At 51.0% G+C, this 71,743-nt stretch overlaps 2 non-coding genes across 2 annotated transcripts; both read left to right on the forward strand.

Annotated features, from left to right (window-relative positions):
• Positions 1-20,849: 20,849 nt before the first annotated feature.
• On the forward strand, positions 20,850-20,931 carry TRNAS-AGA. The gene has a single exon. It is a non-coding gene; the product is annotated as a tRNA-Ser (tRNA).
• Positions 20,932-28,368: 7,437 nt separating this feature from the next.
• TRNAE-UUC lies at positions 28,369-28,440 on the forward strand. The gene has a single exon. It is a non-coding gene; the product is annotated as a tRNA-Glu (tRNA).
• The last annotated feature ends 43,303 nt before the right edge of the window (positions 28,441-71,743 follow it).

Here is a 71,743-nt window from a genome sequence, read left to right on the forward strand (position 1 = left end):
CTGGTCGGATTAAGCCCTTGGGCAAAAGGACTTTTCCCTCTGTGGAGTAAAACCATCCCTCCTTTTCCTGGAGACCAAGCCTGTCAGCCAGGTTTCTGTCCTCAGAGGAGTACTTAGGGGCTGCAAGCTTACCTACTGATGGGATGAGGGCATGGATTTGGGTATTCTCCCCTGTCGGTGACTCCAGGGTAGCAGCACGCTTGGCTTCCCTGTCTGCTCTAGCGTTGCCCTTGGCTACATCCTGGTCCTCCTTCTGGTGAGCTCTGCAATGTATCACTGCTACTGCTGAGGGGAGCTGTACTGCTTCTAAAAGCCGGAGAATTTGAGACCCATGCTTGACCGGAGAACCCTGAGCAGTTAACATTCCCCTTTGTTTCCACAGACCAGCGTGAGCATGCAATACCCCAAAAGCATATTTTGAGTCAGTAAAAATATTAACCCGTTTGTCTTTTGCCAGTTCAAGTGCATGGATTAAGGCCACTAGTTCAGCAAGCTGGGCAGATGTTCCAGCAGGTAAACTCTCTGCTTCCACTGTATCGTAGAGAGTCACAACAGCATAGCCCACCCTCCTTTGCCCATCTATGACAGCACTGCTCCCATCAGTATACCACTCACAGTCTGCATTTGAGAGCGGTTGATCTTTTAAATCTGGGCGGCTGGAGTATTGGGCATCTATGACATCCAGACAGTCATGTTCCTGCTTCTCTGTTTCTGGTAGCAGGGTAGCTGGATTAAGGGTGGGACAGGTTTGCAAGGTAACTTCAAAGTTCTCTAACAATTTTGCCTGGTACCGAGCCACCCGAGCCTGAGTGAGCCAGAGACCACCCTTAGTGTCCAGCAGGGCTTGGACCATGTGGGGAGTGTACACTTGCACAGTTCCTCCCAGTGTTAATTTTTCAGCTTCCCCAAGCACCAGGGCCGTGGCTGCGACCGCCTGCAAGCATGCTGGCCACCCCTTGGCAACTTGATCCAGTTGTTTGGAAAAGTAGGCTACAGGACATTTCCAAGCACCTAACAGCTGAGTAAGCATTCCCAGGGCTACCCCTTTTCTCTCATGTACATACAGTTGGAACGGCTTAGAGAGATCCGGTAAACCCAGGGCTGGAGCCTCCATTAACTTCCTCTTTAAGATTTTAAATGCCCTGTCCGCTTCTGGGGACCAGTGAAAGGGGTCATGATCCGCTCCCTTAACACATTCATACAGAGGTTTTGCCCACAGTCCAAACTCTGGGATCCACATTCTGCAAAAGCCTGCCATGCCCAGAAATGCCCTAAGCCTTTTCCGGTTGCTTGCGATAGGAATCTGGCAAATAGCCTCCTTTCTTTCGTTAGAGAGCTGCCGTTCTCCTTGCCTTATGTGAAACCCTAAGTACTGTACTTCTGAGAGGGCAATTTGAGCCTTGTTCCGAGCCACCCGGTATCCTCGGAGCCCAACAAAGTTCAGGAGGCTCACAGTGGCTTGGAGGCAAGGGGTTAATCCCACAGCCGCAATTAACAGGTCGTCTACATACTGCAGGAGGAGGATCCCGTCCGGAGTATTCCACTCCTCCAGGTCTTTGGCCAGCGCCTGGCCGAAAAGCGTAGGGGAGTTTTTAAATCCCTGTGACAACACAGTCCAGCAGAGCTGTTTTTTAACCCTTCCAGTGTCTTCCCACTCGAAGGAGAAAATCTCCTGAGATTGGGTATCAACTGGAATTGTAAAGAAAGCATCCTTCAAATCTAGGACTGAAAATGGGTATACTGCCCCCTTATAGAAGCTAACAGTGTATACGGATTTGGAACAAGGGGGTGCAGAGTCTTAACCCGCTCATTGACTGCTCTCAAGTCCTGTACCAGCTGATACGTCCCATCGGGCTTTTGGAAGGGCAGGATGGGGGTGTTCCAAGCTGATTGGCATTCTCGTAGTACCCCATGCTCTAGGAATCGATCTATAGTCTTTTTCAGTCCCTCTCTGGCTTCCCTTTTAATTGGATACTGTTTGATCCGCACTGGGCTTTTTCCTGGGAGGAGTTGAACCTTAACAGGGGTGTGATGGGTTGCCCTTCCGGGGACCCCTGATGCCCAGGCAAGGGGATACACCTGGTCCTCCCACTGGCTCCACTCTGGGGCTTGCATGGCTGAGGGTTCAACTGCAAGGGCCATTATCCAGGCATTCTCAGGGGGTAAGGTAAGGGTTATATCATCTTGAGTGAAATGCAGAGTGGCACCCAAACGACAAAGCAGGTCCCGTCCTAATAGGGGTGTTGGACAGTCAGGGAGGTAAACCAGCTTGTGAGATACAGTTGTGTTTCCCAAGGCACATTCCGCTGGGGCATATACTGGGCACTTGGTTCCTTTCCCCGTGGCACCAACCACTGTAAGGGAGTCTGCTACTGGCAGCTGAAGGGGTTGATTCACGGCAGTTCGTGCTGCTCCAGAGTCTACTAAAAAGTCTATTTCTGAATTTCCCACCCTCATTTTTACTCGGGGTTCCAGGGGCAGGATGGTCCGTCTCCCCTGACACCCCTAATCTTGATCCTCTGCTGCCATCATGGGGGTATCTTCCCTTTCAGGGCACTCATTTTTCCAATGTCCCTCCTTCCGGCATATGGCACACTGGTTGCGACCCAAACGCCTTTCCTGGGGACCGGGGCGCCCACGTCCACGGCGTCTCATTCCCCGGCCCCTTTCACCTTTCTGTGACTTTCCTCTGCCGCCGGCCTGCACCGCCGCTAACATCATCTTCACTTGCCTTTTTTCCTTCTCTCCCTCTCTAAGGGCATAGGCCCTGTTGGCAGTCTCCAAAATCTGAGCCATAGACATTCCCATTAAATCCTCCTTTTTCTGCAATTTCCTTTTAATATCAGGGGCCGCACGGCTAGTAAAGATACCCTTTATGATTGCCTAAGTTGTCTGATCGTCTGGGTCTGCGCTAGTACTTTGCCGGATGGAGTCCCGAATGCGCTGTAGAAAAGCCACTGGACTCTCTTTTGATTCCTGGATTAGCTCATACGGCTTTGCCCAGTTGTTATGTCAGACAGCCGAGTGCCTGAGGCCATACATAAGCAATTCCTTATAGGAGTTAAGCATCCTCAAACCCCCCTCCTCATTCGGATTCCACCCGGGGTCCACTGTGGGGACAGCAGCTTCTGGCAAGGGTTTTCCTTCTCTATCCTCATTATACCTTCTTTGTGCCTCCTCTCTAGCTTTAGCTATAACTTGACTCCGTTCCACTTCAGACAACAAAGTTCTCATAAGTATGCTGCAATCATCCCAGTCAGGCTTATGGCTAGCTAGACACCCTTCAAAGATTGAAATGAACTGACCTGGATTCGTTGAGAATTCCCCTGCTTCTGCCTTAAAGGCAGCTAGGTGTACAGGGTTAAAAGGAACATGAGAGTACACTGGCACAATGTGGGCTGCACGCTCCTGTGTTCCAGGACGGGCTACCACATTCTCAGTAATCAACGGATACAATCCCACCGAGGAGGCATTCCCTGGAACCTGTGGGGGTGTTGGAGCCGAAGGGGACACCGATTCTGCCATTACAACCGTGGGAGGATTCTGGGGATTAGCAGCAGTTACTACCGAGTCTGTCGGAGTCAAATGGCACTTATATAAAATATCAGTCCTATTTCTTAACATCATAAACATATATGCATAGAGATGTTCATTCCATTTACCAGTTCGCTGACAAAACAAAAGTAATTGAAGGATCGTGTTGTAATTAAGTGATCCTTCTGGTGGCCACCTTTCCTGGTCCTCTAGCTGATATTGAGGCCAGTCAACTGTACAGAACCTTTTTAGTTTACTTCTAAGCATTGAATCTGATAAGAACACATCCCAGTGGGCTAGAATGCATTCTAGGGGTGTACACTGTGTTCTGCCGGCTGTACCCTGTCCCATACTCTAAGAATATGAAGACACTGGGCGTCCCCAGGTCCTAACAGGCAAAAAGTCCACACCACTGGACCGTTCCTACCTTATCAACAGGACCGGTTCCTCACCGTCGCCCGCAGCTGCTTCTCCACTTATCTGTGCGTTGCACCGTTGTGCCCTCTGGGGTCGACCAAACCACGTCTCCGCCAAGACCCCGATGAAGTCACCGGTGCGCGCTGGGCGTCGGTCGTTGTCGCAATCCGTCGGCCACCAGGAGGGACCCGGGCAAGGCTAAATTTTGCCTCGAGCCCACCCAGGGACGCCAAAACTGTTGCCGGCACAAAGGCCTGAGGCGACAGCAACAGTGGTTCGTTGCCCGGTGTGCTTCGCTCCAATAAACACACCAAGGTGGAGAAGCAAAACAAAGTTTATTTGAGATCTCAAAGCAGGCACTAGGAGAAACAGTATCTCAAATCCAGCGCAACAAAAACAAGCAATTTTCCCTTTTTATATGTCAAGCTGTTTGTAAAAGCCTTTGTTTCATTCCCCCCACCCCTCCCTTGTTAACTGCAGCTACATTAGGCATTACAGTATAGCTTGTTAGAAAAGTTCTCATCCGCATGTTTATCTGTTGGCCTTGTCAGCTCAGGCACATGAAGACTTCTCCCCCTTTCCTCCCGCTCTTATCACTACTTTTGCTAGTTTAAGCAGCATCGCAGCTGTCTGCTAGAAAAGCTGACTCTCACATATTCTGCTTTTAGGCTGTTAGTATGTAGGTTGGTTAAAGTTCACAAGATGGAGTTACTGTGGCTCACTTAGACCCAGAGCAGGGGGGCTTCATCGACACTCGTGGTCTTCCACCCGCCCCGAGTTACCTGGTAGCTACGCCCAGTGACACCAACAACGACGCAGAGTACTAACCACTATACGATCACGGCCAGGCGCTGGGGGCGCAGGCAGCAGCCCAGTGGAAAATGCTCAGCTCTGCGCTCTCGGGGCGGCCACCTACCTCGCCGGCGGCCACAGGTCTTTCTCAAGTCTCCCCATTACAGTCACAGGTCAAATGCTGAGCAAAGGAAAAAAGACAGGAAGCCAATCCCATGCCTGTCCCTTTTTCTGTCTTCCTCCACCCCTGGACCAAGTCCCTCCCCGTTGGTCTGGGCCATTGTCCTCATGCCCCTGGCCAGCCTATTTCCCTTTGCCGCTCTGAAACGTGCCCCCACGTGCAGGCCCCGGGGGAGGCTTTGGCTAGGGCGAGCGTGTCCTTGCGAGGGAATTGTCTCTCTGGAGGTGAAAGTCATCAGTGCGGGGTGCGAAGGGAAGTGGCCGTAGAAGGAGAATGCAAGGCATGTGGTGGGCAGGCCAGGGATTTCTTTGTCCCCCCTTCAAAAGGGGTCACCCTCCCCGTCGGGGAATCAAACCCCGGTCTCCCGCGTGACAGGTGGGGATACTCACTACTATACTAACGAGGAAAGGGGCACAGTGAGTGGCTCCAGCTCTCACAGACCAGCTCTGGTCAGCGTACACCTACACCATCGCATGGGCCCCAGCAGGCAACAACACCCCTGGCCCTCTTCTGCTTCCCAAAGGCTTTGGCCGCAGCAACAGCCCTGGAAAAAGCCCTGGCCCTCCTCACCTGCCCTTGCCCAGCACGACGCCTTTTCGGGCCTACACAGCTCCTCACACAACACCCGCCTGGGACCTTGCCCTCACCTACCAGCTCAGCAGCACCTTTTTTCCTCTCAAAACCTCCTCTTGCCACCCTCCCCCTTCCACACTTCACACTCACCTCATCACAAACTCACCCACGGCCCCTTTGGCTTCTCAAGCGCCTCTGGAGGGACGCAGCTTCCCAAGCACGCAGATCCGGCTGATGGCTCCCATGTGTGCAAGTCCGTCCCCGCAGAGCTGCCCCATAGGGTGACATTGAAGAAACTGTGGAAAACGGGACGGGGGTGGGGGGTAATAGGCTCCTATATAAGAAAAAGTCCAGCCAGACCGGCCTGTCCCTTTAAACATGGGACATCTGGTCACCCTGGAGCTGCCCCGCACTCCTGCTCCCCGGCTGGTGCGTTTGTAACCCGGGGGCTGAAGCCGACGTGTGAAAGGGAAGGGAGCGAGCTCGGAGCTCTCCGGCGCCACCTGCTGGGAGCAGACGAAATGACTGAGCAACATCCTGGCTAATTTAAATATCACCTGGTTTTCTATCGGGTGGCTCCACTGGAGAGCTGGGGAGTGGCCTGAGCGTGGCAGCACCTTATTTGCATATATTAAAAGCGGCAGTTTGGGGCCATTGGGGTAAAATAGGAGTAAGTTTTGGGGTTGGGCCCCACATGTTTAGTGCAGGCTGTGGGGAGCCGGGCTGAGCAGAGCCTGCCCCGACGGGGTGTGTGTGTGGTCACCCTGAGCTGGGAGCGTGTGGCCAGACATGGAGAAGGGGCTGCGGGGGGGGGGGGGAAGTGGATGCAAGTTTGCTGTGGAAAAGAGAAAGTGTTTGTTTTTTGTTTTAGTACCTGTGTGGAGCTCTTATTACCTAATAGAGAATGGCGGCGGTGGGGGAGGGGAATTGAGACTCGTGCTTTGGGGTCTGTTGGTGGGAGTGACACAAGCCACCCGGAGCTGGCTGCTGCTGTGGGGCATAGGACAGGTGGGGGCGGGGCTGTCTGGGTGCTTGAGATGAGGGGCGGTTCCTGGTTGGCTCGTGCCGGCCCGCCTAGTGTTTTCTGACAGCTGATCTCCCATTGGCCCTCGTGCGGGGCGGGTCTCTGAAATCTCATCTCCCATTGGGCCCTCCCCAGCTGAGCTTTCTGACAGGCTCATCTCCCATTGGTGACGTTGTGTGACAGCGCTGCGGGGCGGAGCCGCCAGGGCCTTGTGCGCTCAGAGCGCAGCGCGCGCCCGCGAGAAGCGGCGCGAGGCCGCGCGGGGCGGGTCCCGCTGCCGGGCGGAGGAACCGAGACCGTGGCAGCGGCGCCGCCTCCCGCCTGGCCAGAAGCCGCAGCACCGGGGGTGGTCACAGGGCGCGAGGCGCTTCCGCGCGCGGCTGTTTCCTGCCGGTCGCGGGGTGACGGGTCCTGCCCGGGGGCCGCGGGGTCCCGATGGCAGCGGGGGGCTCTGGCGTCCGCCCGCCCGCGGCGGCTGGGAGCTGCGGGGCCACCTGCAATGGCCAGGGGCTGCGGCTTCTCCTCACCCCCCCCCCGGTGACTGGGAGCTCCCGGCTCTGCCTGCGGTGTCTGAGCGCTGGGGGCTCCTCTCCTGCCTGGGGCGGCCGGGAGCTCCCGGGGCCGCGGCGCTGCAGGGTCTGTGAGCAATGACGTGGGGCTGCAGGGTCCTCCCGCCATCAAGGCCTGTTGGGAAATCCTGGGTCCATCCGCAGCGGCTGGGAGCTCTGGGGTCCGCTCGTAGGAGCTGCAGGGTCCATAGGCAGTGGGGTGGGGCTGTGGGGGCTCCCCGACCACCCATGGCTGCTGGGAGCTCCAGGGTCTGCCTGTGGGAGCTGTGGGGAGATGAGGGGTTTGGGGTGGAGGAGGGGGCTCCAGGCTGCAGGGTGGGGCCGAGGGATTCAGAGTGCAGGAGGGGGCTGTGGGTTGAGGCAGGGGGTTGGGGTCCAGGACGGGGTGATGGCTCTGGGGTGGGGGCAGGGATGAGGGGTTCCAGGTGTGGGAGGAAGCTCTGGGCTGGCGCGGGGGGGGGGGCTCTGGGGTGCAAGAGGGGGCTCTGGGTTTCGGGGGGTTCAGGGCTGAGGCAGGGGGTTGGGGTGCAGACTTACCTTGGGCGGCTCCTGGTCAGCGGCGCAGCAGGGGGGACCTACCGGCCACTTCCAGGGCGCAGCGCGGTGCCCTAGGACACGTAGGGACCAGCCTGCCTGAGCCCCGCAGCACCGCTGACCGGACTTTATAACCCAGTCACCCCACTGGGAGCTCCAGGGTCCCCCTGTCCCATGTGGTGGCTGGGAGCTCTGGGATCCACCCACAGCAGCTGGGAGCTGTGGGGTCCATCCGTGGTGGCATGGGCCTGTGGGAGCCCCTTCCGACACTGGTGGCTGATAGCTGTGAGGCCCCCACCGGCCGACAGCTCCAGTCTTGCTGCCCCAGGGCTGAGGTGGAAAATGTCACTGAGATCTCTGAAAGTCACAAATTCTGTGACCCCCCTTTATATAATCTTAGCCTTAATCGTTGTTGACTGTCTCTCTCAATCTAGAGGTCTGCTCTAGCGCGGATGGGACAGGGAAGACAGAAGCTCACCCCCCAGCACAGGTTTGGGCAGAAATGGCTCTTGGGCTATTTGCTGAGCATGCAGAGGACTTGTCCAGGCCGGTGGAGCAGCCCAGCCAGATGAGGAGCTGGAAGAAGGAGACCTGAGCAGCCTGGACACCCCACTTTTTCTCCACAGCCACTGCCTATCAGCAGGATTCCTCCTCCTCCTCAGTGAGACCAAATCTAAACACCTAGACAGCCGGTCTGTCCGCTGCACCCCAATCCCTCATGCCTGAGCCTCCCTGCCAAAGCCCTGCACCTGGCTCCAGAGAATTGTCTCACATCTCGCTGGGAACTCGACTTCTTGTGCACAGAGAGTCTCGGCCCCCCTCAGTAGAGGACCTGAGAAACACAGTGTCTGCCTTTTCCAAATAACTGCTTGGAAAGGTTTTGTTCCTATGACCACGTGGCCTAATGGAGAAGGCGTCTGACTTCGGATCAGGCGATTGAGGGTTCGAGTCCCGTTGTGCTTGTGCAATTTTACCTTTGTGCTGAACGTCCTGCTCCCTTCAGTGCTGGATCCTCTTCTTGGCTGCTCAGGCCAATGCTCTGGCTTCAGCTAGAGCCCCGGGAAGGAGTTGGGGGATGGGTGTCACAAAGGCTGGGGCATGAGCCCCAGGTGCTTCCAGTCTCGCCTTTGCCCTTCCTGACTTGCCAAAGAAAATGGGCGGCTGCCCAGGCTAGCGTGTAGAGCAGTTTCCCTCTTCCAAGTGTGCGCCTGTTCCTGTGCTTGAGGGGGTTGCTACATAGCGCCTTGGGAGCCTGGGTGTTTCTCTGCTTCTCGCCCGCTGGGGAAAAGCCTCTTGGGGTAAAATCTCCTGCCCCACTGCCAAAGTCAGCACCTTGAGTGGGAATGGTAAGAGGCCCCACCAGGGGGGCTGGCCCTGCTTTCCTACCATCTTCTCATGTTGGCCACAAAGCATCAGCAGCTGGCTGTGGGTGGTTTTCAGTGGGTGTTTGCCATGCCAGGGAGCAGGGAGCAGCCTGTCTGGGCGTCTCTGTGGCTGTCTGCTGGCCACGCATAGGCATGGTTCTCCCCTCCTCTTGCCCTGCCCTTTGTTGCTCTGTGGCTTTTAAGCCTTCCCTTGGAGCTGTCAGCACCAGCCGCCTCTGCTCTAGGTGCCCAGAGGAGGAGAGGTGTGCTGGGCTCCAGCCTGGGACTCTTCCTCCCTCCTGCCTTTCCCTGACTATGAAACCTGGCCCTGACACTCCTTTCTTCAAGCGCCATGTGGGCAAGAGGAAAAGTGTGGTAGAAAGCACAAGGGCCAAACTTGTGGGCATCAGAAATCCCAAACACCCAGTCAAACCACAGCCACTTCTAGACCCCATTCCAACCAAAGACCTGGCTCCAGTGGGTATGAGTCACTCAGCACAAGGTAAACAACTCATTCTTCGACAGCTGGAGACAGGAAAGCACTTGGTTCTCCAGGGCTTTACCACAAGCTCTCACTGAGATTTGAACTCAGATTCCAGCATGCCAACCATTACACCATGGGCCCAGCTTGTGCTAGTTTCTCTGAACATTGGTGACCCTATCATAGAATACCAGGCTTGGAAGGGACCTCAGGAGGTATCTAGTCCAACCCCCTGCTCAAAGCAAGGCCAATCTACAGACAGACTTTTGTCCCAGATCCCTAAATGGCCCCCTCAGGGACTGAGCTCACACACCTGGGTTTAGCAGACCAACACTCAAACCACTGAGCTCTTCCTTTCTCACACAGTCAGCTTGTGTAAGGGACTGTTGGCCCTTTACTAAAACTGAGTGGGGTTTTTTTGGTTGGCTAGTTCCCAGTCCCAATAGAAGGGGGAAGGGTCAATGGGAAATCAGGCCCCTGAGACTGACAGGCCCCTGGGGCAATGGTCACCAACTGGTAGGGAACAAGTGAGAATTTGTTAATGAGTAAAATTCCTGGTGAAAATTGGCAAAGCTGTGGAGAGTTTGAAAAGTTCCAGTGAATTTACACATGAAGATACAAACAGAGAGAAAGAGAACATCACAGACTGCACAGGCCCACACAGACATAAACAAAAACCAAACCCACCCAGCACACAGAGCCATATACACATAAGGGAAAGCCACACAAAACATAGAACAAATCCACACCAAAAAATACAGCAAAAGCCCACAACAAGAAAGCACAAAAACCACATACCAAAAGAATACTTAGCAAAAAACAATCTGCATGCAAAAGTCACACACACACACACACACACACAAAACTATGCAAGGCATCCACAAAAATCACACAGGACCCACATGCACATCAACACGACAGACAACAAAAACCCAACATACAGAAAGCCAGGCAGGGTTTGAGTCTCACAGCGAAGAGGGTGAGCACACAGGTGGTTTGGGAAGCAAAGACTGAGGGGGAGTCGGGGGCAGTGCTCTGGGCTCTGCCTGACCCCTCCTGACACAGGTGGCTGGTGGAGAGCAGAGCCTGGTAGATCTGTGAAATCTGCCCTGCTTTCTGTAAAGCAAGGGGACCTCGGTGTCGAAGAAAAACTCAGTTCTCGCTTTTTGTTTGGGTGCAGCAAAATCAAATACTTTATTATTTCTCCAGTAATTACAATGGAGGGAGAGAGTGCCATAGGACACAGGGTCCTGGACAGGTCTCTCAACTGGTAAACAATTACATCAAGCCTTTATACCTTTGTTACAGACAATTTCTAGCAATCATGGAGACAGTAAAAAGCAACAAATACATTTTGTTTATACATAAAGCTTTTCTGCTATCTTACTAGAAAAAAGCAAGACTGCATATTGCAAGGTCGTAATAACTTTCACACAGTTCACTCTGTCTTACATTATCTTGCTTCCACAAATCTCACGTCACCAGGGTCACAGCTAGCCTAACTCATGCTAACTAACATTCATTAAGATCTCTTCAAATCCTTGTTAATTATTTACTGGCTTCCACACTCCCCCCTTTTGTACTTCTAGTACAACAAATATTTCAAATCTCAATTTGCATTAAACCATGGATTTCAGATTCTACAGCAGACATGTTTCAACCTTAGGGGTTTTGATTGGATGTAATGACAAAGCATGATTAGCATGAACATGAAAGGTAGTGCTATTCTTACGTTTTTTACAACAACAACAACAATAATATAATCCTAAATTAACTAACAACACTACAAACAATAACATTCCCATAGGAATAATATAATGGGGCTGTTGTACAATTTTGGTTACAAAGCACAAAACATCATACTTAGTACATAAAGTAAACACTCTGTAAGCTGTATGAAAGGCATTCCTTTCAGCTTGATATATATTCTAAAGCATGTGAATTTGCCCTTGCAATTCAGAGATTCTTTGAACCTTTGGTAACAATGAAAGCAAATTTTGAAACCGATCAGGCACTACTCTAGTCCAATTAAAATATACCTGAAATCTAAAAGCCACTTGCAACATTCCATCTGCAGGCCAGGAAATGATATAATTGCCTGCAGCAGTGGTAAGATTAATATGTATATCTTGTAAAGTGGTGGCATTAACGTACACACAGCTATCATTAGTTCGAAAAAGTGGGTGTCCTGTCAGGGTAGTTCCTTGACCTCTACCCTCCCAGCAAATATTGTCATAAACAGTGACAACTTCCCCTGGCTTCAGTTTCTGTACACACTGAAGCTGTGGAGGTTCTAAGAGCCAAAACGTCCATAGATTTCCTAACCCCATCCAAATATCAGCTGTAATCCCAGGAGCACTAACTAAAAATCGATTAGGAGTATCAGGCGGTCTCACTTCCCAGATATCTCGGTGAATCACCCAATCCCACATGCATCCTCCCCATGGACCCGGCAGGATTCGGTATGTGGGAGCCCACACCCACCCTAACCGGTCCATATGCTTGGAAGGAGCACTGTGAATGTCCACACTTCCATCCAGAAAGTGTCCAAGTATGTCTTCATGACCACAGATCAGATGGTACTCCTGATGTGACAGTAAGGGCAGTGGGCCAAGTCTGGTCTAGATCCCACTGCAATGCCTTCCCAGCCTCAGTGATATTCAATACCATCTCTGTCAGTAACTTCTGGGTCATAGAACTAAGGGTGGAAATGACATGTAACTCACCAACTCCAGCCCGTACTTAAGATAGCTGAGTTTCAAGAATAAGGCTAGTGGCCTTTTCTAGTTGGCCCAATGTCTTATCATGTCCATGGCCTTTAAGAATACTCCAAATGGCTACGACACTATTAGCCCCAGCCCACAGGGATCTGCCCAATGTCCTCTTATTCCAGGTTCTCCCTTCTGCTAATCTAATGGCAGCCCCTTGTGAGCAATCTGGGTATGTAAAAGTGATGTGAAAACTGGATAAGGGCAATGTCATTTAAAATCCAATTAGGGAGGGCAATACATACTGAAGGATTTATCCAAAACACAGGGCGCAGCCTGTAGAATAAACCCCAAAATCCAATTAATACCACATTCCCAAGCATGGGTCCCACAAACTTCTTCCTGCCAGTATGTAATTCTTTGTTTCTTCACCAGGGTCAGTTCTCAATGTCCTTTTTAGTCAGTAACTCCTGGACTATGGCAATGTCAGTGGAGTGAGTGTTTCTTCTTCTTTCCTGAAGCAGTTGTGGTTCAGCATCCTACAGGGGAGAGTACCAGGACATCATCCTGTAATGATTTGCTTTTTCCACAAAAGTTCAAAGGCACAGTAGTTTGTCAGTGGACAAGGGAGAGGTTGCTAGTACGTCACCTTGTCCTTTTTCCTGCTGTCCAGAAGCACAGTAAAACTAGAAAAAGGAATAGGCGAATTATCAGTAGAAAAATTCTTCTGATGTGGAGGGGTCTTTGTGCAGTGAGAATCCTGGGTCCAAGCAGTCAGTCTGTGGCACTTCACAGCGGTGTCGGTAGTCAGCAGGACTTGGAAAGGGCCGTTCCAGCGTGGAGCCAAGGCAGTCTTTCGTTGATGGATCTGTAGGTAGACCCAGGCTCCTGGTTCCAACGAGTGGCAAGGTTGCACAGGATCCTTCGTTAGTGCTTCCATCACCTGTGTATAAAAATGACTTAACACATTTCATTAGTGCCTGACAATACTTAAGCATTATGTTATCCATCAAATGAATGTCCATCGGAGCTGGGGTTAGTGGGGATGCAGTTGGTAGTCGCATTGGGTGTCCTGTCAAAATTTCATGAGGGCTGAGTCCAGTCTTTCGATTGGGAATGGCTCTCATACACATCAGTGCCAAAGGAAGGGCATCTGGCCACTTTAAGTGTGTTTCAGCACAAATCTTGGCCAGTTTATTTTTTAAAATCCCGTTCTGGCGTTCCACTGTCCCAGCAGATTGTGGATGATGAGGGCAGTGAAGGTTGTGTTGGATCTGCAAAACTGCACATAACTCCTTTACAATCTATCCAGTAAAGTGAGTTCCACGATCACTGTTGATACTCACAGGGATGCCAAAACGTGGTACAAAACCTTTAAGCAAAGACATCTGCTTTCCTGCAGGGAAAAACTTCAACCCAATTGGTAAATACATCAACTAAAACTAATACATATTCATAACCACAACATTTAGACATTTAAATAAAATCAATCTGAATATTTACAAAAGGTCCCCAAGGAGGAGGGTGGGCTGGCCGCTGCACATCAATCTCGTGTAACTGCAGCAACCATTCCCCCCCCCCTTTCCTTGGTAGGCAGCCAAGTCCTAGCCGTGAGCGGTGTCCTTGACTGGGGCCAGCGCATGTTAGCTATTCTCTCTCTTTTTTTTTTTTAATCTTTTTTTTCATTCAACCTACAAAGGAAACTTTTACTCTTCAATTATACACCTTTTTTATACCATGAACACATAAACATTACTGTTATACAGTACATAAGTCTTATTATTCAACGTATGCCACATATACCCTTTCACTAAAATAACCTTATTACAGAACTTTGGAAGAACAAGCCAGGACAAGCACACCCACTTTGAGAAGTTCACTTAATATAACCTCTAGTCCAATAGCGTTTCACCATCCCCAGCCCTCTGGCTAAAAGTCTGAGGTAGCCAGAAGGATCCCTTGTACAATATGGGGAGTGGGTTAACTTTTCATGTCCTTGCTTCCAAAGACTGGCAGTATGCAAATTTTAACAACAATTCTCAATTAAAAGATTTGGCCAATGTAGTTTCTTTCTCTTACTGAAGAAAATGTATTAGACTTTAGTATATCACATTTTTCTGATGTAACCAAACACTTTGTATGCTAAGTTGAACAAAACAAGTATCTGCATTTCAATCCAACACTTCTGCTTGATTTCAAATCAGACCATCCCATGAAAATATTAAACACAACAATTCTGGCCACGAGACAAACACCACAAGACAGAACATAGAACACACAACATAATTTTTACTGTGCCAGTAAATCATGGTACGGTGAATGCTGTGCAGCTGGCATTAGTTTTCTTTGATTATCTGAAAGACAAAAACAGGTCTACCCCTTCTGGGCAGTCAATCATTACTTAAAATATACAAATACTCTTGTTGATTTCAGGCAAAATAGAGGAATTACCCCATATTTCTCGTATGTGTTTCTTAGACAGCCCTGGTTTCAGCGGCCTCTACCTTATCAGTTAGTTAATTTGCAGTAACACAGATGCTTTCTGGCTTGCTTTTTTGTTTTTTTTTGTTTTTGTTTTTGTTTTTTTTTAACTCCTGCGTTTAAACACCGAAAGAAAACATCACCACTTATAGTGCCTTTAGAGCCTAATAAAATTTTCATTACATAGCACCGTATACATTCTTCAACTGATTTAACAAAACATAGCCAAGTGATTGCAATCTAATAATTTCTTTGCCTGAATTTATTTACAAACATTTCAAAGACACCAAAAACAGTTCTCTTTAGCATTTATACAAAGTTCAACTGCTGTTCCCTCCAGCAACTACAGAGTCAATTTTTCACTTTCTCTTAAAAATCACTTGCTTTTCCCTTCCAACAGCCACTTTACCAATTCAAATCACCATTCCAAATATCCTTCTGAGTATTTGAAATTCTCATGCTTATATTCACTTACTCCTTCTTTCTACTACACCCTCAAAAGTTTCCAACTTGTTTTCTAATCTCTCTGTCTGTTGCCTGCCTGCCTGGCCCAATCCTGCTTTTCTCGCTGAATCGTCCCTATCCTAGGCACTACCAGTTTAGCTAGGAGGGTGGGCTTCACAACTAGCCCCACCCTTCTGGTCTTTTCCCCAAAACATTTCTACCCACAAGACTACCCGAGTCCTCCCTAGTAAGGCCTGCCACCTGGGCAAAAATACATGGCCATTTACTTAACACATAATCCAAACCCCTTTGGGGGTCTACCCAGAGACCCACCCATTTGTCTGCTGACACTTAAACAGAAAAGAAAATTACACAGAAAGCAGAGAGAATTACAGTCTAAGCCAGAGTTTTCCACTTCTATTACATTGTCCGTCACAGGGGGCGGGACAGAAAGATCTCAATACAACCTCAGAGCTTCATCGCACACATGGCTTCCACTCTGAGGAATTACGAACAAGAAGTTCAGTTCCGCTCACACACCCAACGCCCAAATGAACAGAGCAGAAAAACAACAGTAACCGGTAAAACAAAACAGAACAAAACCAGATAGTGTTTCCTTATTCTATTAGGGCTCACCTTTAATCATGCTATTCTTAACAAATAACACCAACGATACCAAACAAAGCAAACATAAAATAACAAGGGTAAAACAGATAGATGGTGTAAATTCTGCAGGGCTCCCCCATTATTAATTGCTCACCAAACTGTGACAAATTCCTGTTACTAATTTATCCCTCATGTCAGGTGATCAGACTGACAGAGCATATAATCAAATTTTAAAGCTTCATTAAAAATAATAAAACAACAATGGAGAGTATTGGGAATGCTCCCACCTCACACAGGAAAAACATGAATGCCCCAAGCCTGAAACCACTTTAATACTCTCACATGTCTCACTGGAAAGTTAAGCTTTGCAAATATAATTCCAATTCTGTAACTTGTACTGCCTTTGGTTTGCCTCTGTTTCTATTTTCCACAAGCAGCTGGGGCTGAAAGCAGTTTCTTTGCACTTAGCATAGTCTGTGCTGGTTCTTGACCTTGTACGCAGAGCAGCTTTCTCTTTATCTCTGGGGTTAGCCGAGTTTCAAATTAACCCGTTCCTAGACAAATTGCTCACACTGTGTCAGAGGCTTTTCCTTGGTGATTAAAAGCTCCTCTGAGATATATGATCTTATCTAGATTGAAGGTACCTCTAATGGGCATTGTTTAGATGGATTTTCACGCGTGTGAAGATTCCAATTCTCTAAATACCTTCAGGTTTTAGGACCATAATGTACATACATGTAATATGCTGGGGTACCCTTAGGGGGTGAGGAGGAATGTTTAGACAGTCCCTTACCCATTTTCCACTTACACACACAGAGAGGGTGCCCTGTCCGCGCTAACGGCTCAGAAACTAAGGATCTTTCCCTACAGGGCACTCACACAGGAGAGACTCACAAGGAAGACTACGATTCTCCTACACCTCCCTTCAGCAAAGAGCGTCGGCTAGTCTCTGGGAGACGGCGCCGCGTACTCTAATTGCATCCAGTGAGACGAACAGATTGTCAGTAGCCCACACAGAAGGGAAAGGGGAGGGAAGATGGGTTCACACACTCCTAGACCCAGGCAGCTTCCTCGCCGGACTATGCCAGGCTGAGTCAGCCCACCGTGGGTCAGATCTCCTAAAGATCCACTAGTTACCGGGCTTGCGTTAGAGCAGTCCTGATCATTAGCTTCCGCTTCACAGGGTACTCTGGGCGTCTTCCGATAACGATCACTCACACTGGTGTACACACACACACACCAAGGCCTCTTTTCTTCCTTTTTAACCCTTTTTTAACCTTTTTATCTCTTTTTAATTTTTTTTTTTTTTAACCACGATGCATCTTTACCTGGTCCGGACCAATACCATGAGGCGGTATGACAACCCCTCTTGAGGCGGTAAAAACCCCTCAGCACCGGTGCATTCTAATGCATTTACCTATGCATTACCTTATGCATTACCTATGCATTTCCTTGGCCAACTCAGCAGTTCCCAGTACTGCTATAAACTAACCTTATTGGGGCCTCTCCCCAATACCACTTTGCATCTGATCCTGCTGCACAGTCAATAAGTTCAGATGGCATGAGCCCAACAGAGACAGACATCCTCACGGAAAGTCCTCCTCCGATACCCCAATAGAGATTTCAAAAGGTCTCATACCTCTCATGTGGCGCCATGGGGTTTGAAGGGGAATGATCCGTAGTAGCCGTCTGTGGGTCCGTGGGCGTTGCCATCCCGGACGAGCCCCCAAATTGTCGAAGAAAAACTCAGTTCTCGCTTTTTGTTTGGGTGCAGCAAAATCAAATACTTTATTATTTCTCCAGTAATTACAATGGAGGGAGAGAGTGCCATAGGACACAGGGTCCTGGACAGGTCTCTCAACTGGTAAACAATTACATCAAGCCTTTATACCTTTGTTACAGACAATTTCTAGCAATCATGGAGACAGTAAAAAGCAACAAATACATTTTGTTTATACATAAGCTTTTCTGCTATCTTACTAGAAAAAAGCAAGACTGCATATTGCAAGGTCTTAATAACTTTCACACAGTTCACTCTGTCTTACATTATCTTGCTTCCACAAATCTCACATCACCAGGGTCACAGCTAGCCTAACTCATGCTAACTAACATTCATTAAGATCTCTTCAAATCCTTGTTAATTATTTACTGGCTTCCACATCGGTGTCTTCTGAGCTGCAATTGTATTTTCTGCAGGGCAAAATGATTGGCAGAAGCCATTTGCTTAAAGGAAACTAGTGCTCCAGGTGAGGTTTGAACTCACAACCTCAGCATGACTTGACTCAGCATTGCTCTAGAAGTACTAGGCACTAACCCATTGCACTATTGGACTCTGCTTTCAGGAGCTTGTCTCCATGTTTCATGGATGGATTAGTGGAGTGTCGGGGGGGGGGGTTGCATTAGCTAAAACAAATCCATATTAAAGGCTGCAGGATGGCAGCAGCAGAGGTGGGGAGCCTCCTTCCATGTGATAGAGCTGGTTCCCCCTTCCATTGCTCAGGGGAAGGTTTGTGCTTTGATCCCACCCGGTGCTGGAACGTCCCATGGGTGAGATTAACGGGACTCTTGGGAAGGGAGGGGAAGTATTTTCTATCCCTGCCTAGCTCCATTGGTCTCCTGTGGCCCTTTCGGCTCCCTGCTCCCCTGCTGGGGAGATGCAGAGACAAGCCCCCATCTGGGTGAGTCACCGAGAGGCTGTGTCCCATGGCGTGTGTGGGGGGAGAGGGGTAGGGGTGGGATGGGGCTCAAGGGGAGAAGGTTCTGTGTGACAGTGTGAGGGGGAGGGTGTGTTCCTTAGGATATAAATAATGGAAAACACAGGGGCAGTGACAGTGAAGCCCCGTGTCTGAGTGTTATGACCCTGTGTGATGCTGCCGTTCACCTTCCCCTCCTATGGGCTCAGCTTTCATTGAATCCAGCATTTTTTCACCTGTCCTCACCACAGAGGTGTCCCACCTGCCTCAGCTACCGAGTGTCCCTCTTAGAGACGCCGAGGACTGGAACTGATTTCAGCTGCTGGACAGCTCTGCTAGGTCTTGATTCATTTGCACAGGAAAATGCTGAGTGTTTAAATTCATTTCAAGCCCCCTGCCCCCGTTCAGCGAACTCCTGAACATACTGGAGATGGGTCTGGACATTTATTTTCATTTGAAAAAGTTTTTAAAGGGAATCACTTGGATTGGAGCTACAAACCTATTATCCTAGAAGGAAACAATCACCCACTGACCTACGCTCACAACAGAGAGTGTCAGGTATACCTTAGAGCAGGAACAGTTTTTAACCTGGGGGTTAGTAAACTTTCTCTCTATACAAACACCACAGCTTACAAACTCCCCACCCCCGCTCTGTGTCACCAGAGCACAACAACAACTCTCCTTGGAGCACACACAGCTCCCCAGCTCCCTGCCCGTCAGTCTCTCCAGCGTTGCTCCAATCCCTTAAAGCAGGGTCTCAACCACAATTTACCTTAGGGCCAGTGCCAGTCCTCCAGTCCTCCCAGTGGGCCAATAATGTCACTCATACTGCCCAGAACCCATCCCCCAAAACTCTGCCCCTCACCTGCCTAAGGCTCTGGGAGGGAGTTTGTGAGGGGGGAGGAGGTCTAGGGTGCAGGCCCTGGGCTGGGGATTGGGGTGCAGGAGGGGTGCAGGCTCTGGGGGGAGTTTGGGTGCAGAAGGGGTGAGAGGCTGGTCTCTGGGAGGGAGTTTGGGTGGGGGAGGGGTTCTGGGGTGCAGGCTCTGGGATGGAGTTTGGGTGCTGGTGCAGGCTCTGGGCTGGGGCAGGGGGTAGCGGGAACAGGAGGAGGGGTGGGATTGCAGGCACTGGGCGGGAGATTGGGGGCAGGCGGGAGGGGGTGTGTGAGAAGGGGGAGGGGGTGCTCAACTCCGCTGCACTGCTGAGGCCCCTGGGGGGGAGCACCAGGTGGGGCCAAGGGAGTGACCTGGTCCCAAAACTGCTGGAGCCCCACGGGCGAGACCTGGGGACCAGGACTGCCAGCCAGACAAACACCTTTAAGAGGAGGCGTCCCTCTGCCTGTCAAAAACTGTCCTTCAGTTCAGTGACAGCCTGAATTGTTCCTTATCCCGGCAGAGCCGGAGGATTGAAAGCAGCAACATCAAACCCCGGTGTAGCTCGCAGGAATGGACATAAACACTCCCTGGTATCTGAGGAGATGTTCAGCTTTGCCCTTGGTCAACTACAAGCCTAAAGGGAAAGGAGATGGCGCGAGATATAAAGAGTGAAACACGACACATCATAGTTATGCCCATGGTAGCTGCAAAATCTTTTTAGGTACTTCTGCTTATCAGCAGTGTATTGTTTTCTCTGGAGTCTAGGCCTTGACCAAGAAATTTGTACTTTGCTAAAATAATCGACTGCCCCTGGTGAAGGCAATGGAGTTGACACCCACTGGGGTCTCCCTGCACAGGTACAAGTACTAACAACATGGCTGCCTTTTAGCCATAGATTTTAATCAGGGCAATAAATTGATACAAACCCCTGTTAAATCATTTCTCAGCCCGAGTCCTTCACCCACATTCCCTAGAGCATTGGGCCACCATGTGGACGTTTCATTTCCAACCTCAGTTTCACACAGAGACAAAATTTCCTTTGCACAGATCCATGAACAGCAAAATCTCCCTTTGTCTCTGGTCTGAGCCAGGGCATTCGATTCCAGTGAACCCTTCTCTCCTGCAATGGCGACGGTCAGACAGAGGGGACGTGGCACCTGCATCCCTGCCAGGGAGATATTGGCTCGGCTCTTTCTTTCTGCTGCTGTTGTTAGTCCATGAAACATCAAGGGTGGAATGCAAGACTGAATTCACGCACCAGCCCTCAGTGCCCCAGAGAAATCCTGCCCCCTGCTATTGGAACGATGTGCTGGAGATTTGACTAGGAAAGGGACTGTCTGAATTGTCAGAGTGGGGAATGAACAACAGTCTACAGCAATGTCGTTCACACAAACACACTCTGATCATGCTCCAACCAGAAGGGAAATGGACAGGAATTCTCGCTGTTCAGCCAAGGACACACTTACACTAATGCAGCCATGAGTGTGCTGGGGAAGCTGGTCTGAGCAAACAATTTGAAGTGACAATTCAGTGAGAACAGAATCATCATGTAATGAAGTGGGAGTGTGTCAAGTAGTTGTGGCTGAGTGGTTAAGGCGATGGACTAGAAATCCATTTGGGTCTCCATGCGCAGGTTCGAATCCTGCCAACTACGCAAGCACTGCGCTGTGGTTATTATTGTAGTCTTAGTACCTGAACAGCCACAGTGCGAACTGGAGATAAACGTAGTTTCAGTCTATCTACACTTGAAACACTGCTGTGGCACTGCTATAGCATGTTGGAGTAGACAGTGACTGGAGGAGTTTTCCCATCCCTGTAATAGCTACATGGACAGAACAATTCTTCCTTTCTCTTAGCACTATCTAACCAGGGCTTAGGTCACCTTAACGCTATGGGTTTGCGGGGCGGGGGGTTTCACACCCTGAGAGACGTCACTCTGCCAGTGAAGTGCTCAGCGTACACCAGCCCTTAGATCCCTCTTGGTATTTCAATGCAGGCACTGACCTGTGAGAGGAAAACATCAGCTCACAAACACAGAGACTGAATTCCCCACATTTAATCTCGCTGCACTTTCCAGAAAGTCACAAAATTCAATTCATTCTTGCTAGGACAGAGAAAAAATAAGTGACATTAAGTTTTTGGCTTGGTTAAATAAAATTAAGTGTTTAATCAATATAGTAAAAATCTGTACTGATTCCTCTAACTAACACCACAGCGTGAAATAGGAATAGAGACAAATCTTGTCAGTGACGACTAATTTTGCAAATGATCTTCCCATTATTAATTTCCACGCTGCCCCCACTGGAGGTCTGGGCATCTCCAGTGTCATTGCTCTGCAGTCACCTTCCTCTAGAATTGTTCTCGGACATTCGCCTTCCTCTGCAGCGTGGGGCACGGGTCACTTGCTGGAGGATTCCCTGCACCTTGAGGTCTTTAAGCCACGATTTGAGGTCTTCAATAACTCAGACATAGGTTAGGGGTTTGTTACAGGAGTGGGTGGGTGAGATTCTGTGGCCTGCATTATGCAGGAGGTCAGACTAGATGATCATAATGGTCCCTTCTGACCTTAAGTCTATGAATCTAGTCCCAAATTTGGAAAACTGTGCAGTTCAGAATGTGAATAGTGACCCCGTCTCCTTCCTGCACCTGCTCTACATTGCTCCACAGCAGCTTCTCCACCTGAAGTCACCCCAGCAAGGGTGGGGCTACTGTTCAGGCTCGGGTGGCCACTAATTTTAGGCAGGGCTGCCCGGGGGGGGGGGGCAAGTGGAGCAATTTGCCCCAAACCCCGGGTCCCACAGGGGCCCCGCGAGCCCTGGCCAAGAATCCCTTCCCTGGCTAGAGGCGCCTTTTTAATTTTTACTCACCCGGCAGCGGTCTGGGTCTTTGGCGACACTTCAGCGGCGAGTCCTTCAGTGCTGCCGAAGACGCAGTGTGAGTGAAGGACCCGCCGCCACTGAAGACTCGGACGCCGCCCAGTGAGTACAAGTGCTGCAGCGGGTGGCACCTTTTTTATGTCCACTCCCATGTTTTGCCCCAGGCCCCCAAATCCTCTGGGTGGCCCTGCTTTTAGGGAGCCTGTTCCGCTCCTGGTGGGACCACAAGACGTCCCAGAGCACAGAGGGTGGCCAGCAGAGCGGTGACAGGGGGGAACGGCAAGTGGCCGGCAATGTGGCCAGACAGCGCAGGGAGAAAGGGGCTTTCCCCCCAGGAGGTGAGAGGTGAACTCTGGGTTTTCACTGACCCAGGGCAGCAGCTGTGGGTGAGGTGCAGTGAAGTGAGGGGCACATCCACAGAGATTCTGGTGTCTGGATTTAGGAGCCCGAGGCAAAAGGCCACTGCCCAGCGCGCTGTGGGTGGGTGTTTTGCTCATAGTGTTGTGTTATGAATCCTGATTGTGGTGTTTTCACAATTTAATACAAGGTGATTTTCCTCCTTTAGTTTCTTTTCTACACTCAGTGCGTGTGAGTGGGGAAAGTATCGCCTCTTAGTGGCGCCCAGTGGCCAGGGTTAGTTTCCCCAGGTTACTGGGTGGGGGCTTAAGCAGATTGTGTTTGCATTGTTGAAGAGGAGCCCCAAGCACCCAAACAGGGAATTGTAACTTCAACCTTCAGAGTAAGAGCCAGAGGTGCTGCCAGCTGAGCTAGCCAGGCTGCCTAAACGTATTAACCCCTTTCACTGCAAGAGCAAAGACTGGGTACTTCTGTGCGTCTCAGCAGCTGGGAAAAAGCCTCTTGTGGGAAATATCTCCTGCCTCACTGTCAAAAGGAGCCCCTTGAGTGGGAACAGTCAGAGGCCCCACTCAGGGGCTGGCCCTGCTTTCCAACCGCCTTGTGATGCTGGCTGCAGAACGAATGCTGATCTGTGAGTAGCCTTCCGTGGGGGTTCGGCATGGCAGGGAGCAGGCTGTCTGGTGTCTCTGTGGCTGTCTGCTGGCCATGCATAGGCATGGTTCTCCCCTCCTCTGGCCCTGCCCTCGGTTGCTCTGTGGCTTTTAAACCTTCCCTTGGAGCTGTCAGCACCAGCTGCCTCTGCTCTAGGTGCCCAGAGGAGGAGAGGTGCTGGGCTCCAGCCTGGGACTCTGCCTCCCTCCTGCCTAGCCCTGACTATGAAGCCTGGCCCTGGCCCTCCTTCCTTTAAATGCCATGTGGGCAAGAGGAAGACCTGCAGCTACAAGGACCAAAGTTACGGACATCAGGCGAAGCAGCGAGAAACAACCATATGATCAATCCACAGGAATGTCTAGCCAGACTCTTAAGTTCTAGGACCCCAACCTATAGCCACCAGCCCATTGAACCAGCCGGACCAACGACCTATCTCCAGTGGGGATCAGTCACCCAGCAGGAGGGAAAAAAACTCACTCTAGTTCACCCTGAGAGAAGGTAGCCAAACACATTGAGCTCCAGGGCTTTGCAGCAAAATCACATGTCACCAGAAGGTCCCACTGAGATTTGAACTCAGATTCCAGAGGCCTGAGTACTGCCCATTACACCATGGGACCTACTACTGTTCCATTTTCTAGACCCCTGTGACTCTCAGCTGCTTTGCACTCTGCACTTATTGCTTCCCACCAGCAGCTTCCTCTCGCAGGACTCTCCTCCTCCAGCGACTGTGGTCCTGCACTACCAGATCCGCAGGTCCTGCCCTGAGTCCCTACATCCCCCTGCTTTGTCTCCATTCCCTGCAGGCTTTCTTTGTCCCAAGGACACTCTATCCAGCACGTGGCATAAAAAAACCTTAAAGTTCTGTCCACAGGCAGGTCCCTGCACACCTTGCTGAGGCACAAGGCATATCTGCCTTCTCTCAATGGGTCAATTGTACAGCTGATGGTCCTTAATGACCCATCAAACAGGCTAGTCAGAACTGACACCAACTTGTCTGGGGTGTTCCCCGGAAGCAGAGCACATGTTTGATATATGGGCAGCATAGAGCCAATATTCATAACGTCAGCTACAAAAATGATACACATATAGAGATAGCATCATTATAATCAGCCAATCAGAACCTCTCCGTAGACCCCTTACACAACAACCTTTCTACAATATTGGCTGCAAATATAGAGCAGTGGTCGCAACGGTGATCTATAGAGTTACAGATTATGTCAATAACGTCACAGGAGGTGACACGGCATCAGTGAGACTGACGCTGGAATAGCCTCCAGTTTTGGTGTCCTCATTTGAAAAAGATGGTGTGAAATTGGAGCTGGGGCAGCAAAGAGCCACCAAATGTTCTGAGGGCTGGAGAAAAATGCCTTCTAGTGAGCTACTGAAAGAGCTCAACCTGTTTAGCTTCTCAAAAGAAGATTGAAAGGTGACTTCATTGAAGTATTGAAGGGCCTTAATGGAGAGAAAATATTGGGTATTAAAGGGCTCTTTAATCCAGCAAAGAAAGGCCTAACAAGACCCAATGGCTGGAAGGTGAAAAGAGACAAATTCATATTACAACTAAGGCAGAAATATTCAACAGCAAGGATAATTCACCACAGGAACAAGCTACCAAGGAAAGTGGTGGATTCTCCATCTCCTGATGTCATTTAATGAAGACTAGATGCCTTTCTGGAATGTGTTTGCCCCAAAAGTAGCTCTTGTGTCATACAGGAGGCCTGTGATATGCAGGGGGTCAGATTAGATGCTCTAATTGTCTCTTCTGCCCATAAAGTCAACTAATTTCTGAAAATTGAGTGTAGCATTGGGAGCAGAGTCTGATGTTTTACTGTCTAACCGGCCTGCTTCCTATGGGTTCTATCCCTGGCTCTGGGAGCGGAGGTGGGGTCTAGAGGTGAGAGCAGGGGGACTGGGAGCCAGGACTCCTGGGTTCCATAGTAGCAGCTGTTTTTTCCTGTGTCTCCCTCCCTACAGATCCCAGCCCAGCCCCCTAGTGGAATCTGACTGGGGGAGGGGGTTCCCCTGCCACTCCAGACTCGTGATTTGAACCCCTCCCCCCACGGGCTCTGACATCATGGAATCTCCCCCCCAAGTCAGAAAGTAGGAGCCCCTCCTCGCATGCGGAGGAAACTAGTGAGTTTCTTGGGGGTCTCTGGCGGAGGTGACAGCACCCACCAGACACCCACTCATGGTTGCAAGGAGACCCCCCCTGCACCCTCCTGCACAGCCCCCTGCTACGAGGGGCCGGGGGCGCCCAGCCAGGGTCAGGAGGTGAGATGGGGTCGCAGTGGCAGGAAGGGGGCAGAGCTGGGGGTGGTGCCAGGTCTGGTGCTGGCTACATGGGTAAAACCACACTGCTCCCCCGCAACACACACACACACACACACACCCCTCCTGGTGTTGGGAGGGGAACAGAAGAAAGGACAAAAGAAGCAAGAGACAAAGAGAAAGGAGGGAGGGATGGATGGAGGAAAAGGTGAAACAAAAAGGACAAACCCTAATGTCCCCAGTGATTCTATGGGACAAAATCCCAGGTGCGGAATAAAATTCTGCCTCCTTAAGCTCGTGTTTTCCATGCCTAGAATTCAACTGTCACCAGATGGATCAGATTGAACAGGTTTCAAACCTCGAGGAGGCTCTTACCTTCTAAACAGGGACGGCTGTTTTCTAGTAAAATCAGGAAAAGGGAAGGAGAAAACTCGAAAGAGGTTCCTCCTGGCGCTCACGTCCGTGAACCCGAATACTCTCTCAGTCCTCAAAGAGAGACCTGGAGAAGGAGACTTGCTGAAGCAAAGCCACAGGGGTCTCTGAGGTTTCCCTGGCCCCTCGCCCCTGTCCTGCCTGGCTGATGTCAGCATCTCTCTGTGAGGTCACCACCTCCCCACCGCCTTTGACCAATAGTCTGAGGTCCTGCAAAAAGCCTTTGTGATGTCACTGCCACACCCCTCCCTTGCTGTGCTAATGTCCTGCCCCTGCACATGCACTTTGGAGGTTTGAGCTACTCCCTGTGGATCACCCAATTAAGGACCATCAGCTATACAACTGACCCATTGAGAGAAGGGAGATACACCTTGTGACTCAGCAAGGTATGCAGGGACCTGCCTATGGACAGAACTCAGGTTTTTCTATGCCACATGCTGGATAGAGTGTCCTTGGGACAAAGAAAGCAAAGACCACATGGCAAGAGACTATAAAACACTGATGCCTCATCTCCATCTTGTCTTCAATCCTGCTTCATACCTCTGGAGGGACTTTGCTACAATCTGAAGCTCTGTACAAAGGACTGAATGACCCCATCCCAGCTATGGATGGACTCCAGAGACTTGATTTGAACCTGCAGTTTATTCCATCACTGCTACAAGCCTGAACCAAGAACTTTGCCATTACTGTATGTGAAGGGTTAAAATCCATGTGCATTTTGTATAACAACCTGGTCTATGGATTGTGCCAGCTCTTTTCCAGACCCAAAGTCCAGAGTATGGTCAAGAGACCAGAGGCCTAGCAAATCGTGACCAGCTAAGAGAAAGCTGGGTAACCAGAAAGCCTTGCTTGCTAAGATAGGTGTTGGAACTAAGAACTAAATAATTGTGTCTTATTCAGAGTTGCAGATTGAACAAAGAATCCCTGTTCCTATTGTGTTAGTCTCTTCTGTAGGGAGACATTCTTCCCACAGATCCAACCTTGAGTTTATGAGAAGTTGGCACATGTCAGTATAAGATATGGCATCCTTCCACCTCCCTTCCCAGGGACCAATGCCTGCCTTAAGACACACAGAAAACAATTTTTATTGCCATATACTTTCACTGGCTCTTTGCTTTAACCCCTAGGAATGTGCCTGTTGGACAATCAAAGGAGTTGCTCCATTCCTATGGACCCCAAATCAGAATTCAACATAGATATTTTATACTACTAACAGTTTATCAAAGTATTCATTAAATGTTAATTTGCTAATTTGAGACCATGGGCGGAGACATTATATAACCTGTTAACCATTGGCTAATGTGCTATCTTGTCTTGCTGCAAAACCTATCCCGGGGTGTGGAACTTTCATTCTGGGCTGTGACTATAAGCAGAGGAGTGACACCTAAGGGCTGTTGCTGCTGCCCAATATGGGGCTTAAACTCATGATGGCAGGATTAAGCATTTCACACTCTACCAACTGGGTTAGCCGGATTTGAAGTCAGTCAATTGCCAAGTCGCAGTGTAGAAGGAGCCCTGAGGGCATTTATTTCCGGAGCTGAGGTTCCCTGTCTGACATTTGCCTTCTTTCCTGATTCGTTATGTCTCCAGCGAGCAAACCGGAGCTGTCACAAGGCTGGTTAGATGCTGCTTTCTAGACCAGAGAGCTGGGGTTGATTTAACATGCTGTTGCCATCAGCTGGTCAGAGTAACCAGGGTGGGAGGGTGGAATTTAGGATTCTCCCACCAAGGGGAGGTGCTGTTGGACTCATCTAGTGGGGGAGAGTCTGAAAAAGTTTCTCGGCTCCCAGAGAGGGGGCAGACAAGCCAGTTCCCCACACGCCCCACACACATTTTCACAGGGAATCAGGTCCCCTGGGGAAAAACTCAAAAGAAGCCCAGGCCCAGGAGTGTCAGAGAAGGGAACCACTGTTTGCTTTAGGAGATGGGTGAGGGAAACCTGCAGGTGCTTAGATCCCTCCAGCGTCTGATAGAACCATTTGTGGGGAAGGTCTGGGGAAGCCGAGGAGGACAAGGAGACGGGAAAAGGGCTTGCAGCTGTTGTGCAATCCCCATGCTCCCAGCAGAAGGGTCTGGGGGGGTGGTCAGCACTCAGAACTCACAAGATGGCAAAGCTCAGAGCCCCGTTACATGGAGTCAGACTGTGATCAGCTCACACTGAGGGGGAGCAACACCCCTCCCTTGGTCTCTGTGCCAGAGCTCCTATCAGCTCAGAGTCCTTCCCGCAAGAGCGGGCTGCTGAGAGGGTTGCGATGGGGTAAATGAAGGTAGAGGAGGATTGTTCCTGATGGGTTTTCTTTGTGTGTCTCTGTGATCCTGCTGGAGGAAGCATCATTTGAGTTTGTTTCACTGTCTTGGGTTGGGCTCAGGTTGTGACCCTGAGCACAGGGGTTCCTGCACTCTCTGCTCTTAGCCCCTCAGGGAGTGGACAATGGAGCAGCTTCAGAAATTGGATAGAAAGTAGCCTAAGAAAGTGTAGCATAAGTGAGACAACTCTTATTATCACCCCCCTGATGGTCTAGTGGTTAGGATTTGGCACTTTCACTGCCAAGGCCTGGGTTCAATTCCCAGTCAAGGAAAAATGACTTTATAGCAAAAATGCTTCAGTTATTCTTTACTTGCAATATAAACAAACCCATGTTATTTTCCTGATTCCCCCATCTTCCCAGTGTCTCCATGGCAGGGCCGGCTCCAGGCACCAGCGCAACAAGCAGGTCCCTGGGGCAGTCAATAGAGAGGGGAGGCTTCAGCAGCAATTCAGCCCTCTCCGAGGGAAGAACTTGCCACCAAAAGCAGCAAAGAGTCCTGTGGCACCTTATAGACTAACAGACGTTTTGCAGCATGAGCTTTCGTGGGTGAATACCCACTTCTTCTTGCATCCGAAGAAGTGGGTATTCACCCACGAAAGCTCATGCTGCAAAACGTCTGTTAGTCTATAAGGTGCCACAGGATTCTTTGCTGCTTTTACAGAACCAGACTAACACGGCTACCCTTCTGATACTTGCCACCAAAAGTGGCAGAGGTAGAGCTGGGGCCGATTGCAGCTTTTTTTTTGTTTTTTGTCTCTGTTTGGGGTGGCAAAAACGCTGGATCTGGCCCTGCTCCATGGAAGACAATTTGTTAAATCCCATATGAGTGGGGTTAAATCACTTCTCAGCCTGAGTCCTTAGGTCTTAATCCTCAGGATATTGTCCCACCAAGGGGCCATTTCCCACCTCTCTTTCCTAGGGAAACACAATTTCCTTGCACAGACATAGGAACAGCAAGATCTTTCTCTGTCCCTTGTGCAAAGCTGGGGGCCAAATTCCATGGAAACAATGGACAAGCCGGGGGCCCTGGGCACATCCAGCCCGGCCGTGAGATGTTCCCTCCCCTCTTTCTTTACGCCCCTGTTGTTATTTCATGGATTGTCTGGGATGGGGGAAAAGCTGAGTTCACTCCAGGTGGAGGGGAAAAAGGACCCTGAAAATCTCAGGACCCAACCCCTGCCACCAGGATCACCGAGGTGCTGGGAATCTGCATGGGAAAGGGACTGTGTGAATTGTCAAGGTGGGGAATGAATAACAATCTACAACTAGATCCACCTCATTAACCACCGACACAGGCTAATCCTGCTGCAGATAGAAGGGAAACTGGGAGTGATTCTTTGCTGTTCAGCCATGGAAACAGTGACCCAATTGCACCGCAGTGAATGTGCTGGGGAAAGCTGGACTTCACAGGCAGGTGGCAATAGCAGATCCTAGAAACACCTGGAGCTTCCCACACCACTTCTGCCACCAGGGTCAGGTGTTGAGCGACTCACAGCGCCCCTCCCCTCCCATTACCTTCCAGCAGGGGGTGGCAGCACCCCCCACCCAATGCAGGGGAGAGGGCTGAGTGCATCGCTGCACCCTGAGTCCAGGGCACCCACTCTCTCTGCCCCACACATCCAATCTGGCCCTGCTGCAAAGTGACCCCTAAGAACCAGCAGCCTCCAGGACCGCAGGTTTGGCCCTCAGAGCAGGGAATGTGTCCCCCAGGCTGCTCTTAGGCCACTGGATGTGCTGGAAACAAGAGGGCTCTGAGTGTAACCCAGGGGTCAGCAACCTTTCAGAAGTGCTGTGCCGAGTCTTCATTTATTCACTCTAATTCAAGGTTCCGCATGCCAGTAATACATTTTAATGTTTTTAGAAGGTCTCTTTCTATAAGTCTATAATATATAACTAACTATTGTTGTATGTAAAGTAAATAAGGTTTTTTAAAATGTTTAAGAAGCTTCATTTAAAATTAAATTAAAATGCAGAGCCCCCAAGACTGGTGACCAGGACCTGGGCAGTGTTAGTGCCACTGAAAATCAGCTTATGTGCCACCTTCGGCACACGTGCCATAGGTTGCCTACCCCTGGTGTAACCCATAGCAAACAAAGACTATCTGGGGATGTAGCTCAGTGGTAGAGCACATGCTTTGCATGTATGAGGTCCTGGGTTGCATCTCCAGGTTTCTTTTTCACCCTGCTGCTTTGCTCATGCCCAGAGGGGATGTGGCCCAGCAGTCTCCCTGCAGGAATTTCAATCCTGTTCAGTGATGGATAAGTGCCAATTGCATGGAAGGTCGGTGGGCGTTTCTGCTCCTATGTCTCCTCTGTACATTTAAGATTCCCACCAGCTGTGCTGCTTGGGACAAGGGTAGATGAGAAGGGTGAATCCTCCAGCACTGGAGGGAAAGGTCCCATCTGCACAGACTGAGAGGCCAGGAAACACAGGGGCAGTCAGTGCTCAGAGAGGTCAGTGATTCACACCCAACAGGGGACACTGTCTTTCTGAGGCGAGTGCAGCTTGCTTGGGATGGTGCTGACAATGGGTAGAAGAAAGGCTGGAGTCAATGACAGACGAGACCACAGAAGGGGAATGGCAGCCCCACAGAAGGTCCTGGGTGCTCAGATGCCCCAGTTATTGCACCCTGGCCTGTCACAGAGAGAGAAAAGACCCAGCGGGACCCAGCCCCCCTACAGTGATCCCATGGACAAGAACCTGGCTGGGAGTGGGGTGAAAGCTCCCTGTGGGCAAAGGGGAGCTGAAATCCCTCAGTGTCCTGGAGTTTAAGCAGTGGAAGCTTCAAACCCTGCAGGGGTCTGGGCTGAGGTGCGTCAGCAGAAGGTTGGGCTGGACGGGGCGGCAGGTTTGTACAATTTTTGGTGGTGCTCAGAATGGGACCAAGTCCTGCCCCACCCCCCACCCCCCACCCCCACCCCCACCCCCACACAGGACCAGCTTTAGGCCAATTCTCCTGATTCCCCTGAATCGGGCCCCACCCCTAAGAGGGCCCCGTGCCCAAGCCCTGGTACTGCGTACTGGCAAGAGCTGGTGCACTGTACCAGGGTGGCCCGGCTTCCTCAGGGGGCAATTTAAAGGGTCTGGGGCTCCCAGCAGGGGCTGGGATAGGGCTGGGGTAGGGCTGCGGGGGGCTGGGGGCTATTTAAAAAGTCCAGGGTTCCCATTGCTTCTATCGCCCCGGCCCTTTAAATAGCCCCCAGAGCCCCGCCGCTTCCCCAGGGCTCCCTCAGCTATTTACAGGGCCGGGGCAGTGGAAGCAGGGGAGCCCCGGGCCATTTAAATAGCCCCCAAGCCCCAGGCTGCTTCTGCTACCCCAGTGCTGAGGGGGGAGGGGGCACTTACCATACAGGGTGGGCTGTACCCCCTGTACCCTTACCCCCTGCCCTGCCTGCACCAGTCCCTGCCTCCAGCCAGCCCCACACCTCCTGCCCACACCCAGCCCATCTCCAGCCAGCCCTGCCTCCAGCCCCTCACCCCCTGCCCTCACCCCCTGCCCTGCCTGCACTAGCCCCCGCCTCCAGCCAGCCCCACACCCCCTGCCCTGCCTGCACCAGCCCCTGCCTCCAGCCAGCCCCACACCCCCTGCCCACAGCCAGCCCTGCACCCTGTCTCCAACCAACCCCTGTCATACCCCCTGCGGCCCTGCCTGAAGCCAGCCATCTCCCCACACCCCCCTGCCCGCACCAGCCCTACACCACCGGCCCTGCAACTCCTGCCCTGCCTGCAGCCAGCCCCGCACCTCCTGCCCTGTCTCCAGGGAACCCCTGCTGCACCCCCCTGCCTGAAGCCAGCCAGTCCCGCACACCACGTCTCCAGCCAGCCCCGCACCCCTTGCCCTGCCTGCAGCCAGACCCTACCTCCAGTCAGCCCCTGCCCTGCCTCCAGCCAGCCCCATGTCCCTGATGCCTGCAGTTCCCAGGGCAGTAACCCTGCACACCTGCTTCAATGAGGGGGGCAGGGAGCAGCTGGGACCCACACATGTGCACACCGTAGGGTGACCAGACAGCAAGTGTGAAAAATCGGGACAGGGGGTGGGGGTTATTAGGTTCCTATCTAAGAAAAAGTCCCAAAAATTGGGACTGTCCCAATAAAATCAGGACATCTGGTCACACTAGCCCACCCCCAGGGAGTGGCAGGGACCCACACATGTGAAACGGAGCTCGTTTCTAGTTCAGGCCCATCTTTTTAAAAAAGAACTTTAGGTAGGGTTAACATACACCCGTATTTTCCTGGACATGTCAGGCTTTTTGGTTCTTAAATCACTGTCTGGGAGGAATTTTTAAAATTTAAAAATTCCTCCTGGGAAAATACGGACGCATGGTAACGCTATTGGTACAAAAAATACATACTGTGGCACATCCCTTAAATCAGAACTTTTTATAGGGAACCGGTTCCTAAGGAATGAAAGTCTTTTTTATATATACATATATATATATATATATATATATATATATATATATATATATACATTTTTAGTTATCCCTGCCGGGGCCCGGATGAAAATGACTGCCCAGAGTTCGAGAACTGTCCCTGTTCTCATTGGACAGGTGGGGAGAAGCCTGAAGTACAAAGAAGGGAAGTGACCTTCCCAAGGGCCTACACAGCAAGGTGGTGGCAGAGCCAGAAAGAGAAGCCACCAGTTCTGACTCCTGTTCTAATGGACAAAAAAAAAACCCAGAGAAAGGGATAGAACCCAGGAATCGAGATGGTGGGGAAATTTCATTGAAACCATTTCTGTCAGAAAATCCCCTTCAGACTAAACCAGTTTGTTTCTCGAAATCAAAACAAGTGGGATGAAAGTTCTTTGCAAAAATATTTTGTTGCAAAACAAAAGCATCTCCTGTTTGTCACAGTGTGGTTAAATTGTCTCGTCGCACACAAAGAGGAGACACTTAGATCTCAAACATTAGATAAGATGCTTCAGTCTGAGCTAAGTAATTGCTGCTCTTAACAATTTCAAAATAAAAAAATACAAATCAAATAGACTATTTCAGCTATTCTATTATGTCATAATCTGCTCTGAGTAAACGTGATAGGACACCGCATATTATGCACTACTCCTAGTGACACTCTCCAATGGATCCCCACCCACCGTGAGGTAGGTAGGAGAGGATCATTATTATCCCTACTTGAAAGAGGAAGAAGCTGAGGCTGAGAAAGGAGAATTGACTTGTCTTAGGTCACACAGCCAGCCAGTGGCAGAGTTGGGAATAGGACCCAAGAGCCCTGATTTTCAAACTAACCACCGGATCTTGAATTTCAGACACTGAATGACCTGAATAAAGTGCTTTCAGATGAGCTCCAGACCAACAACACTGCACAATAAATATTCAGCAAGTATTTGAGGAGAACTGCAATGTTAGAGAGAATCATGAACTGCTCAGGGACAATTAATGCAGCAAAATTTGTCAACATATAACATGTTATGACTTATTTCCTTGGTCTTAAAAGAGAACAACAAGGACCTGAGTCTCCTCCCTGTCAATAACCCCCTGCTCAGCCAATCAGGTTAGAGACTGAGGACGGGAGGCTGAGGGTTCTCACCAGAGAGCCCAAAGGATGGCCCAGGTCACCGGTGGGGATCACTGCCCAAGCACTATTTCAGCCCCACATTTTCGGGTGGACCTCCCACAGTGGGAGCTGCAGAGCATTCCCCTGAGACACATACGCACCCCCCTCCTGGTGCTGGGAGGGGAACAGGAGAAAGGACAAAAGAAGCAAGAGACAAAGAGAAAGGAGGAAGGGATGGATGGACGAAAAGGTGAAACCAAAAGGACAAACCCTAATGACCCCAGTGATTCTAAGGGACAAAATCCCAGGTACGCAATGAAATTCTGCCTCCTTAAGCTCGTGTTTTCCATGCCTAGAATTCAACTGTCACCAGATGGATCAGACTGAACAGGTTTCAAACCTCGAGGAGGCTCTTACCTTCTAAACAGGGATGGCTGTTTTCTAGTAAAATCACGAAAAGGGAAGGAGAAAACTCGAAAGAGGTTCCTCCTGGCGGTCACGTACCTGAACCCGAATACTCCCTCAGTCCTCAAAGAGAGACCTGGAGAAGGAGACTTGCTGGAGCAAAGCCACAGGGGTCTCTGAGGTTTCCCTGGCCCCTCGCCCCTGTCCTGCCTGGCTGATGTCAGCATCTCTCTGTGAGGTCACCACCTCCCCACCGCCTTTGACCAATAGTCTGAGGTCCTGCAAAAAGCCTTTGTGATGTCACTGCCACACCCCTCCCTTGCTGTGCTAATGTCCTGCCCCTGGCCAGGCACTTTGGAGGTTTGAGCTACTCCCTGTGGATCACCCCACTCAAGGAGCATTCGTTCTAGGAAGCAAGCCGGCTAGACAGGAAAACATCGGACACAGTTCCCAATGCTGCACTCAGTTTTTCAGAAATTAGTTGACTTTATGGCCAGAAGAGACTATTAGAGCATCTAATCTGACCCCCTGCATATCACAGGCCTCCTGTATGACACAAGAGCTACTTTTGGGGCAAACACATTCCAGAAAGGCATCTAGTCTTCATTAAATGACATCAGGAGATGGAGAATCCACCACTTTCCTTGGTAGCTTGTTCCTGTGGTGAATCATCCTCGCTGTTGAATATTTGTGTCTTATTTCTAACATGAATTTGTCTCTTTTCACCTTCCAGCCACTGGGTCTTGTTATGCCTTTCTCTCCTCAGTTAAAAAGCCCTTTAATACCCAATCTTTTGTCTCCATTAAGGCCCTTCAACACTTCAATGAAGTCACCTTTCAATCTTCTTTTGATAAGCTAAACAGGTTGAGCTTGTTCAATAGCTCACTAGAAGGCATTTTTCTCCAGCCCTCAGAACACTTTGTGGCTCTTTGGTCATCAGACTCCTGAACTGCAGCTGGATGTGGTTCTTGTTCTTCTGCACAGCACAGCTCCTGGAGAAGAGGGATCTGCAAATGTACATTGGTATGATACCTTTGTTTAACTGATGAAAACATAAACTAGACACTTAGAGGATTGGAACTGATTTCCGCTGATGGACAGTTTTGCTAGGTTTTTGTGTAAAATGTTGAGTGTTTACATTGATATGAAGCACTCCTGTATAGAGGAGCCCCTGAACATAATGGAGAATGGAAATGTTTTCCTTTTTTTAAAAAAAAGAAAGAGGGTTATAAGAGAACAGGGGGGTTTGAACTGAGGACTATTTGAACTGCAGTTAAGCACTCTACCACTGAGCAATATCCCCATAACACTAAGAGTGTGGAATCGTGATGTCCAGGACTTTGAAGGACAAACCCTGATTCATCGAACTCCTTTGCGATTCCCAGACCACAGGTGGTTTTAAAAATGGGGTTTGATTAAACTTCTTAAATGTGGCAAACACCACATCTTGCACACCCACTGCTATAGCTTCTCCCACTGACATCGCTGCCACCTGCTGGCGAAGTGGATTAACTGCACCCACAGGAAAACTCTCTCCCAGCAGCATAGAGCAGTGGTTCTCAAACTGTGAGTCAGGACCCCAAAGTGGGATGTGACCCTGTTTTAATGGGGTCGCCAGGACTGGCGTTAGACTTGTTGGGGCCTGGGGCTGAAGCCAAAAGTCTGAGCCCCACCACCCAGGGCTGAATCCCTCAAGCTCTGGTTTTGCCCTCCCCTACTGGGGAAGGGCTCAGGCTTTATCTCCTCTGCCTCCGCTCAGTGTGGAGGGGCTTGGTCCCTCTTTCCAGGGCCAGGTAGTAAGTTTTTTTGTTGTTGTTGTTGTTGTTGTTTTTTTGGCAGGAACGGGTTGCAGTGAAAGGAAGTTTGAGAAACCCTGGCATAGAGCCTCTGAATATGTCTAGACTTGCCTCCCTGGGGCACTGTGGGTGATTAGACACTGAAAGTGCAGCCATGGAGACACCACACACCAGCCTGGCCTAGCAGGCAAAAATCAAACCTCCACAGAGAGATGCCTGTTGCTTTCTAACCCATCTCCCTAAGCCCTCAGCCACCACCACTTAACAAAGGGGCTTTTCTACACTAGGGTTCTGGTCTCACTGAAGGGTCATTTCCAATTGTTTGCTCAGACCAGCATTAGGGGAAATGGTGCCCTGGGCAAAGCTTGTACTTTGGCACTTCCCCATTGCCCCTGGATGATCCCCACTCCCCTTTTACCGCTAGCTCCTGCACTCCCAACCCTTGCACCTCCTTCACCCCTAACTCCTGCCCCCTCCTGTGCCCCCTTTGCCCTTAACTCCCTGGGCCACCAGCCATAGCCCCTCTCCTGCAGCCCCTTCACATGGCTCCAGTGCTGGGGGCCCTGCACTTGTTCTCCCTTTCCCTGGGCATCACTAGCCCCTGCTTAGTGAGTAGGGTTCAGTGGTCCCCCAAAAGTGGGGCATGACTCCTAGGGGGACACAGAGGAACATTCATGGAGTCAATGAAATGAATTGAGCTTCTTCAGTCTCTCGCTGGAGACATTTTCCTTGTTTTTAAAGGCAAAAATCCTGATCTTTCCAATGGGAGCTGCTGCTTCAATGTTCAGTTTGGGGAGGGATTTGGCTGCACTCAGAGATCTGCCCGCGGGTTACAATCTGCGATCCGAAGGGTCGAACGCAAACAGCGTTTAGATGGGACCGTTAGTGCCGCCCCCGTGTGGCCAAAGATTAGAACTAACCAGCAGAGTTTACATCTGGAGCCTGGGATGCTCCTGAACAAACTGGGCACGAAGCCTCTCGCGTGGGACCCTCGCTGTGCAGCAGGAGGCGGAGGGAAGCTGATTGTCAGGGCTCAGGGCAGCTCCCTGCCAGGCCGAGCCGGTGTCTGTGCTAAGCTCGGCATCAATCAGGTGATTCTGGGAAGTTCGGGGTCCCCGGGCTCCCAAAGGAGGGGGAAGCAGGTCACCCCTGGAGCAGGTTAAAGCTGCAGAGTGACAGTGGGGTTGCTGCCCCTGTGAACAGCTGCTGTAGCACCGCCTGGGCAGGACAGGGAGAGCCAGTTATACCCCCCCCCAGCCTGTATCGGGGGATGGGAGCACTCACACCCTGGGGACCCACCCACCAGAGATCTACAGGGGGGAGAGTGGCACCCACACACCCAGGACTGTGTAGGGGGGGGACAAGGGCATCCACACTCCGGGATCCTCTGCAGAGGGACGGACACCCACACACCCAGGATTCTGTATGGGGGGCAGAGGTACCCGGACACCTGGGCGGGGGATGGGGGGGCACTGAAACATCCGGGATCTTACCTGGGAGGACAGCGGCGCCTGCACCCCGACATGAGACGGGGGCGGGGGGAGCAGGAGCATTTCCCAGTTCCAGGCTGTCCCCGTCTGGCCCAGGCACAGAGCTCACAAGCAGAGTTTAAAGCTCCAGCTGCCAGGTAGGAAAACAAGCTGGGCTCTGTGGCTGGTGCCTGTGATCCCAGCTCCTGGGGAGGCTGAGGCTGGTGGATCACTTGAGCTCAGGAGTTCTGGGCTGCAGGGGGCTGTGCCGATCAGGTGTCCGCACTAAGTTCAGCATCAATATGGTGATCCTGGGGAAGCTTGGGGTCCCCAGGTTGCCTAAGGAGGGGTGAACCAGCCCAGGTCAGAAATGGAGCAGGTCAAAACTCCTGTGCTGATCAGTAGTGGGATCGCACCTGTGAATAGCCCCTGCAGCGTAGCCTGGGTGAGACATGGTCTCTTTTTAGACACCCCCCTGGCAGAGCCTGGCTGGGGGGATGGGAGCACCCACACGCTGGGGATTCTGACTTGGGGGGAGGGACGCCCCCCTGCCACATGGATCTTGAAAAGAGGAACAGCGACACCCACACACCACAGAGCCTGGATGGGGGCAGGGGAACCACACACGGGAGCTAGCTCATGGGGTGGGGGACACACCCTTATGCTCTATTGCACCATTCTTAATGAGAAGAACGGGGGCATCCGCACAACACGGATCCTTAACGGGTGGGGGGACACCCACACATTCCACTATTAACCAGCAGGGACAGGGGCACCAGACACCCCCAGCAGCATGGAGAACACCCACATCCACCGGATCCCTCATGGGGGGTGAGACAGAGGGGATTGTAATGGGGCCCAGCGCACCCACGCACCAGGGATTGTTAAGGGCAGGAGGAACAGGGACTCCCACCTCTGTAGCATCGGGGTGGGTCGCCTGCTGGGATCATCTGAGCATATTTCACCTCGTCAGCTCCCTGCCATTGCCTTGGGGGCCCCTTGTTCGCTGCCTCTGGCACCCAGTTTAGTCTCCTTCCTGAGGGCTGAAACGCTTTGATCTGTCTAAGGTCTGTGGGATCAATGTGTGTCATGGTGTAATTCTGTGTTATTCGGGGGTCAGACTAGCTGAGCTAATGGCCCCTTCTGCCCTTAAATGCCATGAAAACATTTCCCTGGTTTCTCCTTGCGCCTGACAGACACCACGGTGAGGGGCCCAAGAGAAGCTCCTGGACACCGCGCTCTGGCTCTTACTTTACTTGGGGACATCAGCGCTTTCCTAGCAAAGCTGCTGCTAAAGCGCTGGGTTTGGGGAACGGTTCGGCTCCGATTCAGAGATCTGCCTGCGGGGTGTGAACCTGCCACGAGGAGCGGGAAACGCAACCAGCACCGGGAGGCGTTGGCTGAGCTCCAGGCTGCCCCCGTGTGGCCAAAGCTTAGAACTGAGCAGCGGAGTTTAAAGCTGGCGCTGGGAGGAACCTGAACACGCGGGGCACGAAGGCTCCTGCGTGTAACGCTTGTTGGGTGGGCAGCTGAGCGTAGCTGATTGCCGGAGTTCAGGGCTGCACCCCGGGGTGCTGAGCAGGTGTCTGTGCTCACGTTGGCCTCGCTATGCTGGTTTCTGGGAAGTTTGGGGTCACCAGTTCCCCTTAGGGAGAGGGGAGCCAGCCCAGGAAAGGAGGCCGGCAAAACTCTGGTACAAATTGGCAGTGGGACTGCTCCTGTGAAGAGCCACTGCAGCCCCGCCAGGGAGAGCCGGTCTCTCTTTATGCAGCCTCCCCCGCCCCATTCCTCAGGACGAGGGTTGTGCTCAAAGATCTGTGCCCCGTGTTTTCACCTCCCTGTGAAGCGCACAGTGCAAATAACCCTCAGCGCATCAGCTCAGTGCCAGGCTCCACTTCCACCCGCTCAGAGCTCCCAGGCTGAGCCTGAAGTTGGAAGCTGGAGACCCTGTAACCAGCCAGGCCCTGTGGCTGGTGCCTGTGATCCCAGCTCCTGGGGAGGCTGAGGCCAGCGGATCGCTTGAGCTCAGGAGTTCGGGGCTGCGCCGATCGAGTGTCCACACTAATCTCGGCATCAATATGGTGATCCCAAGGAACTTATCATGGGGTCTCAGAGGCTTGGCTCAAGCCCAAGTGTCTACACTGTAATTTTATAACCATGCAGCACAAGCCCCACAAGCCTGAATCAACTGACCCAGGGTTTGAGAATAGTGACTTGGGTGTGTTAATGGCAGTGTAGACATAATGCTAGGCGATGTCCGCACTGCAATGAAACACCCTCGGATGTCCCGTGCCAGTGCAGACTCCCAGGCTAGGGCCGTGGGGTGGTAAATTTGCAGCGTAGACATCTCGGCTCAGGCTCAATACCAGGCTCTGGACCCCACAAGGTTGGGAGGGAGTTTAGCAAGCGAAAAAGTTAAAATGGCAGCGGAGTATTACCCTGGACTCGATGGCATTTCTCCATTGGTCTGTCTGCTTTGGGGCAGAGACAATAACACGTCCTGCTACATTCGTTATTTCAAAGGGGGGTTTAGGATTTTCATTCTCACACACGGTGCACGAAGCAGGACTCAACCCTCAGTGCAAACTAAATGAGCTGCCCACAGGTTCTGGCAGCCACAATGAGCCATTTAGCGTGAGAGCCCAGACCTGCCCCTGTCCCAGAGGGAGGGGGGTCATCTGTGATGGGCTGGACCACTGACCTATCAGCTCTTAACTCCCAAACTTTCAGTAACTCTATTATCAGTGCCTGTGAGTGCTGCTCCCTCCATGGGGGCTGGCTCAGGCCCTGAGGTGCCCCCATGAATGTTCCTCTGTGTCCCCCTAGGAGTCATGCCCCACATTTTGGGAACCACTGAACCCTACTCGCTAAGCAGGGGCTAGTGATGCCAAAGCCCAGGGAAAGGGAGAACAAGTGCGGGGCCCCCAGCACTGGAGCCATGTGAAGGGGCTGCAGGAGAGGGGCAATGGCTGGTGGCCCAGGGAGTTAAGGGCAAAGGGGGCACAGGAGGGGGCAGGAGTTAGGGGTGAAGGAGGTGCAAGGGTTGGGAGTGCAGGAGCTAGCGGTAAAGGGGGAGTGGGGATCGTCCAGGGGCAATGGGGAAGTGCCAAAGTACAAGCTTTGCCCAGGGCACCATTTCCCCTAATGCTGGTCTGAGCAAACCATTGGAAATGACCCTTCAGTGAGACCAATGTAGAAAAGCCCCTTTGTTAAGTGGTGGTGGCTGAGGGCTTAGGGAGATGGGTTAGAAAGCAACAGGCGTCTTTCTGTGGAGGTTTGATTCTTGCCTGCTAGGCAAGGCTGGTGTGTGGTGTCTCCATAGCTGTACTTTCAGTATCTGATCATGCACAGTGCCACTGGGAGCCAAGTCTAGACATATTCAGAGGCTCTATGCCAGGGTTTCTCAAACTTCCTTTTGCTGTAACCCCCATCTGACAAAAAAAAAACCTCACTACATGGCCCTGGAAAGAGGGACCAAGCCCCTCCCACACTGAGCGGAGGCAGAGGAGACAAAGCCTGAGCCCTGCCCCAGTTAGGGGAGGGCAAAACCAGAGCTTGAGGGATTCAGCCCTGGGTGGTGGGGCTCAGACTTTTGGCTTCAGCCCCAGGCACCAACAAGTCTAATGCCAGCCCTGGTGACCCCATTAAAACAGGGTCACATCCCACTTTGGGGTCCTGACACACAACTTGAGAACCACTGCTCTATGCTGATGGGAGAGAGTTTTCCTGTGGGTGTAGTTAATCCACTTCCCAAGAGGTGGCAGCGATGTCAGTGGGAGAAGCTATATCGGTGGGTGTGCAAGCTGTGGTGTTTACCACATTTAAGAAGTTTAATCAAACCCCATTTTTAAAACCACCTGTGGTCTGGGAATCGCAAAGGACCTCGATGAAGCAGGGTCTGTCCTTCAAAGTCTTGGAGCGCATGAGGCCATACTCCTGTGATCATGGGGGTATAGCTTCGTGGTAGAATACTTGATGGCAGATCAAGTGGTCCTTGGTTCAAGCCCCCCTGTTCTCTTATAACCTTCTTTCTTTTTTTAAAAAAAAGGAAAAATTTTCATTTCCATTCTCCATTATGTTCAGGAGCTCCACTATACGGGGGTCCTTGATATGTATGTAAACACTCAACATTTCACTGTCCAAATGCACAAAAACCTAGCAAAGCTGTCCATCAGCTGAAATCAGTTCCAATCCTCTAAGTGTCTAGTTTATGTTTTCATCAGTTAAACAAAGGTATCATATGAATGTACAGTTGCAGATCCCTCTTCTCCAGGAGCTATGTTGTGCAGAAGAACAAGAACCACATCCAGCTGCAGTTCAGGAGTCTGATGACAAATGTTCTGAGGGCTGGAGAAAAATGCCTTCTAGTGAGCTATTGAACAAGCTCAACCTGTTTCGCTTATCAAAAGAAGATTGAAAGGTGACTTCATTGAAGTGTTGAAAGGCCTTAATGGAGAGAAAAGATTGGGTATGAAAGGGCTCTTTAATCGAGCAGAGAAAGGCATAACAAGACACAATGGCTGGAAGGTGAAAAGAGACAAATTCATATTACAAATAAGACACAAATATTCAACAGCGAGGATGATTCACCACAGGAACAAGCTACCAAGGAAAGTGGTGGATTCACCATTTCCTGATATCATTTAATGAAGACTAGATGTCTTTCTGGAATGTGTTTGCCCCAAAAGTAGCTCTTGTGTCATACAGGAGGCCTGTGATATGCAGGGGGTCAGATTAGATGCTCTAATGGTCTCTTCTGGCCATAAAGTCGACTAATTTCTGAAAAACTGAGTGTAGCATTGGGAGCAGCATCTGATGTTTTCCTGTCTAGCCGGCTTGCTTCCTAGAACGAATGCTCCTTGAGTGGGGTGATCCACAGGGAGTAGCTTAAACCTCCAAAGTGCCTGGCCAGGGGCAGAACATTAGCACAGCAAGGGAGGGGTGTGGCAGTGACATCACAAAGGCCTTTTGCAGGACCTCAGACTATTGGTCAAAGGTAGTGGGGAGGTGGTGACCTCACAGAGAGATGCTGACATCAGCCAGGCAGGACAGGGGCGAGGGGCCAGGGAAACCTCAGAGACCCTGTGGCTTTGCTTCAGCGAGTCTCCTTCTCCAGGTCTCTCTTTGAGGACAGAGAGAGTATTGCGGTTCACGTAGGTGAGCGCCAGGAGGAACCTCTTTCGAGTTTTCTCCGTCCCTTTTAGTGATTTTACTAGAAAACAGCCGTCCCTGTTTAGAAGGTAAGAGCCTCCTCGAGGTTTGAAACCTGTTCAGTCTGATCCATCTAGTGACAGTTGAATTCTAGGCATGGAAAACACAAGCTTAAGGAGGCCGAATTTTATTCTGCTCCTGGGATTTTGTCCCTTAGAATCACTGGGGACATTGGGGTTTGTCTTTTTTGTTTCACCTTTTCCTCCATCAATCCCTTCCTCCTTTCTCTTTGTCTCTTGCTTCTTTTGTCCTTTTTCCTGTTCCCCTCCCAACACCAGGAGGTGCGTGTCATGGAGGAGTGCTCTACAGCTCCCACTGTGGGAGGTCCACCCAAAAATGTGGGACTGAATTAGTACTCAGCCAATCAGGGCCGGATTAATCTTTTGTGGGCCCCAGCACCAAACGTTTCTGTTCCCCTCCTAATACCAGGAGCGGGGTGTGTGTGTGTTGCGGGGGAGTGCTCTGCAGCTCCCACTGTGGGAGGTCCACCCAAAAATGTGGGGCTGAAATAGTGCTCGGGCAGTGATCCCCACCGGTGACCTGGGCCATCATTTGGGCTCTCTGGTGAGAACCTTCAGCCTCCCGTCCTCAGTCTCTACCCTGATTGGCTGAGCAGGGGTTTACTGATAGGAAGGAGACTCAGGTGCTTGTTGTTCTCTTTGAAGACCAAGTAAATAAGTCAGAACCAGTTCTATGTTTGACAAATTTTGCTGCTTCTCTGCATTAATTGTCTCTGAGCAGTTCATGATTCTCTCTAACACTGAGAACTGGTTAAAAGACAGGGAACAAAGGGTAGGAATAAATGGTAAATTCTCAGAATGGAGAGGGGTAACTAGTGGTGTTCCCCAAGGGTCAGTCCGAGGACCAATCCTATTCACCTTATTCATAAATGATCTGGAGAAAGGGGTAAAAAGTGAGGTGGCAAAGTTTGCAGATGACACTAAATTGCTCAAGATAGTTAAGACCAAATGAGACTGTGGAGAACTTCAAAAAGAGCTCACACAACTAAGTGATTGAACAACAAAATGGCAAATGAAATTTAATGTGGATAAATGTAAAGTAATGCACATTGGAAAAAATAACCCCAGCTATACATACAATATAATGGGGGCTAATTTAGCTACAACAAATCAGGAAAAAGATCTTCGAGTCATCATGGATAGTTCTCTGAAGATGTCCACACAGTGTGCAGAGGCAATCAAAAAAGCAAACAGGATGTTAGGAATCATTAAAAAGGGGATAGAGAATAAGACGGAGGATATATTATTGCCCTTATATAACTCCATGGTACGCCCACATCTTGAATACTACGTACAGATGTGGTCTCATCTCAAAAAAGATATACTGACATTAGAAAAAGTTCAGAGAAGGGCAATTAAAATGATTAGGGGTCTGGAACGGGTCCCATATGAGGAGAGATTAAAGAGGCTAGAACTTTTCAGCTTGGAAAAGAGGAGACTAAGGGGTAATATGATAGAGGTATATAAAATCATGAGTGATGTGGAGAAAGTAGATAAGGAAAAGCTATTTACTTACTCCCATAATACAAGAAACTAGGGGCCACCAAATGAAATTAATGGGCAGCAGATTTAAAACAAATAAAAGGAAGTTCTTCTTCACACAGCGCCCAGTCAACTTGTGGAACTTCTTGCCTGAAGAGGTTCTGAAGGCTAGGACTATAACAGGGTTTAAAAGAGAACTGGATACATTCATGGAGGTTAAGTCCATGAATGGCTATTAGCCAGGATGAGTAAGGAATGGTGTCCCTAGCCTGTTTGTCAGAGGGTGGAGATGGATGGCAGGAGAGAGATCACTTGATCATTGCCTGTTAGGTTCACTCCCTGGGCTGCTTCTGCTCTACAACTATGATTGTCTTTTTACACCAAAATCACTAACTTGAGCAGCCAAGTCCATGTACAGTCCTAGTGGATGTAAGACACAGGTAGCTTTTGCCTCAGGGTAGCTTGGCGGCATCAACCCTCTCTCCCCGACCTGGAGCTGATGAACATTCCTGGCTGGAGGGACACACGCTCCTATGAGTCAAAAGGAAAGGAGTTGATAGAAAAGATCACAGGACTGACCCCAAAGAAGGGTGAGCTGCAAAAGGCAGAAGGAGGCAACTCATCTGGGGGAGCTGAGAGACCACAGTGAAGATGGTGCAAAGATCACTATACTGGAATTAGCAAATGTGATTTTTTTAAAAAACAAATCTTTGGCCAGCCCTAATCAAGGCATTTCTTACATTTCCCTCCCATTTGGATTTTCTGATGTCTAATAGGGAATGACCTCTGATTGAAGCTTTTCCCAAATGCAGAGCATGTGTAGGGTCTCTCTCCACTGTGAATTCTACGATGTCTGACACTCTGACGAGGTCTGGGCACTCAATGAAGCTTTTCCCGCACTCAGAGGATGTGTAGGGTCTCTCTTGTGTGGATTCTAAGATGTACGATAAGGTTTGAGCTCCGATTGAAGCTTTTCCCGCACTCAGAGCATGCGTAGGGCGTCTGTCCTGTGTGGATTCTCTGATGTACAATAAGGGTAGAGCTCTGACTGAAGCTTTTCCCGCACTCAGAACATGTGTAGGGCAGCTCTCCTGTGTGGATTCTACGATGTGTGATAAGGTGTGAGCTCTGATTGAAGCTTTTCCCACATTCCAAGCATGTGTGGGGCTTCTCTCCTGTGTGTATTCTACGATGTGTGATAAGGTGTGAGCTCTGATTGAAGCTTTTCCCACACTCAGAGCATGTGTAGGGCATCTCTCCAGTGTGGATTCTACGATGTGTGATAAGGTTTGAGCTGCAACTGAAGCTTTTCCCACACTCCGAGCATGTGTAGGGCAGCTCTCCTGTGTGGGTTATCTGATGTGCGATAAGGTTTGAGCTCTGATTGAAGCCTTTCCCACACTCAGAGCACATGTAGGGTCTCTCTCTTCTGTGGATTCTCTGATGTGTGAAAAGGTCTGAGCTCTCATTGAAGCTTTTCCCACACTCATGCCATGTGTAATGTGTCTCTTCCAAGTTGATTCTCTTGTGTGTAATAAGGTCTGAGAGGCTACTTAAGTTTTCCTCTGGACTCTGCTGAGTCTCACAGGCTTTTTCTTTTTCTGGCAGTGCACAACTCCCGGAAACATTCCCTTTGGATCTTCCTGATAATGTCCTATGTGATTCTACTTGCTCAGCATCTTCCTGCTGGGGATTCTCCTCATTCTCACTCACCATCCCAACACCTGATGGGAGACAGAGAGAATCCAGACATAGGTCACTCCCTGCGCCAGAGAGAAAGGAAATCTCAGAGACAGGAAGGGAAAAAGGGATGAACAAACCAAAATATGTGTGGGAGAGATCAAACCTATCAGGAGCTCATTTTCCCCACACCCTTCCCCAGACGAGAGAGGAAGGGATCAGTTCTGGGTGTGCATCTCACCACAACACTCAGGGGAAAGCGAGATTGGGGAGGGACCTGCTGCCAGTTGTCAGTCAGAATAGGAGGGAAGCCATGAGTGACATCTGCCTAATGATTCCACATCTGCAGGGAACAATCCTGAACTTGGAGAGCTCACAAGGTCTTTGTAGGGCATCCCAAATGTTTCCTGTATTCATGGACAGTTTTTGAGATGGTTTAACCAATCCCTCACCTGTGCAGGCAGCTCTCGGGAGCACTTCTTTCTCAGAGCCCTGGCGGTCTGGGACCCACGGCTCTTCCCCTCGTTCCAGCTGCGAGATCACATCAGGTTTGGAATTTAGAAACCCTACGCCAGGCAAAGAAAACAAGGGAGGTCAGTGGAATTTGTGGGATACTTGTCACAAAGAATAGTCCACGGTTTTAACCCCAGATCATTTTTAAGCAGTAACGTCCCAAGGCCAGCTCAAAGTGGCAGGAGAGTTATTATTATTATAAATCATATGCATTACCTTAGTGCCTAAGGACCAGCTAACAGTGGGTCCCCATTGTGCTAGGCAAAGTACAAACACTGAATAGTAGATGGCCCATGCCCTGAACGATTTACAATCTAACTAGACAAGACAACCACAGAATGGGGGAAGGGGTAGAACCACCAGATAACGAAATAGATCTTAAGATGCTTAAAGAAAATTTAGTTTGATAGCATCCTGTCTGGCAAGAAATCACTTATCGACGGTTGTGGTACCCTCATTTCTGTATTGTTTTATCTTTATGTCCACCACTTTTCTGGTTCTCTAATTGTTTCTGCCTGTGGTATAATTAATTTTGCTGGGTGTAAGTTAATTAGGGTAGTATGTATGTATGTATGCTTCACTCAGCAAACCTGAGATCCTCCCATGGACAGGTGACAATTATTCCCTTGTCTCTGTCGGGTATTCCACTGATGTAGGTTGGTCCCAGCCTGTCCTTAATGACCCATTCATATCACCCCAAGACAGCTCCGTGACAAAACACCTCATGTCTCCTCCTCTTTATAATCATAGCAATACCAACCACAGAGGGAAACTGAGGTGTGTATTGGCATCATAGAAGTATCACCAAAATTCCCACCTCTCTCTCACACACACTGCTCACAGCCCTTGGAGAGAAAGCAAAGCACGGGAACTGGAGGTTAGTCCAGTGAACACAGTGGAGAACAAGCTGCAATCCTCACACCCTGGTCAAACAGGAGAGGCATGTGGGTCCCCACCCACAGAGAGGGGCTGGCTAGAGGCCTGATACCCGAGAGGCCATTGCTTGAGCAGACCATGGAGGCAGTTCAAAGGCTTCGCTACCCCAGAACTGTGACATCGCAAAAGCAGATTTGGGGGAATTAGGAAACCTAGTGACTCAGGTGTAATGGGAGGGAGAATTAAACTCCCCCAGTGTGTGGAGAAGGCTGGGGAATTAAACACTAAAATTCAGAAGCAACAGCCCCTAATTCTTCCGGAAAAGGAGACTGTAAGAAACAAGAACTGGGCCACGCAAGCTCCGGAGGGACAGGCTCAGAGATCCAAGGAGCCTGAAGGGAAGACGGCTTGTGGCTGCTGCAGATGGGGAGAGCGGGGACAAGACTCTCCAGACTCTCACTCCTGTTGACCCCGACCTGATTTTATCATCTACGACCACCATGTCTTGTGGGCAATTTTAGACTTGCTAGAGGGAAAACGTCATGATCAGAGTATTGCTCATTAGCTTGGAACATGCGTGGAGGGGCAAGGAGGCGATGCAGGTCTACACTACAGCCGGGATCGACGCTCTGAGATCGATCCACCCATGGTCGATTTAGCAGGTGTAGTAAACACCCGCTAAATCGACTGCAGATCGCTCTCCAGTCGACCCCTGTACTCTATCCAGATGAGAAGAGTAAAGTAAGTCGACCCCCTGCAGCTTACACCCTGTGGTAACGCGATCTAAGGTACGCTGACTCCATCTACTTTATTCACGTAGCTGGAGTTGCGCAGTGTAGGTCGACTGACTGCGGTAGTATAAACATAGCCAAAGCTTGCTGCAGTTAAGGGCCATATATTAGGTGGAGGCTTTGTGGGAGTAGTTATGCTGAAGTCTGGGATTTATCTGAATAGGCCTAAGGAGAGAATCCCAAGTCAGATATTTTGCACCTTGATTTTGAGAAGCTAACGAGTAACCACAAACAGGTGCAATATGACACAGGATTCTGAAAGCGGGGTAGGGGGGAGGGCGAGGGCGGGCTTTAGCAATCAGGTTGCTATGCAGTATCTCAGCAGTTGGAGGCATTCATATATTGGAATTATTAATAACTAAGTGATGTAAATCATGAGTATTAATGCTTGATGCTAAATTATGGACTTCCCAAAGGCCACATATGGGTTGGGGCAGCTATTGACATTATTGTAATCAGAGTAAAGGAGCAGATATGGTATATAGCCATCCTATTACCATAATAAAGTGGGTAAATTACCTTTCCTAGTGACCATTTTTTCATTTTGTTGGGTCCCTGAGATAGGGTCAACGGAAGCAGGGCCTCCCTTCTGATGGGCTCCCTTGCCCCTTGATCTTCGTTTCCAACGGTGTCCATAACTTGTAAGTATGCACAGGGCAAGACCCTCTTTACTATATAGTCTAATTGTTACGTGTATTGAGCCTTGCCTATGATTTCAGTTATAACTGTCTGTATTAAATCACGTTTCTGTGTGTTTCACCAAATTTCATCCCCTCAATTAACTTTGAAGTAGCCATCTACAAGGACAAGCTGTACCCCAATACGTCATCCTATAGCCATACAAATTGTACAGGCTACACCACCATCCTGTGACATCATCAACAAAGTGCCCATTTGTGCCTGGGTAACAGCCCCGCGATGGGAGGGAGGATGCAGCAAGGACTCCGGATCGGTGGCCGGGGTCGCTGTGCATAGAGATGGGGAGGTTATATGGGGAGGGGGGTAATGAGCGGGAGAGGGAGGTCAAGAGTTAAAATAATAATATTTAGGAAAAAAATGTATAATGAAGCGAAACATGCGTGGAGGGGCAAGGAGGTCCTGGCACAGTCAGGGAATTATGATGTAATTGGAATAACAGAGACTTGGTGGGATAACTCACATGATTGGAGTACTGTCATGGATGGATATAAACTGTTCAGGAAGGACAGGCAGGGCAGAAAAGGTGGGGGAGTTGCGTTGTAGGTAAGAGAGCAGTATGACTGCTCAGAGCTCCAGTATGAAACTGCAGAAAAACCTGAGAGTCTCTGGATTAAATTTAGAAGTATGAACAACAAGGGTAATGTCGTGGTGGGAGTCTGCTACAGACCACCAGACCAGGGGGATGAGGTGGACGAGGCTTTCTTCCAGCAACTAACAGAAGTTGCTAGATCACAGGCCCTGGTTCTCATGGGTGACTTTAATCACCCCGATATCTGCTGGGAGAGCAATACAGCAGTGCACAGACAATCCAGGAAGTTTCTGGAAAGTGTAGGGGACAATTTCCTGGTGCAAGTGCTGGAGGAACCAACTAGGGGAAAAGCTCTTCTTGACCTGCTGCTCACAAACAGGGAAGAAATAGTAGAGGAAGCAATAGTGGATGGGAACCTGGGAGGCAGTGACCATGAGATAGTCGAGTTCAGGATCCTGACACAAGGAAGAAAGGAGAGCAGTAGAACAGATACCCTGGACTTCAGAAAAGCAGACTTCGACTCCCTCAGGGAACTGATGGGCAAGGTCCCCTGGGAGAATAACATGACGGGGAAAGGAGTCGAGGAAAGCTGGCTGTATTTTAAAGAATCCTTATTAAGGTTGCAGGAACAAACCATCCCAATGTGTAGGAAGAAAAGTAAATATGGCAGGCGACCAGCTTGGCTTAACAGTGAAATCCTTGCTCGTCTTAAACACAAAAAAACAGCTTACAAGAAGTGTACAGGATACTGGACTAGGTCTTTAACTTTGACGGGTAGCTGGGAAGACGGTAAATCAGACAGAACCCGTTCGACAAACCTCTTCATTTCCTTGTTATTGTCTGACTCCTTTATTCATTTCCTTTTCCTTATTTCCCAGCAGACCGACTAGCCACCAGATTTGGGTGCTAGCAGAGGGACCTGACGAGCTCCTTCTTTTCAGCAGCGTTGAACATGCCAGGGCACAGTCAGATTCTGGATGCTCATCTGAATGTAACGCCTAGCGCTCAGCTTTATTTCTGTTTCTTAGCTCTTTTGGGCCATCGATCTTTGGTCTGACCCGTAGGATCCCTAGTGACAGAGGATGTGGAGAAAGCTAGTGTACTCAATGCTTTTTTTGCCTCTGTCTTCACAGACAAGGTCAGCTCCCAGACAGCTGCACTCTGCAGCACGGTAAGGGGAGGAGGTGACCAGCTCTCTGTGGAGAAAGTAGTAGTTCGGGACTACTTAGAAAAGCTGGACGAGCACAAGTCCATGGGGCCGGATGCGCTGCATCCGAGGGTGCTAAAGGAGTTGGCCAATGAGATTGCAGAGCCATTGGCCATTATCTTTGAAAAATCATGGCGATCGGGGGAAGTCCCGGATGACTGGAAAAAAGCTAATGTAGTGCCCATCTTTAAAAAAGGGAAGAAGGAAGATCCAGGGAACTACAGGTCAGTCAGTCTCACCTCAGTCCCTGGAAAAATCATGGAGCAGGTCCTTCAAGGAATCAATTTTGAACCACTTAAAGGAGGGGAAAGTGATCAGGAACAGTCAGCATGGATTCACCAAGGGCAAGTCATGCCTGACTAACCTAATTGCCTTCTATGACGAGATAACCGGCTCTGTGGATGAGGGGAAAGCAGTGGATGTGCTATTTCTGGACTTTAGCAAAGCTTTTGATACAGTCTCCCACAGTATTCTTGCCAGCAAGTTAAAAAACTGTGGGCTGGATGAATGGACGGTAAGGTGGATAGAAAACTGGCTAGATGGTCGGGCTCAACGGGTAGTGATGAATGATTCCATGTCTAGTTGGCAGCCGGTACCAAGGGTCTGTGCTGGGGCCGGTTTTGTTCAATATCTTCATTAACGATCTGGAGGATGGTGTGGACTGCACCCTTAGCAAGTTTGCAGATGACACTAAACTGGGAGGAGTGGTTGATACGCTGGAGGGTAGGGATAGGATACAGAGGGACCTGGACAAATTAGAGGATTGGGCCAAAAGAAATATGATGAGGTTCAACAAGGACAAGTGCAGAGTCCTGTACTTAGGATGGCAGAATCCCATGCACTGCTACAGACTAGGGACCGAATGGCTGGGCAGCAGTTCTGCAGAAAAGGACCTAGGGGTTACGGTGGACGAAAAGCTGAATATGAGTCAACAGTGTGCCCTTGTTGCCAAGAAGGCTAATGGCATTTTGGGTTGTATAAATAGGGGCATTTCCAGCAGATCGAGGGATGTGATCATTCCCCTCTATTCAGCACTGGTGAGGCCTCATTTGGAGTACTGTGTCCAGTTTTGGGCCCCACACTACAAGAAGGATGTGGATAAATTGGAGAGAGTCCAGCGGAGGGCAACAAAAATGATTAGGGGGCTGGAGCACATGACTTATGAGGAGAGGCTGAGGGAACTGGGATTGTTTAGCCTGCAGAAGAGAAGAATGAGGGGGGATTTGATAGCTGCTTTCAACTATCTGAAAGGGGGTTCCAAAGAGGATGGATCTAGACTGTTCTCAGTGGTAGAAGACGACAGAACAAGGAGTAATGGTCTCAAGTTGCAGAGGGGGAGGTTTAGGTTGGACATTAGGAAAAACTTTTTCACTAGTACGGTGGTGAGGAACTGGAATGCGTTACCTAGGGAGGTGGTGGAATCTCCTTCCTTAGAGGTCTTTAAGGTCAGGCTTGACAAAGCCCTGGCTGGGATGATTTAGTTGGGTTTGGTCCTGCTTTGAGCAGGGGGTTGGACTAGATGACCTCCTGAGGTCCCTTCCAACCCTGAGATTCTATGATTCTATGAAACTGAACAGAAATAAAACCGGAGTGTAGGCTCTAAAGTTTGGGTAGGGATTCGGGGTTAAAGGTCTGGGATTCCCCACAGCTCCAGATCCCTAAACCTCTCCTCCCTCCCACTGACCCACCCAGCCAACGTCCTGGGTGCCTTTCCTCCACACTCCCCTCCTCTTCATCCCATTACTCTCAGCCGGCACCACCTCCCGGCACCTTGGGAACTTCTTGCGTTTCCTCCTCGTCTCTCACAACCTCCTCCCTCCCTGCTGCTTCTTAGCGCTAACCCTGCACATGCCCTCCCCATGTCCTGGCACCCCAGAATTATCTACTCCCCCCTTTCCCCTCCCCTCCCCCAGCTCTGTTCTCCCTTCACTCGTGGGGTCCTGAATGGCAACATTATACGCTCTCCTATCAAAAACAACAAGGAGTCCAGTGGTGGCACCTTAAAGACTAACGGATTTATTTGGGCATCAGCTTTCGTGGGTAAAAAACGACACTTCTTCAGCTGCATCTCCTATCAAAAGAGGAGCTCATCTGCCTGTCACACAAGCCAGGCATGAGTCACACACCTATTTACTGTAGAATTCTACAATCAGCATATTTTCCTATTGAAAAGGCATCAAAGCTACAGTTATTAATGTAGTTGCTAATGTAGCCAATAAGGATGCATTCAATGCAATTTTAAAATGACTGACAGCACCAAAAAAGGCACATGTCCAAAAATGATACTTATGTATGGGAGGTAAGGCAAAAAAGGGGGGCAAGGAAACTTGTCAAGACTTGTATGACAAATAAAGGTATAAAGGTATCACTACTCGGGTTCTTTAGAGACCCCACAGCTTCTAATAACCCAGGGGACAGGACTCCTCACCCAGCAAGACCACCGTCTCATAGTTCTCCTGCATGACATCCCTGCAGAGGGCTCTCTGAGTGGGGTCCAGCAGAGCCCATTCCTCTCTGGTGAAATGCACAGCCACCTCCTCGAAGGTCACCGGCCCCTGAAAGAGAAAGAGTCCAACACTCAGTACCTGCTGCCCCACTCACAGTCCCATTACTCACAGAACAGCAGCACCAGGGAAATGGAAGCTCTGGGAGGCACATGTTAACAGAGTCCCACCCCACCTTGTCTAGAGCATCCAGGAGGCATCAGAGGGTAGAAAGAGAGAAACTTTGTGTCTCCCAGCTGACAGACGGAGGCAGGGTCTTCACATTTATCACATACCTACTAGCCAGAGCTTGATATAGGAGATGGGGCTGTCTCTGGACCCTGCTGGTGTCTCCCTGGTAGGAATGCCAACACTCTCCAAATAAAATATATGGAAGAAAGGGGAAGTCAATAGTAAAGAGTGTAAGTGAGAAGGTCAGAATTGTAGAAAACTGGCTATAAGAAATCAATAGAAATACGAAGGAAGTTTTTAAAAGTATATTAAGTACAAAATTAATCCTAACAATGGTAGTGGTAAATTACTAGATGGAAATGGCAGAATTATAAAAAATAATGCAGAAGAGGTAAAAGTCCTCAACAAATATTTCTCTCCTGGATTTGGAGAAAAACAGATGCTGTAACTCATATCATAAGATGTTGACGACGACACTCTTTCCATTCCAACAAGAACTCACCAGGACGTTAAACAGCAGCTATTAAAGTTAGACATGTTTAAATCAGCAGGTCCAGATAACTTGTATCCAAGAGTTTTAAAAGGCTTGGTGGAGTGGGTACCCATAGCAGCGCCTCTGTATGCCAACATCTTTATGGATGACTTAGAACAATGCTTCCTTAGCTCTCGTTCCCTAACGCCCCTACTCTACTTATGTTACATTGATGACATCTTCATCATCTGGACCCATGGAAAGGAAGCCCTTGAGGAATTCCACCATGATTTCAATAATTTCCATCCCACCATCAACCTCAGCCTAAACCAATCCACACAAGCGGTCCATTTCCTAGACACTACTGTGCTAATACGCGATGGTCACATAAACACCACCCTATACCAGAAACCCACTGACCGCTATACTTACCTACATGCCTCCAGCTTCCATCCACGACACACCACACGATCCATTGCCTACAGCCAAGCTCTAAGATACAACCACATTTGCTCCAAGCCCTCAGACAGAGATAAACACCTACAAGATCTCTATCAAGCATTCTTAAAACTACAATACCCATCTGCTGAAGTGAAAAAACAGATTGACAGAGCCAGAAGAGTACCCAGAAGTCACCTACTACAGGACAGGCCCAATAAAGAAAACAACAGAACGTCACTAGCCATCACCTACAGCCCCCAACTAAAACCTCTCCAGCGCATCAAAGATCTACAACCTATCCTTAAAGATGATCCCTCATTCTCACAGATCTTGGGAGACAGGCCAGTCCTCGCTTGCAGACAGCCCCCCAAACCTGAAGCAAATACTCACCAGCAACCACACACCATACAACATAAACACTAACCCAGGAACCTATCCTTGCAACAAAGCCCGATGCCAGCTCTGTCCACATATCTATTCAAGTGACACCATCATAGAACCTAATCACATCAGCCACGCCATCAGGGGCTTGTTCACCTGCACATCTACCAATGGGATATATGCCATCATGTGCCAGCAATGCCCCTCTGCCATGTACATTGGCCAAACCGGACAGTCTCTATGCAAAAGACTAAATGGACACAAATCTGGCATCAGGAATCATAACATTCAAAAACCAGGGGGAGAACACTTCAACCTCTCTAACCACTCAGTGACAGACTTGAAGGTGGCAATTTTGCAACAAAAAAACTTCAAAAACAGACTCCAAAGAGAGACTGCTGAACTCGAATTAATATGCAAATTAGATACAATTAACTTAGGTTTAAACAGATACTGGGAATGGTTGGGTCATTACACTAATTGAATCTATTTCCCTATGTTAAGTTCTCCTCACACCTTCTATGGGCCATCTCAATTATCACTGCAAAAGTTTTTTTTCTCCTGCTGATGATAGCTCATCTCAATTGATTAGACTCTTCCAGTTGGTATGCATACTTCCACCTTTTCATGTTCTCTGTCTGTATAAATATCCCCTGTCTGTGTGTTCCATTCTATGCATCCGAAGAAGTGAGCTGTAGATCACGAAAGCTTATGCTAAAATAAATTTGTTAGTCTCTAAGGTGCCACAAGTACTCCTGTTCTTTTTGCGGATACAGACTAACACGGCTGCTACTCTGAAACCTGTATGACATGTGTAATCCTGTGAATAATAGATAGGGGTGGGTATACTAACAGTATGGGTATTTCTATTACTTAATAAGGGTTTGGAGGGTGTTGTAATGGATGTAGGCGTGTACATACTAACTGAGATAAAAGGAGAGTGATGTAACTAATCCAGTGCTTACTCAACAATTGGGTCGAAGGGAACAAGTATTGCAATAAAGAAGCCTGTACTCGTATCCGCCTCCGGGTCAACCTGCTCCTTTATTCTTCTAACAATAATCACTTCAAATCGATCTTTCTGCAGTTAATAAACTCGTTTTATGCTTTATCTTAACCAGTGTTAAGTATTTTGAATGAAGTGTCTGGGGAAAATCTGAGCTTGGTTAGCACAAGCTTGTTGTGCACATCTTTCCCATATTGAGGGGAAGGCGAATTATATTGATGAGATTACATTATAGAGATCCCTGTGCACTATAAGATGGTATAATTCTGAATTTCTACTACAGCAGGTGTGCAAGGTTGGGGAGCTGAGAAATTGGCTGTTGTCTCTATCTGTCCTTGAGTGGCTCAGGTAAAGCACTCAGGTTGCTTAGTTGGGTGTATGGCGCCACCTGCTGTCATGCTGGGTGATAACAGGGCCTGGAGAGGCTGACAATCTCCAGCAAAGCAGTGTGAGAAGGGCCAGCCCAGCTTGAGGGTTAGAGGGCACAGCGGTTCCCAGAACCCCCCCAGACTGCCCCCTAGGGGTGACAACCCATCATACCCTACATTACACAAATCTCAGCGGGTTTGTCACATCCTGTCCCCCTCCTTCTCCACCCTCAATATTTCCTGCCTCCCACCACCTCCAGCAGCTCCCACCCTCCTATGCATTTACTGCTCCTCTCCCTCCAAGCAGAGCCCACCATCAGCTCCATGATAATCTCTTACCTGAGCCAGCTCCACTGCAGCCATTTCCTGCCCCCTGGGAGGACGGGATGATCTGGAGCAAACGTGGACGTTAGTCTGTAGCCTGTCAGGACAAGAAGGGCAATGTGAGAGAATTCAGACGGGGTTTTCATCCATTCCACAAGCCGATTCCCCCCAGGATTTTTCCCTGCTAATGGACATTCTAGGTTCTGCCACACTGTGAAGAACAGAGTGACCTTATTCCAGTACAGGCCTAGCCCCCTCCCACCAGGGTGTAACCCTCTGAGAAATCATGAAACCCTCCCAGTAACAGTCTCTTTTACACTTATCAAGTTTGTGGGCAATACCAAGCTGGGAGGGGTAGCAAGTGGTTGGGAGGATAGGATTAAAATTCAAAATGATCTGGACAAACTGGAGAAATGGTCTGAAGTAAATATCAATAGGGACACCTGCAAAGTACAGCACTTACGAAGGAACAATCAGTTGCACACATACAAAATGGGAAGTGACTGCATAGGAAGGAGTGCTGCAGAAAGGGATCTGGGGGTCATAGTGGATCACAAAGTAAATATGAGTCAACAGTGTAACACTGTTGCAAAAAAAGAAAACCTCATTCTGGGATGTATTAGCAGGAGTACTGTAAGCGAGACACGAGAAATAATTCTTCTGCTCTATTTCACACTGATTAGGCCACAACTGGAGTACTGTGTCCAGTTGTGGGTGCCACATTTCAGGAAAGATGCGGACAAATTGGAGAAAGTCCAGAGAAGAGCAAGAAAAATGATTAAAAGTCTAGAAAACATGACTTGCATCTGAAGAAGTGGGTATTCACCCACAAAAGCTCATGCTGCAAAACGTCTGTTAGTCTATAAGGTGCCACAGGACTCTTTGCTGCTTCTACAGAACCAGACTAACACGGCTACCCCTCTGATACTTGACCTATGAGGGAAGATTGAAAACATTGGGCTTGTTTAGTCTGGAGAAGAGAAGACTGAGAGGGGACATGGTAATAGTTTTCAAGTACATAAAAGGTTGTTACAAAGATGCGGGAGAAAAATTGTTCTTCTTAACCTCTGAGGGTAGGATTAGAAGCAATGGCTTTAAATTGCAGCAAGGGCGGTTTAGGATGGAGATTGAGGAAAAAACTTCCTAACTGTCAGAGTGGTTAAACACTGGAATAAATTGCGTAGGGAGGTTGTGGAATCTCCACCATTGGAGATTTTTAAGAGCAGGCTGGAGAAACACCTCTCAGGCATGGTCTAGATAATACTGAGTCCTGCCTTGAGTGCAGGGGACTGGACTGGTGACCTCTCGAGGTCCCTTCCAGTTCTATGATTCTATGAATCAAAGGCCAGAGAAGAGCAGAATCAAAGGAGTCACTTTGGGGGATTCTCCCTGTCATTGTCCCCAAGGCAGCTGTCTCGGGTTTACAAAGTTGTTGGATGCTCCAGCCTTTATACAGTCTCTCCTGGGAGTGCCCCTTTCATGGGCTGGGCCTAGTTTTAGCTTTTGACAAGTGTGACCCTGGGGGCTCTGAGACTGGGCCTTCTTGCTCAGCACATCTTGTTTCTTTCTGTGCCTCCCAGCGAGTCCAAATGAATAGATATTCCTCATACAGACTGTGAACATAAAAATGGCCGACTGCATCAGAGCACTGGTCCATCTAGCTCAGTGGCCAATGCCAGGTGCTTCAGAGGGAAAGAACAGAACAAGGAATCATGAAGTGATCCATCCCCTGCCACCCATTCCCAGCTTCTGGCAAAGAGGCTAGACACACCATCCCTGCCCATCCTGCCTCTGACACTGGCAGATGAGGTGTTAGCTCTTGCAAAAGCCCCCATGTCTTAATTGAACATGGACAAACACATAGATGAGTCAGACTGATTCCAGCTATGTTAGTATTGTTAAAAGAGGTATTAGAATTGTAAGAATGTGATTAGACTTTATTGAATCCTTGTGAGTTGGTATCTGACTAGTTGCAGGGGGTTGGACTAGATGACTTCCTGAGGTCCCTTCCAACCCTGATATTCTATGACTGGCAGTAACCTGAACATTGCTGTGATTCGTGGGGTAGGGCAGTGGTTCTCAACCAGGGGTCCTGGGCCCACTGGGGGGACACTAGCAGGTTTCAGGGGGGCTGCCAAGCAAGGCCACCATTGGACTTGCTGAGGCCCAGGGCAGAAAGCTGAAGTCCCAGCGCATGGGGCTGAAGTCCAGGGCCCTGAGCCCCACCACCCAGGGCTGAAGCCAAGGCCTGAGCAATGTAGATTTGTGGGGCCCCTGTGGCACGGTACCCCGAGAGGGGAAGAAAGTGCCCCAAGGCCTCAGCCAGAGGGCTGAGCCCTGACACACGACTGGCTCAGAGGGTCTCTGCCAGTCAGGAAGGGGGAGCAGCGAGGGAAGTCTGGCAACTGATGGCTGGAGGGGTGAAGAGGTTTGGGGCATGGTGGGGGAAGAAGCATCTGGGACTGGATAACCTGGGGCTGAGCAGTCTCCACAGGGGACACTGGCTCCTTCTGTGCCCTTTCCACGCCCTCTTGCCAGTAGAGAATGACCATCCTGTCCCCACCCCCAGCAGCAGCCGTGTCTCAGGACTCTCCCAAGCTGCACCCACTAACTCTCTTCCCATTTGGGGTCTAGCTCCGGGCAACAATTTCCCACCAAGATGAACCCAGCTGGCTGCTGCCTGTTCTGGTGCCACAGGGTGGGTGAAAGGCAGAACTGCAGCACTTCTCAGGCAGAATTTATTTTCTTCATGCAAAAAAAAAAAAAGAAATTCTGCACTGGACGTGAATTCTGTGCGTATGCAGTGGCCCAGAATTCCCACATGAGTAACTCACACCCGGCACAAACATAACCTGCTCACTCCCATCTCTTCTCCCTATGCGCCGAGTCCCAGAGCTGCTGCTGTCATTAATGCACACAGGCTTTCACTCCCGTCAGTGCTGGCACGACCCAATCCAGCTACAGGACTGAACCCTTATTCTCCCATCACATGGGGCAGTCTCAGCTCAGGGGGAGATGAGAGGGGAAGTGGGTACAAATGAAAAAGATCGTTGTAGCCATGTTGGTCCCAAGATATCAAAGAGAGGGATTTTAATTGGTTCTAAAAGAAATGACCTCACCCACCTTGTCTCTCCAAGAGATCTGAAAGTGGCAGAAGGAGACAAACAGGAAGACAGAGCTCAGGACTCTAAATCAAACATTTCAAGCCCCTGGAAGAAACTACATTTCCCTTCTGCCCCTGGGTATGTTTGTGTCCTATATGAGGGACCACCCCATTCCCCTCACAGCAGCAAAGGGAGACTGCAGCCAGCCCCAGATGGTCTTTCCCCAGCCTGGGATGTGTGTTATGAGGAAGTGTGTGTGTGGTGGGTGCACGGGCTGGGTACAGCTAGACCCATCTGCAGACTGGAAAGTCAGGGCAACTCCCGCACAGCTTGGGGGTTGTGGGCAGGGGTAGCAGTTTTGGAGCTGGGCCTCTGTCCCCATAGGCCCCATGGCAGATGGCTCTGGCAGCATCAAGTGGGTCCATCACTGCAGGGGAAGGCAGGGGCACTGTCTGTGATTGGGGTGAGGATTGGAGGGGGGGTCCATGCTCAAGAATGGGGAATGGAATTCACCTCCCAACCCCTCTGCAGAGCCCAGCAACTAGGGCTTTATCCAGGGAAGTGAATTTCACTCTGGGTGACTTTGAGGCAGCCACGGAAAGATCCTTGTGCTTTAGGCTCCATACTGGCCCCAGGAGTTGACTAGTTCTCCCTCCCCAGACTGGCGAGGGCAGCCAGGGATCATTAGTGGGTTATGGGAATTAGAAGATGAAAATTCACTAAGAACAATGATATTTGTGTGTTTATTATTAAATCCCCAGACACCCACCAATCCCCATCCTCCTTCCCATGAGCTATAAATCTCTAAGGGACTCAGCTACGTATCCTGCAGTCAGTTCCTGCCCCTCCCCACTTTCTATAGCAGCACTTTTAAGAACAGGGCAGGGAAACATGTAAATACTTTGAACCAAATTCCAGAAGCTGCTGAGCATGGAGAAGTTAAAATGAAACCAAGGTTCCATCTCTCCAAGGACCTGGCCCCTAGTGCAAAATAACAGACACTCCCCAGAAATATCAGTTGGAAGTGATGGCGGAGAAAGACGTAAGTGCATTGGTTGATCACAGGATAATTATGAGCTGCCAATGTGGTGTGGCCGTGAAATAGGCTAATGAAGTCATAGGATGCATCAGGCGAGGTATTTCCAGTAGACACAGGGAAGGGTTAGTACTTCTGCCCTTAAAGTCTGTGAGTCTATAAACTGTGCCTTACGTTGCACAGACACTGGTGGAGCTCAGGGCCCCATCGTGCTGCACACGGCAGAGACCCTGACTGAGATCAGCACCCGCGTTGTGCTGGGCACTACAGACAGAGAGGGACAATCCTTGCCCCAAAGAGATCACAGTCCAAGTAGACAATGGGTAGGAGGAAAACAGAGGGGGCTGTGACTTACCCAAGGCCACCAAGCAGGTCAGGGACAGAGCCAGGAACGGACCCCGTTAATGACAGAGCCACATCACCTGCAGGTTGGAAAGGTCCCAGACCCCACTGCATTAGGCTGCAGGAACAGGTGGGTTGCCCATGGCAGCTCAGCTGCAGTTCCTGCACACAGCTGGGGGGTGTCCCCTGGGTCAGGAGAAGTCAGTGTCCAGCCCTGTGGGGCTGCACTCCTGACTCACACCTCCAGCACTCTCTGCTGCCCCTCCCTTACCAGCTGCACTGTTCAGCCAGCCCCAGGCCTCAGAGAGGTCACTGCCCCCCACATCCCAAACCTTCAAACTGGGACATGGTGCACCAGTGCCAATCCGAGTGCACTAGTGTAAATTCTGTCTATACTAAGAGTTTGCACCACCAGTGTGGCAGAGCCCTTCAGTGCCCAAACCAGCAGTACGGTGGCACTAGAACTGGGATCTATTTCTAGCTCTGTCAGGACAGCCTGGGTGACCTTGGACACATCAATGTTTCTCCTCCCAACTTTAATCTATTTACCCAGCTGCCCACTCACTGGGGTCTCCTCTCTCTCCAGAGCTGCTCACCACTCAAATCTGTGCGGGGGTCCCCAGAGCTAAGGCAGTTCAGCTCGGGAAGTGTCTTACAAGGGGGGCTGTGGGGTCTCTTTCCCTGGAAGTTTTTAAGAGCAGTGTGACGAAGTGGGGCTGTTCTTAATGTTTCCTCTGAATACTGTGTGGCTGCCTCGGTTTCCCCTAGGCATTTCTTAAGTCTCCAATGTGCATAAATGGCCGACACTTTGTATCCTAGCAACAAATGGCTGGGGCCCTTCCCCCCGCAAGGGGATGGCTAAAGGTGAACAGAGAGATCAGGTGACCTCCTGGCCCGGGAAAGAGACAAAGCCCAGAGGGGAGGGGCTGGAGGGGGTTTCAGTTTGGGAGCTGGCTGGGGACGAGGTGTGAGGGCAGACGTGGGGGCCTGCCTTGCTGGGCCCCAGAATGGACCCGGCTGAGGGGTCCGGTTCTCTCTACCTACAAGCTCTGTTTTAGACCCTGTTCCTGTCATCGAATAAACCTCTGTTTTACTGGCTGGCTGAGAGTCACGTCTGACTGCGAAGTGGGGGGGCAGGACCCTGTGGCTTCCCCAGGACGCCCCTGGAAGCGCACAAAGGGGCAGAGGATGCTGAATGCTCCAAGGAGAGACCCAGGAGGTGAAGCCGTGTGAGCTTCTTACCCTGAAGACAGTCTGCTCCAAGGGAGAGGAGGCTCCCCAGAGTCCTGACTGGCTTCGTGGGGAGCAGTTCCAGAGCATCGCCCAGGGGCTCCGTGACAAGCAGGTAGGACAAAGCTCTGTCAGAGAGAATCTACACAGACTTGGCCCTGCCTCAGCAGAGAGAGCTGGACTTGATGACATCTTGAGCTCCTGCCCAGCCCTACATGTCTCTGATGCTATGAAATAGATACGTATAAAACACAATGTACAGAGTAAAACCCACAACATGTCAGGCAATTCAGAAAAAAAAACACAGCATAAAATGACAATACAAAGGAAAAGAAAACAACACAATGCTAACTAATACACCCTAGGACCAAATTACACAATGAAAAAGAGCTCAACTCAAACCAGCACGACACAGGCACCAAATACACTGAGGCAAAACAATGCACCATAAAACTATGCAACACAACATGGTGCAGTCACAAACGGCAGCATGCAAAACAGCTCAGCGTAGAACAGGGCACAGCACAAAACAGAAATATTTCAGTGTAGGCCTGGAAGGGATCTTGAGAGGGCGTCTACTCCAGCCCCCTGTGCTGAGGCAGGACCAAGTATCCCTAGACATTCCCAGACTGGTGTATCTCTAACCTGGTCTTAGAAACCTCCAGTGACGAAAATGCCACAGCCTCCCTTGGAAGCCAATGCAAGGCAAAAACAGCCCCAAACAAGCTGTACACACACACTGGGCTTGGGGTTAAGGGGAGAGGCAAGAATTCAAACAATCTGGGTTCAGTTCCCGGTTCTGCCCCAAATTCTCCATGGAAACTTGAGCAAATTACTTCAGCTCTCAGAGCATCAGTTTCCCCACCTGTAAAATAGAGACTCGCCTCCCACCATTGGCCTATTTAGCCTTTGAGCCTTTTGTGGCAAGGCTTCTCTGTCCCTGTGGGCACGTCTACACTGCAGTCAGACACCGGCGGCTGGCCCGTGCCCGCTGACTTGGGCGCACACGGCTCAGGCCATGGGGCTGCTTAATGGTGGTGTCGATGTTCCGGCTGGGGCTGCAGCCCAAGGTCTGGCACCCTCCCATCTCGCAGAGTCCTACAGGTTGGCTCCAGCCTGAGCCCAGACATCTACACTACAATTAACCAGCCCCTTCGCCTGAGCCCTGTGAGCATGAGTCAGCTGCCATGGGCCAGCTGGGGGTTTTAATGGCAGGGTAAAGATATCCTGGGTGTCTGTGCAGCACCTGTCACAATGGGGACCCTGATCTCGGTCAGTGTCTGTGCAGAGCCCTGCACAACAGGGGGCCCAACCTCAGTTGGGGCTCTGCAAACCCCAGCATTACATCCCGGATTTTGTTTGGGGTCCCTGGAGCATCTGGCAAAATGTGGGGCCAGGATCTCTGTCAGGGTCTGTGCAGTGCCCAGTACAGTGATGGGACGTGATCTGGGTTGGGGTCAGTGCAGGGCCGGACCCAACGGGGTCACAGATCTCAGTCGAGGTCTCTGAAGTGCCCAGCACAATGGAGGCAGCAGTTTGGGTCGCAGTCATGCACTGCCTGGCACAAGGGGGCCCGTGATCTCGGTCCAGGGCTCAGTTTTACCTGGCACAACAGTGGGTCTGATCTCACCTGGGGTGTCTGCAGCGCCTGGCAGAACAGGGCCACGCTCAGTGCGATAAGAGCCCTGATCTCAGTCACACACCTGGAGAGAAAAGCGGGAAGATTTTCAAGAATTCGATATCAGTATTTCAGAACTGAGGAGAAAATGGGGCACAAACTAAATATTTGCCAATATAAGGGACAAGCATCAACAGGTGGGGAGATTTTGTGTCACCATTCAACCATTTAAGAGAAAAGGGGAAATTTGAGGGGATTATACAGCGATATTGAATCAGCAACAGAATGGGATGGATTCTTGCTTCATATTCCCATGGCCGGCAGGGAGCCATGGGTGATGTGGCTTTCACAGGGGACAGGAGTGGGGCTGGAGCCAGAAGGTCACTGGCTTTGGGGAGGGGCTGGCAGTGGGGTCTGGGAATGTGACTAGCAGGTGGTGGAGAGGGCATGGGGGGGGCTGCTGGGTTGGGCAGGGTGGGGGAGGGGAAGTAGCTGGACTGGGAAACCTGGGGCTGGGCCGTCTCCATGGGGCACACTTGCCCCCCCCTTCCTGGGCCTTCCCAGGCCCCGTTGCCAGCAGAGAGTGGCCCCCCCCGCCCCCCCAGAGGTGTCCCTGTCTCAGGGCCCCCCCCAGCCTCTGCCCAGTCACCCTCTGCCCAGCTCAGGAATCACTCAGGGGAACCATTTCCCACCCGCACAAGGACAAATCCCTGCAGGGGAAATGGGGGAAACCCCCCAAACCCGAGCTCTGAACTGGCCATTGGCGAAGGGGAGAGAAAATGGGGCACAATCGGGGGGGGGACAGGGAACTACTCAGGGGTTGGGGGAGGGGGGGTCACCCTGGGCGCTGCTCGTGGCTCTCTAGGGAGAAAGGGGGCAGGGCGGGGGAGGAGGGGGGTCCCCACGGGGGGGGCAGCGGTAAATCCGAGGGGATCTCAGCCCCCCCCTTTCTCTCCCCGCTCCTCGGGGGTCACCTGCCCCCCCCGGCCATGTCCGGGCTGCACCGACACTTCCCCCCCGCGCCCCTTTCCAAGCCCCCCCGGGACCCCCCCGCCCAGTCTCCCCCCGGCAGCCCCCGCCCTGGCCGGGCTCGGGGGGGGGGGGCTGGGCTCCGGCGGGGGCAGCAGCTCCGAGCCCCCCCCAAGGGAGCAGATCCCGGCGCTGCGAGATGCCGGGTCCCTCCCCAGACACTGGGGCGGAGTCACCGCCGGGACCTGGAGGCTGCAGCTCCGCAGTGGGGGCGGGGCCTGGGGCGGCCCCAGGGGGGGCGGGGCGGGGCCAGGCCAGGCCGGGCCGGGCGCGGGGGGGTTAATGGGCCCCCGGCACAGACCCCCCCGCTGCCCCGCCCGGGCTCCCAGCTCACAATGGAGCAGCGCGCAGCGCTCACCCAGCAGCTGATCACACTCCGCCCCGCCCCACCCGATCTGCGCATGCCCAGAGCCGGGAGACACAAAACTCTTCTCTGGCTCCGGGAGAGGCTCCAACGGCCCCGCGCGCGTTCGCAGTCCGGCTCCGCCTCCCTCGCCAACGTCACTTCCTGTCCAGAGAGCGTGAGGAACTACATCTCCCAGCCTGCCCCGGGGGCACTTCCGCCCTCCCCAGCCCAGGGAAGGGAGGTCCCCGGGGCCAGCCTGACCCTCCCCCCACCGCTCATCCTTCCCTCGGCCCCGCCCCCTCTCCCAGCCGGTGCCTCTCAGACCCCGCCCCGCCTGTTCCCGGGGAGCGGCAGAGCCGCGGGGGGCTCGTGACCCCCACGTAATAACCGGCCCCGACCAGCCCCCAGCCCCGGCCCCTCCCGGCAGGAGCGTGTCCGCCCCACGCGTGTCCCCGCCCACGCGCTGCCCCCGGCCCGCGCCCGGCCATGGCCCCGCTGCCGCACAAAGGCCCCGCCCCCGGGCCCCTCGCAGGGGGGTTGGGACCCGCAGGGAAGCGGGACCCGCCTCAGCCCGGAGGGGGCAGGATCGGGGCCGGGTCTCCCCAGGGGAAAAGCGGGGGCTGGTGTTGCAGCTCGGCCCCTCCCCCCCGCGGTGCCCGGGTGCAGGGCACGGGGGTTTGCAGGGCCCGGGAAGGGTCTGGGGCAGCTGCGCGCGGGAGGAAGGAGGCGGGAGCCGGGAGCGCACAGATCCGGGAGCATCAGCCCCCGGCAGCTCCGCAGAGACCAGACGCTGCTGCCTCCATCGGGAGCTGGGAGCTGAGCAGCTGCTGCTTTCCCAGCGGGGTCTGTGCGGGGGGGAGCCCGACATTAACCCCTCCGGCCCGGGCGGGGGCTTCGGGGGCTGCAGTGGAGCCAGCTCAGGTCGGGTTATTGGGGGGCTGCTGGTGGGTTCCTGCTGGAGGGGGAGGGGCAGTAAAGCAACATCTGGGGAGTTAGGTCTGGAGGGGGCAGGGAATCCGCTGGGTGAGGAGAGGGAGGGGGACAGAGTGTGACAAACCTGCTGCGACTTGTTTAACGGGGGCCTAGAGCCTCAGAACAAAGGCTTGGGTGTTGGGGGAGAAAATTCCCTAATTTGTGAAACAGGAAACAGACAAAGCAACCCCCTGGGCGGGGCTGGGAAAACTGAACAGACTTCCAGTGCTGAACCCCTCAGCCTGCGAGCCAGGGGCTGGTGAGACATGGAAAGGGGGCACCCACCAGGGAGGTGTAGGGAAGGTGTCCTGGCCCCTCACATCCCGCTGCTGGCAGTGGGGAGGGTGTTGGGTTCCTACCCTGGGGCTGGATCAGCCTCTGGCTCGTAGGGGTGTGATGGATCTGCTGGCAGAGACAAGGGGTCTCTCTTTGTTCTCTCACCATGGTGCCCCCCGGCTGCTCTCGGCAGTGTGGGGATAGGACTCTGCTGACTGTCTCTGTCTCAGAGCTTCCATTTGATTGGTTCCTTTCCTCCATGAATAGTGGGGCAGCTGGTGTTGGACTCTTGCTCTTTCAGGGGCCGGTGACCTTCGAGGAGGTCGCTGTGTATTTCACCAGGGGAGAGGGGGCTCTGCTGGACCCCACTCAGAGAGCCCTCTGCAGAGACGTCATGCAGGAGAACTATGAGAATGTGACCTCGCTGGGTAAGGATTCCCGTCCCCTCCGTTCTTAGAAGGGGAAATGCAGAGTTAAGGTTCATGGCACCCCCACAATGCCACCTCTGCTCTGCCCTGTTTCAGCATCACCCCAACATGCCAGAGAGACGCACACTAGCCCTCTCCCCTCCCCGGTTACAGAGCGCTCTGGGAACAGAGCAGTACAGCAGAAAGTCTCACGACTTCTCTGTGCTAAGATAATATTCGGGGTCGTCTCCATCATAGCAAATAGAAGCTTCCTCCCCCTGGCCTGCTCTCCAGTGCTGAACCTCCTGCACACAGGCCAGCTGAGACTCGCAGTGTTACCACCTCTTTGCCCTCAACCTGAGTTTTCCTTTTGAGTCACTGCTCCACTTACCCCTCACTAAGCCCCACAAGTCACTCGAACATACACCGCCAGGGTGCTGACAACCCCCGTGGCAAGAACACGCCCTTGGGCACCTTTGCTGACAAAGCCTACAACACTCAGCACAGAACTGAGGCAGAATTGGCCCCCAAGTTTCACATGCACCTCTCTGCATAGCACAGGCCCAGCTCTGCCCAGCTGCTGCAACCCATCCCTCCGTCAGCCACTCACAGCTCCAGCTGGCCCCGTGCACACACTGGAGGACATGCGGATAGATGCTGGGATTCCCACCTGTGAACACAGCACAGACAGTGGCACGTTCTCTTAGGCCTTGTCTACACTACAAGACTATTTCGAATCAACTTAGTTCGAATTTGTGGATTCGACCTTATGAAGTCGAATTTGTGTATCCATACTAGATACACTAATTCGAATTTCTGAGTCCACATTCATGGGGCCAGCGTCGACTTTGGAAGCGGTGCACTGTGGGAAGCTATCCCACAGTTCCTGCAGTCCCCGCTGCCCATTGGAATGCTGGGTAGAGCCCCCAATGCCTGCTGGGGGGAGAAATGTGTCAAGGGTGGTTTTGGGTAAGTGTCGTCATTGAACCGTCAATCACAACCTCCCTCCCTCCCTCCTTGAAAGTGCCTGCGGGCAATCTGTTCGTGCACTTTTCTGGTCAGTGACAGCGCGGACGCCACAGCACTGCAAGCATGGAGCCCGCTGCGATCATCGCCGTTTTCTCCTCCTCGCACTTTATCGTCCACCTCTTCCACAGTCAGCTGATGAGAAATTGGGCTACTTTTCAATGGTGCTGCAAGCACTGGGGGACCATAGGGGACGTTTTACAAACATCAACGTCGGGTGGCCGGGCAAGGTTCATGATGCGTGTGTTTTCAGGAACTGTGGGCTGCTCAGACGCCTGCAGGAAGGTAGTTTCTTCCCGGACCACGAAATAACTGTTGTGGATGTGCAGATGCCTACAGTCATCCTCGGGGACCCAGCCTGCCCGCTAATGCACTTGCTCATGAAGCCCTATACAGGCGCCTGGGACAGCGACAAGGAACTCTTCAAATACCAGCGAGCAGCGAGCAGCGTGACCTGTGACTGTTCAGTTTCTTTACAGAGAAGCTGAACCTGCCCCTGTTTCTTTACCCAGTTACTGTTGACTCTCCTCTTCGGTTACATATCCTGTTCACCCCGTTACCCCCACTTCCAGCACATGTGTAAAAATAAAATACATGTCCCATTATTACTTAACAAAGGTTTCTTTATTCATGACTTTTCGTGAAAGGGTTGAAACTGGGACGCAGGCTGTGCTGGGTAGGGTGTGCGGTGATATAAAGACCGCCTCTAAACTCAAGGAATGACAGGCTCCTGCTCCTAGAGCGGTCCGCAGTGCCGGAAGGCTTCTTTCAACGGAGCCTGCCATCCCTCTTTATGGAATTCTGTGTGCGGGCGGATATGTGACCTTGTGGTGGAGGAGGACGGATACAGATTCCTCAGCTGCGTGACTCAGCGGTCCAGGACAAGGACCGCTGTATAAGATCTGTAACCGCCCTCCCCCGCTGCAAAGTCACATCTCCCCCGCCCACACAGATCCTGGAAACCACCTCCCATACCGACCAGGTTGCCTACTGACTGCACCGTGTGTGTGACCCGCTGCTGATCCTGCCCCCGTGTCTGTACCCTGGGAAAGGTGACTGTCCTATGCAATTAACCACCCCCTTCCCTTCCCCACGCCCCCCATTCAAACACAGTCTTCTTTGAAAAAACATAATGGAAACAGTAATTAACAGCAAAGCATGTTTATTAATTAAGGAGACAGTTAGGGGATGGGACTGGGATTGGGACTACTGTGAGTCTGGAAGTGAAGGACTTCGGCAAATGTAGGTTATGAGAGCTTTTGGGTACCTGAGCACTGTGCTGTGGTGCAGTGACAGTATTCATGTCCCCGGCCGCCCCTCCTCCTGATTATTTTCGGTGAGGGGGGTATGGGACTTTGTGGCAGGGGAGTGCGGTTGCAAACACACTGCAGGGTGTCTCTGTCCTCCTGCGGTCCTGCAGAACATCCACAAGGCGCCTGAGTGTGTCCGTTTGCTCCCTCACTAGTCCAAGCATTGTTTCAGTCGCCTGCTTGTCTTCCTCACGCCACCTCTCCTCCCGTTCGCTGTGTGAGCGCTGGCACAGAGAGACGGTCTCCCTCCACTGGCTCTGCTGGTCCGCCTCTGCTAGGTAGCAGCCCATACGTTCCTCGAACATCTTGTCCCTTGTCTTTTTCTTTCGCCGCCTAATCTTTCCCAGCCTCTGCGAGGGGGATGCTGTGGCAGGTCTGGAGACAGTGGAAGCTGTGAGATGGGAAACAGGGAGTGAATTCCTTGCAAAGATACATTTTTGCGAACAATTAACTGAGTCTAGGCTGTCTCTGTGAAATCTGGGTTGAGACCCCTGTGCCTGCTGGGGCAGAAATCATTTTCGTGGTGGATTCTGGGTAAATGTCGCCAGTCATTCCTTCCTCCGGGAAAGCAACGGCAGACAATCATTTGAAGCCCGTTTTCCCAGAATTGCCCTGGCATACGCCATAGCGTGGCAACCATGGACACTGTTTTGCCTTTTGTGTATGTCACCATATGTGTACTAGATGCCGCTGACAGAGGCGGGCCAGCAGCGCTACACAGCAGCATGCTTTTGCTTTTGCATGACAGCAGAGATGGTTACCAGCCATATTTTACCATCTACCATACCATAAATTGATAATAAGATGGTAATAAGATGGGCATGGTTACCTGTCCTTTTGCACTGCCCCATTTGGGGCTGTCATAAGTGCTCCTGGCCGAGCAGCCAGGGGTGCAAAAGCCAAAATTGGGAATGACTCCCTGAGTCAATCCCTCCTTTTTGGTATCTAAAAATAGAATCAGTCCTGCCTAGATTATGGGCAAGTGTACTAGAGAACCACTGTATCAGAGAACCAGAGAGCACAGCTGCTCTGTGTCTGATCCTGAATAAATTATGAGCTGTATGCTATTCACAGGGGGTGCTCCTGCAACAACACCACCTGTTCATTCCGTTCTTACCCCAGCCTTCCTGGGCTACCATACCATTGTCCCCCCACTTGTGTGATGAAGTAATAAAGAATGCCGGAATAAGACACAGTGACTTGTTTGTGAGAAATGAGTGGAAGGAAGCCTCCAGCTGCAATGATAGTCCAGGCAGGACATTAAGGAGTGTGGATGAAGGAGCCCATCATCCCTCTGCTAGTCCAGGGGCAATTGAATCTTTTATTTACAATGAAGGGTGGGGGCTGATGGAGCTCAGCCCCCTGTTGCAAGGATGAGGACGGTTACCAGCCATATTGTACCATCAGCCATCAAAAATTAGGGACAGGCACCCTTGATTGACCTTACTGATGCTAGTCAGCATGGTTACCAGCCCTTTTGCACTGCCCCATGTGCCAATAGGCTGATGATGAGGATGGATTTCCATCTTTGTACCATCAGCCATCCATAGCGTGGGGGGAGCAAGGATGTTGGTGTTGAGTGCTGCACCATCGCGTCTATCTGCAGCATTCAGTAAAGATAGGGTGACATGTAAAAGAGTCAACAGAGGATTGTTTTCACTTCTGGTGGTGGGTGGGGTGTGTGCGCAAATTGCCGAACTATGCCCTGACCCACCGCAGACACTGTGTTTGGTCCTAGAAGCATTTGGAGCTCATCCAAGAATGCAAATACTTTTCGGAGACAGCAGGAACTGTGGGATACCTTGCATCCTCATTCCCCCCTCCCTCCATGAGCGTCCATTATATTCTTTGGCTTTCCGTTACGCTCGTCACGCAGCTGCGTGCTGAGTCTGTGCTATGCCGTCTGTCCGTAGATTTCTTAAAAATACTTTGGACCAGGCGTAAAATTACAGTAATTAACCTAATTAGATGCAGGATTCTCCGAGCGAAATCACCCTGAGGAGGGTCACTGAAGGAGATAGAGAGCGCATGCTGCATGAAAGCTAGCACGAACCAGGGCCCGATGCAGCCGTGCTCGGGGAGGCAGTGCTCCCTGAGTACCTCATGAAAGCCTCGTGCAGAAAACTGTGCTACCACGGAGCACCCAATAAGGCAGCTCTCCTCAGGAACCTCCTGCTGATGCTTTTCGATTAACGCAAGGAGAGCTTCGTGGAGATCTCCAAGGATGATTTCTGTTCTATCCCCATATATAGAGAGTCCTCCTTTTCACACAGTTAAGATTCCTGTTATATTAAGAATAAAAGTTAACATGGTTAAAGCACTTACCGACTGCTCCTTCCCCTGATTCAGGGTCCGGGTTAATGGCCAGGGAGGGTTGTTGGGGGATCTCCGTGACGGTGATGAATAGATCCTGGCTGTCGGGGAAACCAGCGTTGTAAGCGCTCTCGCCTGCCTCGTCCTCCACAAACCCTTCCTCATCTTCCCCGTCCGCGAACATCACCGAGGAACTGTCCGTCGACACTGTCCCATCATCAGAGTCCACGGTCACTGGTGGGGCAGTGGCGGCAGGCTCCGTAGCGTCCGTTTGCCGCTTTGATTTTTTGGTAGCCTTGTCTGGGGTCCTTGGTTTTCACGCGGCGATGCGTTGCATGACGGCTGTATCCTCTGTCTGGATCATGGCTTTGGAGACCTTCTCGTAGGTCTTTGCATTCCGTTTGTTGGAGCGCAGCTCCGAAAGCACAGACTCCTCGCCCCACACACCGATCAGATCCAAGAGTTCCCGGTCAGTCTATGCCGGGTCCCTCTTTCTATTCAGAGATTACATGAACTCCTCTGCTGGAGAGCTCTGCATTGCTGCCGGTGCTGCTGAGCTCGCCCCGATGTCCAACCACGAAATGAGATTCTAACTGTCCAGACAGGAAAAGGAATTCAAATTTTCCCAGGTCGTTTCCTGTGTGGCTGCTCAGAGCATCGAAGCTCGGACTGCTGTCCAGAGCGTCAACAGAGTGGTGCACTGTG

The sequence above is a fragment of the Mauremys mutica genome, chromosome 24 (assembly GCF_020497125.1).
Source record: "Mauremys mutica isolate MM-2020 ecotype Southern chromosome 24, ASM2049712v1, whole genome shotgun sequence".
NCBI lineage: Eukaryota > Metazoa > Chordata > Testudines > Geoemydidae > Mauremys > Mauremys mutica.